The sequence below is a fragment of the Diadema antillarum genome, unplaced genomic scaffold, assembly GCF_040938485.1.
Source record: "Diadema antillarum isolate AM-2024a unplaced genomic scaffold, OU_Dant_1.0 seq00001182_RagTag, whole genome shotgun sequence".
Classification (NCBI taxonomy): Eukaryota; Metazoa; Echinodermata; class Echinoidea; order Diadematoida; family Diadematidae; genus Diadema; species Diadema antillarum.
In genome coordinates this window covers 16,566-88,654 of record NW_027271982.1, presented here as the reverse complement: position 1 = coordinate 88,654, position 72,089 = coordinate 16,566, and the positions used below count along the sequence as shown (strand labels likewise).

The 72,089-nt window shown below is 39.3% G+C and overlaps 1 protein-coding gene across 1 annotated transcript; it reads right to left on the bottom strand.

Moving 5' to 3' along the window:
• Nucleotides 1–21,935: 21,935 nt before the first annotated feature.
• LOC139744469 (uncharacterized) lies at nucleotides 21,936–56,227 on the bottom strand. The gene is made up of 9 exons (XM_071654902.1): nucleotides 56,116–56,227; nucleotides 45,973–46,196; nucleotides 37,027–37,324; nucleotides 34,909–34,944; nucleotides 34,007–34,137; nucleotides 33,372–33,554; nucleotides 25,964–26,069; nucleotides 24,766–25,017; nucleotides 21,936–22,036 (listed from the first exon to the last, which is right to left on the bottom strand). The coding sequence occupies exons 1-9, from the start codon at nucleotides 56,159–56,161 to the stop codon at nucleotides 21,936–21,938; spliced, it is 1,377 nt and encodes a 458-aa protein (XP_071511003.1). The 5' UTR covers nucleotides 56,162–56,227.
• Nucleotides 56,228–72,089: the final 15,862 nt, after the last annotated feature.

Below are 72,089 nucleotides of genomic sequence, written 5' to 3'. Positions count from 1 at the left end.
GTATGCTAAAACAGAAAAAAAAAAACCAAGAGAGCCTTTAAAGGGAAGGTAAACCCAAAGAGCAATGTGGATTGAGTGAAAGCAGCAACATTAGTAGAACACAACAGTGAAAGTTTGAGGAAAATCGGACAATCGATGCAAAAGTTATGAATTTTTAAAGTTTTGGTGTTGGAACCGCTGGATGAGGAGACTACTAGAGGATATGACGTATGAGTGGACAACAATACAAAGAAAATATAAAGAAAATTCAACAAAAATGCACTTTTCTAGAATTATGAAAGAGCAGTGGACCAACCGCTTTCAGAAAGCAGGGGGAATAATTGCTACCCTTAACATATGTCAATATCAAGTTGATGGAATTGTAATTTTCATGAAAAATTGATTTTTGTAGTATTTTCTTTATATTTTCTTGGTATTGTTGTCCACTCATACGTCATAACCTCCAGTAGTCTCCTCATCCAGCGGTTCCAACATCAAAACTTTAAAAATTCATAGCTTTTGCATCGATTGTCCGATTTTCTTCAAACTTTCACTGATGTGTTCTAATAATGTTGCTGCTTTCACTCAATCCACATTGTTCTTGGGGTTTATCTTCCCTTGAAAGGAAAAGGAAAACGGTTAGTTATCACCTCCCTGGTTATCTACAAACCAAATAATGAACGGCAGAAAAAAAAAGTTTCGCCAATGGACCAGGCGAAGTGACTATACTAGGGTTCGAACTCATGTCTGCAATGGCCGAGCTGCCGCCCAGATTAACCGTAAGACGCTCTCTCTACCACGGGTGGGCATAATATTGCTGTAGTTGTTATTGCTCGTGATCCATCACTTGTTTCTAGCCTATAAAAATGACATCACCTAGAAACGTTTCACCCATATTTCTTTCTTCCTCAGTAACAGATACCTTGGCTGTATGGTTTTCAAAAGACTACTTGCCTCTGCGCTCTATTAATATTGATACATTCTGATCTACTATCTGTCTCTGTTCTGCCATGGACGTCACTGCCCGTTGGCGATCACTGATGCAGTGATCGCCTATAGAGGAACATTTTCTGTTCATTTCATTGACTTCAAACGAAAATGTGGATTGTTTTGGAGAAGCACAATCTAAGAAACAGCAAAATTAATAATTATTCATTGAAACTGTCTCCAAGAATCGTCCGGATGTATTAATATCTTTTGGAAGGTGAGTTTAGATAAATCAAACTAACTGCATCGAAACTAGACCAAAGTTTAGTAGCATATGACAGGTTTCTGCAATGAAAACAAAACGTAGAAACACGCACGTACACATTGTACCCAAAAGGGTTGTTTCGTAATGCTCGCATGAATGTCACCACACCGGAACGCGATGGAGTTTTCTTCCCCATTGTTGTGCTATACACCAACAATGTGATAATTACCTAGTAATCATACGTTGAGACCAAGGGTGGAAATGCGCCTTTCGAATATTATCACGTAATGTTAAAGCGAGGGGAAACAAGTGCACGTATGATATTACTTGAGCCACAAATACATCTAACGACCTATTGTCCTTACATCGTCAAATGCAATAGCCTTTTAGTCTGGCTTCTGAATTGTCATTTCCTGCGTTTTTGGCAGAGCACAAAAAGATTTATCAAAGATTTATCAACCCATTTGCTATTACTATTGGAGAATTAACCCCATCATGGACCTAAGGATATAGGAAGTTGTAAGGGATTGTATAAATAGAAATGAGTACTATAATGTTATATAATGTATAGGCAGTTAGAATCTGGAAATAAATATTCATTATTTGGAATTCATTGGACACACCTATTAGCGATAGTCGAGACTTAATGATTATGTCCTCATAATAGAGTAAAATTATGATAACGGACGTAACTGATTACCTGGTATTAAAGTCGAACAAAATATCTGCGCTTACATGCTTGTTTTTCGGTTATGTTTGTTTGTTTGTTTGTTTGTTTTGCGTCATCATCCACGTCAATTTCCCAACCATCATGGCCACTCCGTGATGGATTAATGAAAGGGAGGGCTGTTTTCAACAGAAATGGGTCAATTCCTAATGTATCTTTTTGTCTTCTTTTCAAAAGAGGAGACAACAAATCACTGATGATGAGTATATGGCTGCGCGGGAGATGATGGGGAGCGCCAAGTGCTCGAAAACTTCAGGCTTCTTTCGCCGTCGTTACAGGCCGGTGTGCATCAGGGAGACTCGTCATCGTTCCATTCCGAAAAGCCGTCTCTTTCTCCTAGTGAAAATAGTTTGTAACATTCTGTTTCCTGTCAGCGATTAAAGTGGGCCTTCGACCGTCACACCGAATCAAACGGGCAAATCTCACATCTCTCTCGGTCTGTGTCACAATATTGCCCGCGATCCTCGGCAGGGCGGCAATCTTGAATATCGTTGGCATTATGAGAAACCGAGATAGAGCGAGGGGGGGGGGGGGGGGGGAGGGGTGGGGTGGCGGCGAAAGAGATATACAGACAGTCAGATAGACCAATCACGTTCAGTTATAAAAATATAACAATGCTTTCAGGTTGGTTGCGATGACAGTTGCTTGACGACACTCATTGTATTCACCTAACTGCAGGAAACGCTAATCAAACCTGAACGCGTTGTTTGTAGTTCTGACTTGTTTGAGGTTGTGTGACTGAGATGTGGAAATGAAACTCACCGGCTCATGATTAAAACTTGACCATAATCTGGCGCACACATTACACACACTCACACACACACATACACACACACACACACACACACACACACACACACACGCACACACGCACGCAGACAGATACATATTCATACTTACCCACTACATGTATAAAGAAACACATAATAAGCGAGTTCGCCGCGGTTCCTGTGACGTTTAGACACACGGAAGAGAACATTTTTCATATTCATGATCTCTCTTCCGCATTTCAAATATTATATTGACTGCTAAAGGTTTTCAAAGTGATTAATCCGTATACAACAGAAACTTGGGCGGGGCGGTATGGCCTATCAAACATGGCGTGTGATAACTCTGAAATTATGAGACTCAAACTAATTGTTCTGATCATGACGTCAATTCTTCTCCGAGATGAAACTATACAAGTCTTTTTTTTCCTTCTTGTTTTTTTTTTTTTTTTTTTTTTTTTTTTTTGCTCCAGAACAGAAGCCATGCGTGGTGAAGCGAGGTACATAAACACTCCAATGGACAAGTGAACTTGAACACAGGACAATGAAATAGTGGAAAGGGGGTGGATAGCAAGAAAAGAAAGCTATGAAGATTAAAAGTATCACGTGTTTATTTGTTTAACGACGTGGTGATATATTAAGTCACAATCAAATGCAGCTCCAGTGAGGTGATGATGTCATCGCCTAACAAGTATTCCGCTGCCTTGTACACGAGTCTTTATAGTTTCACATTTTTAAACATTATTAAAAGATGAAATACAATAACTTTCTTCTCATGACGTTCCTGTTAGGCTTTAAATGATTTTATGACAATGGATTTTAAAGGTGGAGTCATAGTTATTATGATTGAAAATAGAATTGTTATGATAATTAATATGAACGAGTCTAGAGGGCTGTGGGATGAGGAATGACGTCAACACCTTACTTTACTGGCATATTTGCGACCTATAGCTGAATAAGTCTGAAACTTCAAGTTTCCATTACCTTAATTCTGCCTGATTTTGTCTCATTGATTCTTTCATTTTTTCTTCTGTATGGTCGAATCTATTCCCCGTCGTTAAAAGTCAAGTTGGAGATAAGGAAGATTAGTTACTTGGTATAAAGCCATTAGGTCTCTGGGACTGTTATTTTCAATGCATTGTTTTACCCTGCTAGAAGTGCTGATTACCGTTTGGAGAGGAAAGTGTGTAGAAAGGTATCGAGTCGGAAGTTCCTTACATTATGTTGAGGGTCTGATCTCAAAATCCCGATTAAACATGGCTTTAGTTTCGTTCTCTTTATCCACCTCCTCCTACTCTCCTCGATCTCTTAACTGATGAATCATGAGTCGCTTCGCTGTGTTACGTACTGCATAATTATGATCAAGCATTTATAGGCTATTTTTCTCATGCCCACAACTTTAAATGATGTTTAAAAATGACCGTGTTGGACATAACGTTTGGAAAGCCTGCCGACAAGTGCGAAACATAATGAATACTTGTGAAACGCTGCTGCATGTTAACTGTAATACATATAATAAAAATTCGTATACATACATAAACTGTAGAAATTCAATCAGTAAAGTAGAATAATGACGTAACATGGAATGTTATACATGTATTTTCACGTGTTGTCACAAAACACTTACATAAGTCACAATAAAATGTGCAATCAGCTAAACGAAGAGATGAGGTTGTTACTTCACAACCTGTCCATAACCGACTTCCTTGCAAATCGTCACTAAATGTTTGTTTTTCTTTTTTTTTAAATGACACGAAATGAGTAAACTATATGCCTCAGCCTCAACGCATTAAAGAGTTGCAATAATTCAGACATGACTGTTGTTTTTTTTTCTCTGTCTCTAAAGTGATCAGGTTGTATATAGTTATCATAAATCATCGATCATAGTGGCTTAGTGGATGAGACTCCTGACTCCCAATCGGAGGACCCGAGTTCGATTCCCTCCAAGTGCTCACGTCCTTGGACAGTTGGACAAGACGTTTTTACCTACCATGTCCACTCTCGACCCAGGTATATAAATAGGTACCTGGCAACGCAAGGGTAATGATAATGGCATGGCCCTCTAGTAGAGCAGTGGCAACACTGAAGAGGCTACCCTGAATAAAGAAGACCTTATTATTATTATTATTATTATTATTACATGTATTATTATTATTATTATTATTATTATTATTATTATTATTATTATTATTATTATTATTATTATTATTATTATTATTATCATCATCATCATCATCATTATTATTATCATTATCACCACCACCATCATCGTTATCATCATTATAAACGTTGAGTGCTGAGAGGCTATAACGCTATCATCATAATTTTTACCTAATATGCATCTGCAGTTGCTATCAACATAATGACTGATTTGTGAAAATGTGTGAAGGTTGTTGGACTCCATAACTTTCTTATCCCATAATCGGGTTAAATGAAACTAATTCTACCGTTTCGCGTGTTTGATTCAAATCCGTCTTTTAATTATAAACTCTTGAATCTTTCTCAGTTTCACTTTTATACCGATGAAGTTCATGTAATCTCAGATGCATTAGATTTGAAATATAGCAGTAGCAGCAGGGATTCTCCAATATCTTAACCTGAAACTGTAACATGAGTGTTTGAATAGGTGTAAAATATTACAGGTATCATCATATAGAGGACAACTTTCTAATGAACGCTGATCTATTTACGTCGGACGTGTGGGCTAACGATCTGCTTTTGGCTTTTCAGCTGATGGAAATTGTGAGTAACGTGCTCGTTTATTTTCAGTATCAATTAAGGAAAACAAATACGCCCCTCTTCATTTTCTGGGCCATGCCTTTTAAGTACACGCAGAAGGAGGGTGATAATTCTAGCCATTTTGTAGATTAGGTACTATCGCAACTCTATTTTTTCTGACTGGAAATCAGCTTGATCACGTAGCCGATATTACTTGCGAGGCATTTTCCCGCTACATGATTGTTTGTACTTTGTTTGGTTTTCACTTTCAGATCTCATCAAATAAACATAGAAATTGAGGCAATCTAGTCGTAAATGACGCATAATTGATGCGAGTTGGATGCCATCATAATTTCAGGCGATATTCTTCCGCAGGAATTTCGTTTGTTTGTATGTTTGTTTTGCCTTAAAATTTACCTGCTGGATCTCATCAAATGAGATTAATAGCCAGACAAACTGGTCGTAAACATGTTTAATTGATGGAAGTTATCTCATCACAAATTCAGGCGATATCTTGCACTACAATTCCCTCCATTGCATCTGTTTGTTAGTTTTTCCTTAATAAAATAAACCTTAAAATGGGTTAACTCGTTGTCACGCGAGCAAAACCGACACAAGATGAATAGACGGATGATATAATAAGTGTCTGTTTTCGCGTTAGTGCGGCCCACGTATTTTATTTTGGAAAGTATTTTTTTTAAAGAGGATTACGTCATTCTGGTATAGTACAGGTATACTTCCCTGACAACGATTCAAATTGAAATTGTATCATACAAACTAAAGGAAACAAAACTTGGGAATCTGTAGCATCTTCCCACCTTCCTGTGTTGCTATGGTGAAATTGATGCGTGACCAAACACAAACATACATAACAAGTCATCCACAATCTATCAGCCACTCATTCAGTCAATCAACCAATCAATCAATCAATCAATCAGCCAATCATTCAGTCAATCAATCAACTAATCAATCAATCAATCAATCAGCCAATCAATCAATCAATCAATCGATCGATCGATCGATCGATCGATCAATCAGCCAATCATTCAGTCAATCAATCAATCAATCAATCAATCAGCCAATCAATCAATCAATCAATCAATCGATCGATCAATCAGCCAATCATTCAGTCAATCAATCAATCAATCAATCAATCAATCGATCGATCAATCAGCCAATCATTCAGTCAATCAATCAATCAATCAATCAATCAATCAATCAATCAATCAATCAATCGCTTACAGTACACCATCACAGCAATACACTCAACAACGAGACGTTCAGTTCACGTGGTGGCTTGGATGAAAGTTTGGTCGTAAAATTGCTTCTGTCAACCAATCTGGTTTAGAAATCAAGTTTTTGGTAACAGAGGGCCATAAATTCCCACTTAATCTACCGATGTTTATTAAGTATTCGATGGTAGCATTGACACAAAGACAAAGAAGCAAAGACGGAGTTCGCAATATACCGTTCATGGTCAATATGAAAGGCGCCCCAATGCTCTGCACAGTGTGAAGAAGGGAAACGTCGGTAGTCAGTATCACTAGGTATAGAAGTCGCGACGCGTTTTCACAGTTAATTCTGAATAATTCCATTACGGAAGTTCCGCAATTTGATGCGAGCCTATGTTTTCGTAATGATTCTGATCAACACAAAGTGAGTTTCAAAGCGTCTCGTTGGTATAAAAATCATGTCCTCTTTAATACACAGGCAGCGATATAATTCATCGAGTCATTATCGGGACAAAGAGAACAAAGGCATGAGCGTAAACGTCCAATGAAAGCAAGTGAAACAATTTCAACAGACTGGCGAAAAAAAAAATGGAAGTAAAAAAAAAATCATTTCGATATTATTGTCACTCGAATGCCCGTAAATCTTTTGAATGGACTGAACATGACTGACAGTAAAATTGTCCAACTTCAATTTTCGAGTTTGAATCAAAGTTCAATCTTGTTTTTGTTTTTGTTTTTCTGTAACGACTCAAAACAGCGCGCTGACAATTCAAAATCATCAATGCCCACAAACACACAAACTTGTATATTTTCCTCTGTCTGTCTGTCTCTAGCTCTCTCTCTCTCGATATGTAAGTTATGATATCTATTTTCATATCTACAGGTATATCTATCTTTCTATAGGCCTGTGTGTGTGTGTATGTGTGTGATAATTGGTACAATAATATAAAGAATAGAACAGAACTAAAGAAATGTATCATGCTGTCAATACCAACAGTTTATTTGAAGAACACACTCAGTTTTCGGGCTCCTGATCCTGCCCTTTGTCAAGTGATCTTGAAAATTTGTGTGTTCTTCAAATAAACTGTTGGTGTTATAGACAGCATGATACATTTCTTGTGTTCTTTGCTATTTCTTATACATACATATGTGTGTGTGTGTGTGTGTGTGTGTGTGTGTGTGTGTGTGTGTGTGTGTGTGTGTATGTATAGAGAGGGAAAGAGAGAGGGAGAGAGAACGTATTATGTTTTCGCCTACTTCGGAGCTTTGAAATGCCGCCATCGCCTGCTGGTCAACATCTTCTACGGGGAAGCATTGGCTTGCCCTTAAAAGTTTCCACTTTTCACCTTTTTTAATGTTATTGATATTCGTTTGGGCTAAAGGTGACAGAAAAGTTGCGTGTGAAATTGTAAGAAGTATCAATTTCGAGTTACACATTTACACTCAGAAATTGTGAATAATTATAGAAATGTGTTTGTCTGACTAGTTAAAACAACTGTGCGCGCACACACACGCACGTACTCACTGGTCGTACTCTTGCTGAAATTCCTACAAACAGTGAGCAGTATGAGTCCACATCCGCCTTCCACGGGATGAATGCGTGTCCTTCTCAGAGCTTAGTTAAAGGGATAGTACAGTATTGGTGGAGATGAGAATTGGGCTTGTAACTTTTTGCGAGATACCGAGAAAACACTTATGATATAGTACAGAGCATACCATTTTAAGAGGAATTCAAAGTTTATTTGATGAAAAATCAGGTGTGGAATGAATGAAACATCCCAAAACAAAGTAAAAACAAAGTGATTGTAATAAAGTGTGGGTCCCACACTTTATTAGAATCGCTCTTTTTGGATATCTCAGCCACTTCAAAACCAATTTTCATCAAATAAAAGTTGAATTCCTCATAGAATTACATGCTCTTTCATATTTCATAAGAGGTTTCTCATTATCTCACCAAAAAAAATGTTAGAAACCTGAAAATTAGGTCTCAACCAAAAGTGTACGATCCCTTTAAGTATCACAAAAGATAAACAAGAGCGCTATCGAGTCCTAGTAGAAAAATGACACTTTTCAGCTATCCTACCCACGCATAGCATTCCCGACTTGGGCTCTTGTGTTTATAGAGCAAGGGTACACCTTCTAATGACATTTTCTCTTCTATTATTTTTTCGTGTCCCATATTAATTTCATCTCTCCGATATCAAGATTGGCCAAAACAGTTGTTTTTGGCTGTTCAAACCACACCTTCCTAAACATACTCCGTCTCACCCACACATTACCACAAACAACATGAAAAATAAACAGAAAGTCCAGGATTTCCCTCTTCCATCCAATAATGAATAAACAGGTCTCAATTTTTTCACTTCTTAAAGATAATATAAAGTTTTGGTACCTCAAAAAGTTTCCCTGAGTTTTCCTAGTCTTAGTTTTGTGTTTCAGGTTAAAGTACCTTTTCATATAACTAACACTGTGAGACTTACTCGCCCCAAAGTGTTCTCATGTCTTAGTAATCATGCAGTAATGGTTTCGTACCAGAGCAGAGCGGGCTCTGAAAAATTCGAACGAGCCGTTGGTTTTGACTCGACACGGTACCGCAAGAATCAATATACACGTATTGTACGAAACCATTATTGCATGATTACTAAGACATGAGAGCACTTTGGGGCGAGTAAGTCTCACAGTGTTAGTTATATGAAAGGTACTTTAACCTGAAACACAAACCAAGAAGGAGGTCGTAGGTTCGAATCCTGCTCGAGTATGTACGCCCATGATTTTTTTATCATGGCTACTACTAAAAAACACTGATCAATTCAGTGCTTATTTTACGTCGATGTAGGGCAATTTGTCAATCAGTTGCAATGAAAACATCTCGACGGAAGAAATTCATGAATTTGAAAGACAAAGAAACTCAGGGAAACTTTTGAGGTACCAAAAACTTCATAATGTTATCTTTAAAGATGCAGTGCATCCAGGTAATTATGTTAGTCTGGAATTAAGTGCAATTTAAGTACAGCAAGCAATTATTTGTACATTATCACTGAGGAAAAAAATTACTGAAGGATGCTTCGGTGTTTTAAACAGAGTAAAGGGGATGCCGAGGATCACGTTCACTTCTCCGTTGTTCACTGCAAGGCAGCTCCATGTCGACTGTGAGATATTGGGATCAAATTGATTATTTAATGATTTCATAGGTATTTTCCCTTGTCATCAATTAACGACAGGAATATGATTAATTATCAGGAGTATATCTCCCCTTCTCTTTCACACACACACACATACAAACACACACACACACAAAACACACATATAATCATAAATGTACTTATATATTATACATCATGCATTACGTATTATACAATATGTAATATAAATCATATATCATATGTACGCTGGACACATACACACACGTAATACGACATATGATATGTAATATAATGTATATATTATATATCACTTATCATATATCATATTACGTGTGTGTGTATGTGTGTGTATAAGTGCATATACATTTTGAATATCTATCAAAGCATCGTAGAAACATAGGGCCTCCAGTCAACTTCACCTACAGTAAAACTCACAATACTCCAAAAAATTTACTTTGTCAAAGAAAAAATCTACCTCGGGTAGATATACAAGCAAATGCTAATTCTATATTGCCATATTGTGATCATCAAAAATTCACCATGAGTCAAAGGATTCTCTCCGATCCCTTATGATTGGACTCGGGTCACAGGAATCACACCCAAACCTCTCATGCACTCATCTATTCCCCGAGGAGCACCCCACCACACCTTGAATTCTAACCACATCAATGTACTGCTCCCTCTCAGCTGTGTTGTCCATTCACACATCCATGCAGGGACTTGAACCTTGGACCTCCTTGTAGAAAGTGACCGAACCACTCAACTATGACAACTTTTTCTCGATATATGTCTGGCATCATGAACATGAAATTTGGTTTGGAGGATATTGCTTAAGAGTGTAAAGAACAACAGAAAATAAATCCATTACCTTCTTAATTTTTCTGTCTTTCCTCTCTCTTTCTTTTGGTTACTTTTTTGTACCACCCTGGTTACACAAAAAACTAACAAACAAACAGACACACAAACAAAGCACTTTCAGACAAATCACACATGTCTTCGGTCTCTTTTTTACACTGAAGTCATACCTGGACGCACTGGCCCAAACTTTATTGCAATATTGCTTCCCTAATAAATTAAAAGAAATAATTGACTTTGGAAAGAGCAAACAAGACAAAAACAAACAAAAAATCCAAACATAATAGATCAACAACAGTTGAGAAAGGAGCATTGGTGAAGATGAAAGTAACAGGGCTCTAAATCTAGAAAGAAGAAAAAAAATAACAAATGTACAGCTACAACCCTTCAATGACGATAAGACACAATATCTACAATTCTGTATATGTTGCAACTATTTTTTTTTTTTGTCCGAAACTGTACATTTTACACAGACTTTCATACAAGAATATTTTTTTTTTTCCGTTTTGCTATAGCATTATTCATAGTCACACATTATTTTTTTTCAAGTCACAAAAAATACTTCTAAAGGTGGCGGAAAAAAATCACGACACGTTTCATCGATAAAAATCTGTCGACTGCTTCTGAAATCAAGAATGGCTGACAATCAAGTAGGAATAATTGATTACATGAGAGAAAAAATTCTTTGCCAAGAGACAGAATGGCGGTCAAACCAAATTATAGTCATCAGAAATTTGAGCTGATTTCATGGGAAGCATTCACTTCTAAAAACCCAGAGAAGTGCCGAGTACTATTTCTATTCAAGGATGGACATTACACCCCTGGACTCTTTTGGGGTAGAGACACAATATGCGTCTGTAGCACTTCAATCTGATACCATTCGATTCTCTAATTCTCTATTGTAAATTACCTTTTTCAAAGATGCATGCACCTTTTTTGCATTTTCTCATATTCACAAAAAACATTTCAAACTAATGGTGTCTGCAACTTTGCGACACAATCTCTCAGTCTGCTCATGCTCAAGTAAGATTAAACTGGTCCAAAAATTGACCACTCTATGATTAGGATGGAAAACATTATGGGATATGTCACTGATAATAACACGTGGAATAGCAAATTACACACACACATACATACAGAAATCCATATTCCACAATTTCTGCTTGGCATACTGTCTCGTGTTGATATCAACTGCTACCGCATCGTGTGGACAAGAAAGGAAGAAGAAAATACTAGAACGACAGCATCGAAAGAAAAGAGGAACAAGAGATGTTTTTTGGCGAGACAATTTTAGGACAGAGGAAAAATAAAAACCCTGAGTTTAAACTGAAGATGATACCAGGGATGAGACGGAGGGACATCATCCCCTGGCAGTGCCATCACATTTATCAACGTCAACAGACAATAACGACTGCATGATTGACAGATGATAGAAAGAAAAAGGGTGTTTAACAAATGAAATAATATACAGATGGGAAAAAAAGTACATGGGATATGTCTATCTGACAACACTTAATCTTAATTTTCTACAAGAAACATTTCTAGAAAGAAAAGGACACAAAAATCATGGTTTTGGTCACAATGTGTCTTAGGAAAACAAAGAAAGAAAAAAAAAATACTGTTTCATAATTCTTCATCATCTAGGAAATGTCAAGTGATTAATTCTTCATTAAATCAAGTAAACACAAATAGGAAAAATGCTACATTGTCCAATTTAGGGCTGAATATGCACTAGGCAAGATCTCACGCTATCGTCACTCGTCATCGAACTGGACGAGCTGGAGTTCGCACAAGAAATTTACACCAAAACACATCCTCTCACGAACTTCAAGTGTAAGTCATGCATGACAAAGCTTCTAGTTTAATCTCTGACTTCAAAGCATCTGATTTGGTGAGGTGCAGTGTATGCTCACTCCTGTGATCAACGGTGGGCTGTAAGATGTGTAACACATTCATATATGCACTATCACTGTATTTTTAACACACTCACACATAATTTAAATTATCCACAGTTGGCTTAAATTGAAGAAAAAAAAAAGAAGAAAACTCACTCAATTTTTTTAATATCAATATATTTACAATCATGTATAGATATATGTATATTTTTCACTTCCTTAAGTTACATTTTGCAACAATACCATAGTCTACTTCAAAATAAGTAAAATCTTCTGTGGATTGAGATGCTCTACTGAGATTTACAGTAGCTCTATATTGTCCAGTGGTCACTACAGTACTCAGTACTAGGCTAAACGGTCAGCAACTGACCACATAATGCATTGGCTTGCACATAGCATAAGTGGATGTGGAATCAGTGAAACCCTGTTTACATCTATAATAATTCACTCTAAAGTCTAGAATAATGATCATATGTTATGATTTCAAGCACAAGATTTTCTCTCAAGTCAAAGGTGGTGGTCTTATAGATATCCACAAAGCATCTGTTTCTCTGTTTTGTACAAAAATCACACAAGATATGATTTATAAAAAACAAAAACACATAATCACACAGAAAAAAAAAAAACCAAAAACATCCTGGCTCATAACAAATTAGAACACAGTCACCTGGTATACTATCAATCTCTAATAAAAAAAACAGTGAACTAATCACATAAACCTACGTATTCGTGGCAGATTATTTTTTGCAATGGGGGGGGGGGGGTTAGCAAACATATACTTGGGAGAAATGTTTTTGTTGGAGTGGTAGTGTGGCATAGCACAGGAAGAGGGGCAGAACAGGTGGGACAAGGAACAGGGATTCCAATGGAAATAGAACTTTGGGAAGAAACAAAGGAAAAGAGGATACAATAAAAGGGATTGGGTGTGGGGTGTACCTATATCAAGATGGCGGATAGTTCAGTCTGTATAAGAAGTTTTCTCGGAGATTCGGTGGGCACAGAAATTCAAACAAATGTTAGAGAGTTTTTCAAATCGACGGCAATCCACCGCCTCCAAGAAAGGGCAGCTCTAATCCATTTGGAAAAAAAAAAGCTCTTCTGATCTGTCATCAAAATGTAGCAAGTACTTTGCAAATTTTTACGTCCATAAGAGTTGATAAGCACAGAAAAAAAAAAATGTTTCATGCAGAGAATGCTCATAAAAAATTTACATCTATATATGCAACGTTTGGGAAGATAAAATCTATCTGATGCAAGTGAAGATATGATAAGAATGCTGAATTTCTCTGCCACAACGTCAGCTTGAGAACAGCTGGAACAAGTCCCATCTGGGCTAAAATACATGATCGCCAGAATATGATAAGTCATCCGGCGATATGATTATGCATTCTCCTGCACAGCAGTGAGAGGGGGAATGCAATATAAAGTGAGAAAAAGAGAGGGATTGAGAGCTTGAAAAAAGAAAGATGACTGAAACCTCTCATTACTTTCACAGCACAGGTTGGCCGATCAATTCAAACAGTGTCCAAACCTGATCCCTGCCTGTTGCCAATTTGAATGATTCACAGTAATAGTGTACAGATTTGTGGGCTTGAGACAACCCAAGGGATAAGAAAATACTATCGGAGAGAGAAAAAACAACAACGATGAAACACGGACTCCAAACTCCCTACAATGGTGCAGGTAAATGTGTGAGAAAGGGCTGTTTTTCATTCCATTTTTGGAGATAGTTATTCGTGCATAAAACGGCAAGCATTACAACATACCTCTACTTCCCACGTCAGAGTACCTCTTAAAGTAAAAGAATCTGCATAGTGTTCTGGCAAGTCATGACTGTATCTGAATGAGGAAAAATCAGGCGGGTATTGCCGGCTTTGATGGATCCACATCACAGCCGAATCACCCAGAAATTTGTCACGTTCTTAATCAATAAAACATTGGTGACCCTTTCAATTTTCTTAACATCTCCCCACCTCCCCCCCCCCCCTCCCACCTTCCAGGCTCCTGCTCCTATCCCTTTTGAAACTTTGCTGCTGTTCACTGAATTAATCAAAGTATCTGGTGATCCAAGTGGTCAATTTCATGGTTAATGCACAAACATGCCATGAGAGTGGCAAAGAAGGAGGTCTCCCTTGCTTATTGTCACGTGACTGGTAGAAGGGAGGTGGCTTCGGTGGATTATTGAGTATTGGTTTGGCATGATTTCCTATAGTCGTCAGAGCTCGTCTGAGGCGTGTGGCCATGATCACTACAGGCAATTATGAAGGAAATGATGGAGCAGTGCTGGTGCATAAAAACGTGAGCCAATTTCTAGGACGACGTACTTCTGACATATCTTTTTCGTCAGCTTCAGGACAACAAAAACCCACCATGACACCAATGTGCCATGGGTTAATATATCAATAACATGTAGCACGTCATATAATGACAGATCTGAGTGGACATCACAATGAAAAATGCTAATGGCGACTGACGACACCATAGTTATGCTATTTTGACTAGAGACGGCTTCCTGATTACAGCTTGCACACGAGATATAGTGGTATCGTTACAGGTGTAAATAAATACAAGCAAGTGAATGGAAACATTTTGTAACGCCATCTAATTGAGGAATAATGAAAAGTTGAGATAACATCTACATTGTCACTAATTATTCCTCCTATTTAAGTTAAATATATAGAGTTCTCCCTCTTACCCATCCTTGCACGTGGTAACTTTGGTATGTCCAGAAAAAAAAGATAAAAAAAGACAGAAGCAAATTCTGCCAGTAGCACAAACCTGGCATTATCGGTGCGGTGATTTCAGCTTAGTTGGTAAGTTTTAGGCATCTACATTTCTGCACAATTTCAACATCTTATCGGCTAAATTACTCTCGCTGTCTGACGAGGGCGCACCTGTGATCTGATTCAACAGACTGTGTCAAAAGTTCCATACATGCTGCCAAAACTCTTTTGCCTGTATGTACAGTGCATGACCAATGTCTGTAAACTTGTGGAAAAAAAATCTGTGTGTCAAACATTAAAAACAGTGCATATATACATCCATTTACAAATAGAATTCTCACCGAGTATCAAAACAGAGCTCAACTACAGATCTGATGTCAATAGTCCAATCCAGATTTCAATTCTGAAAATTAATCCTCTACTTTCTTGTCTGGAGGGTGGGAAATAACAGCACACTTTTTTTGTTGTTGTTGTTGCTTTATACTTGGTCAAGCTTCACATAAAAGTATTTACATCACATTAAAACATTTATAATGATTCAGCGAAGCAGCTTCTTGCGCCACGAGGGAAAATATAAACAATTGCTCCTCTCTGACAAGGTCATCGAACCCTTGGAGGTTAGAGAAGAATATCGCAAACACAATTACAGAAAGCCATTTCCAGAAAGTGTCCTTTTTTTTTATGTCGTGACACTGACGTCACAATCGAAAAGAGTGCATCGCCTTCTACCCGTAGGGGGCGTTCTCCTTCTTGACACAGTCATCTGAATTCGTCCAAGCCTCGCTCAGTTCAAAACTTGTCCATTGTATCCAATCCATTCAACAAGTCTTCCATCAGAGAAGCAAAGACGGGACGGCGTTTTGAGACTCGCTTCCAGCATGCGCGTGAGTGATGAAAGGTCGATAGACTTGAGAAGTCGCTGAGCATTCACAACTTCTCCATCGATCTCTGCACGTGTCTGCATAGCCCTGTGCATGATTTTTTGTTTTGTTTTGTTTTCTTTTGGAGTCCTGCACACAGATTGTGCAGGCTCTGACTTTTGATTCACCCCCGAAATAAAGTTGTGTGATGCCAACTCCACCACACTCCCTTCACTGCCAATGTACACTGACTGCCCAATACAAACATCAGGGTATTTCTCTCATTTCCTTTTGGCAGTAACTCATACAAATGTTATTTGTTTTCATTACTATTATCATTGTGTCAGGTAACTGGTGACTAATGCTAACAAAGAAATAGATGAATGCGCCCCTCACACTGACAGAAACGACCTAGTGGTCAACTCATCAAGAGCCCTCTCAGATTGGAGAACTCTTTAGTGAAAGTGATACCTACTTGATGAATGTGTTTAAAATACTTTTAAAGCTTATCAATGTTTTTTCTTTCTTTCTTTTTTTGGAAAGTCTAATTATATGGAGCAAACAATGTGCATTTGAGGAAAATTCTGATGCAGCTATTTCAATCATGTAGCTCATTGGTAAACATAAAATGTTGGTTTTCATCCCTTAAAAAAATGGATACTACCACTATATTTCTCCACACAGCTTGCAATAGATCTATGATAACATGCTATTTAGCATGAAGAAAAATCATGTACAAATTATTATCTGATATAAACACTATTTGCAGTTCAATCCCAATATTGAAAATATAGGATTGAATGCTCTCTTTACTTTTTGTTATTCTTGTTGTCTTGTTTTTCTCTTAAATGCTGCCAGCATGCAGACATTACTTTCCTTGACTGTAGTTTAACACTCACTCCACTTAAATCATTGGCATGCTAATATATATATACCACACAAGTGGGTATCCTTGGTTCATTTCCTTTTCCTGTTCAAAGCCATATTGTCCTATTTATCATTAGTGATATTCTTGTTTTCATCCTTACTCGCATTCTTAAAATAACCGCTTTCATCATTACTAATACTTCTATTATGACAGTGAAGTTTTCCACTTGGTGTTATTTGTATAAAGATGATGTGTACATTTTCATTTTGTATTGGGTACGAAGTTATGCATGAACCCGGTATGAAGAAAAAGTTTATGTTGGTTGATCAGCATGTGCGCGCCTGTAAAATGGCTGCAACTGGCTGGAACACTCCCCAGGGAGTGGAGAGTGAGCACTGTCGGTGCTGGTTGGAAATGATGTATCCAGTGACCGGGGTGCTAATCGTCTGTAAAGCGCATTGAGATACTTAACAAGTGTGAAATGCACTTTATAAAAACTAGCTATTATTATCATTATTATTATTATTATCATGAACCACCCATCATGATTGTAGTTTAAGAAGCAAATACAGAGCGCAAATACATTATTTTAGATTGAATAGTGATTGTCCTACAAATTAACAAGCTCTTCAATTAATGCATTCACTTGTGTGACACTCTTGAACAGTGAATCGTCCTAATAATATATATGTTCTTCAGTTAATACATTCACTTGTTTGACACTCTTGAACAATGAATTGTCCTACGAATAAACAAGTTCTTCAATAATTGTATTCACTTGTTTTGTATGTCTCTTCTTTGTTTTGGTTTCTGGTGATACAATGAGTACTACAAGTGATCAATTTGGTCTCATAGCATTCCACTCTTCAACTTACATCTAATATCACATGCTGCCATCAAGTAGGTGTTATTCTCATTGCGACATGTAATGCTGATGCAAATTCCACCCCAGCGTTGGGCAAATACTAATTAGAAAATGAATGCCGAAGACATGGTCATAGGCTAACCCATTAGCCAAACCATTTATTCACATTAGATTACAATTTGATCTGCCAATTCCATCTATGTGAGAAGATGGCATATGATATTTCAAGGGCTCCAAATGCGAAATGAATTGCTCCACTCCACTGAGCCACGTACCTCCAACATTTGTACATTGTGGAGTGATTACAACCAATCATCTACTATTATTACTGCGACTATTACACAAAATACTTCATTAGGCACACCCCAATTTCGATACTGATGAGGCAGAACACGCTAATTTTGCCATTCAGAGTTGGCGAAGGAAGATTAAAACTTCATCTGTCAGGAACAAGATGGCATGATTGAAGTAGATGCTCTTCAATAAAATGACTTCTCAATTCCCATCTCTTCTAAACGACATCATTTAAGGACTCAATATGAACAGATCCCTTGCACCTTGAATGACAGATGCTGGAATTATTTGTAGCGTAAGTGGAAGGGGGGTGGGGGCGGTGGAAAGAATGTTTTCTTGTGTGCCAATCAAGAGTAATTGTACCCGGCAATGATGAGTGTGCTAATTAGCCATCAGTTCAGCACACTCCAGTGTTTTATGGATGCTCTATATAAGGCCCAATTAATTCTGAGCTATGGAACGTGATCACTTGCATAGTACATGTACACATCCACCAACACGAAGGAGCCTTTTTCAGGTGATCAAGGGCAGGCATTGAATTTTTGTGGTTCCTTTCTATGATGAACCATTACTGTTTGTTCATACTGTCATGTCAGCCAGTCAAAGAAGTGGTAAAGACCATCTTTCTCAATATTTATTCATTCATTTTTTAATCAATTAGACACCAAGTCTGAATTTGGCAGGCATTGTTTACCATGGTAACGCTTCATCACATGCCTTCACCTCCTTTCCAAACTATGCCGGCGACAAAAATGTTGTCTACCATCACCATTCACATCAACCCAGCACTGTAATATTGAAAAGATTTCACAGTCAACCAACCTGAAAGACTGAACACTATCTTGTAAAAATAGTTCACAGTCATGTAGGGTGTGAAGTCATGTGGCCAACTTAGCATTATCATGTAGGTTCTGTGTGGTACCAACTTTTGAATCGTGACAGGACATAAAGATATTTTCTACTTAAAAATACAATTGTAAGTTGACAGTAGGCAGAGAGCATAAGTTTAAACCATTTGTTTTGTTTCTATAGAAGTATGCACACATTTGCTTTTGATAGCTAATGCAGGAAATCCATTGAATACTGAAGTAATAATCTAGAAGATTATGATGTATACACACATTGAAGCATTTCACATGAAGAATTGCAATCCTTACTTTGATAATTTCTTCTTCTTTTTTTTTTGTTAAATTTGAATCTTCTAATGAAACAAAGGGTCACTTCATTTGAGCAAAAAAAAAAAAATAACAATAATGAGTATTCTAGTTTATATAGGTTGCCACCAACATCTGCAAATTGCCATCTACCACTGAACACAGAAATCTGAATATGTAAATGGTTCAAACATTCTTTTAGGGACAATGTACTTTTCTCTCAAAGCCTCTAGACAAGCTCTGTACAATGCAGTCATCACACACATCTAAAAATTACAACTAGCTATCTTTTCTATTTATATTCTTGCTTAACTCTCTTCCTTCACTGTACTTTCCCACAAAATATCAACAACATACTTTAATTTGAAGCCACAAACTGCTAACGCATCCAGTTGAAAACCAACACTATTCACAGTTTTCCCCAAAATGATAACTCTTAATTTCATTGGAACTTACGAGCAACTTTCAAATTGTCATAAGCACATATCGATTGTGATTAACTGTCCCAGATTTATGCATGAATATACTGAAACATACATAATTCATAAATTAGCACAATGTTTGCAACAATCACTTTCATTCAGAATGGTCTATGAATGTACTTGGGTGTAATGTAAAACTCTTGACAACTTAAAAAAAAGTTATCATTTTCGTCGTTACTCTTACATAATAAATAAAAGAATTTAAAGTGTATCAAACATCCAGGACAGGTGAACAAAAAAAAAAAAGAATAACCAGGGCTGGATGGGATGTTAGGTTCCATGGTGAAAAGGAAGAGATGATTGAGAATATGACAAAGGCAATGACAGCTGAAGCGGAATGAAATGACAAGACGGAAGGACAAGTGAAAATGACTTCTGGTGGTCGGTGACGTTGTAAGTGAAAGTGAAAAATCATGTCATATGAGGACGAAAGGAAATGAATAATCACAACGATGAGCAGACTACAGAAATGGACTAAATGAACAAACAAATGAAAGCACTGTTGATCAGAAGTATTCTAAGCGGGCCCCTGGGAATCATTTTTTGTCTCTGTTTTTTTTTTTTTTTTTTTTTTTTTTTTGTGGTGATGAGAAATTGCACAATTGTGCAGTAAACTGCACAAGTAGAGACCACACAGTGAGCATGGGACCGCTATGAATGACTTAGTCAGTTAGCGAATGTTCAAGCATGAATGGTACACGACAAATGATCACACACACACAAAGACAAAAAACATTCACAAAAAAGACAGAAAAATAAGCTCTCTCCTTAAATTTAAAAAAACCCCAATAAATCTTTAAAAAATGCACTATTCATAGTGTAATAGATAAAAGTGACGGAACAAAAAAAAAAAAAAACATGTGGGAAAGCTTACATGTAAAGAAATGTCAATCAATTACGGTAACAATAAGAGGTCAACATCCATCAACATTCCAAAACTAGACTTATTCAAATGCAGGAACAGAATAATGCTATAAAACTTTGTTCAAATGAAGATTAAAATACACTGCCAACTCCACAAGATCACCATGCATCTATTCAGGATATGGGCACAATTCACATGGAAAAAAAAAAGTGAATTGGAAAAAAAAATAAGAAAAGGTAAATAAGAATTTACAGAAGAAGTGTGAAAAGGGGAAGATGGAAAGAATGGAAGATTATATACGAATATGTTCTGTGAGGAAAACGCTTAATTTCTCATTGATTTTTATATTGATATGAATATAAATGTCATGCCCACATGGAAAGATTAATCCTAAATGGACCGATCTCTTTGCAAGTTCTGAAGTGTTTACCGTTTTTTGCTTACTGTTTTTGTATGCTTCCTGGCATTTGTAGTAATTTCATTTCACGATATCTCTAGTTACATTGTGGTAAAATATGATTCTACATATAGTGGAGTTTCTCTTTTAACTCTGAGCCATATCAGACTGAAAGTTCATATTGGATTTAAAATGCTCTCTAATGAATGGTAAGTAGCAGCAGTAGACAGGGGGTTCATTTCATGAAAGTCTTATGAGAGTTTTTTGATAAGACACAAGTATGAGAGACTTCATGAAGTGGATTTTAAAGTCTCTCACAGCTACATGTACATTTGAGCGACTTTGGCCATTCTGAGATTTACGTGATGATTTCACGAAACAGACCCCAGGTTCTAGTAGGCCAAGGGTTAAGAATGAGAAAAACTATATCCTTGATATTTCCTTTTACAATAAATTTCCTTCCTCTTACAATAAATTCCCATTCTTTTTAGTTTCTCCTATTTTCCTCTCTTTCACTATCTATTTCTGGGAAGGAGATGTGATCTTACCACAAAGACAGAAGAAGGTGTAGGAAAGCAGTTCAAAATGACTGAAATTTGGGTGCTAACGACGCAACTGGACAAAGAAGGACAGAAAAAGGTCACTGCTAAAAAAACAATACGACTTTGCTTTGAGACAATCACATGATGATAACAGAGGATGACAATTAGTTTTGAGTGGAAATGACAATTGTTTATGGGGTTACTTTTGTTTTGTCGAGTTGTTACTTGGTGTTGCTGGGGGGTGGGGGGAAGGGGGTGTCGGGTGGGTTGGGAGGGTTGGGAGGGGAGAAAGGGATTGGGGTGGGGTGGGGTGGAGATGATAAGAGGTGGTGACATTTAATGGGGGCGGGGTCATTTTAGGGGCCACACCTGTCCGTTCAAGGATGCGTGCTTCCGTTAATACCTTGGAGTCGGCTGACGACCTCACTGCGGGAGGAGCTGCTGCTGCGATCCACTTCCATCTCAGGTGACATGTTGTCTGCACAGCGGGGAGAAAAATAAAAGAGAATAATCAGGGTGAATGAATGAATGAATGTCAATGCCATGATGCTCTGGTGCTGTTTTTGTTGTTGCTGTTGTTTTTTTTTTTTGCAGTCGTGAGCCACCGAAGTGACCACTTTCTGCAACAGAATACAATACAGTAGAGTGTATACGCCATATATTTCCGGAGTCAATGTTTTTGAGAATCAGGACTTCCCACAAATTTTGCAAGTGGTTAAATTCGCGATCATGGAGTGCAACAATGAATGGAGAAATGAACGCATGCCCGTTACATTCATGTCGGGGAGTCAGAGTCAAAATTTTAGAGAGTTGTTAACTTTGCGATTAGCACCGGACTCGTGACATTCATAAAGGTAAAACCCCTGTGAAATATATGGCGTATACAGAATGGAGTGTACTGTGAGTCACAATAAAACATGGGTAAATGTTAAGAGTGTCGGTTGTTTTCTTCTTTTTTTTTTGGGGGGGGGGATTTCATGTTATCCACAGATGAACTCACATGTAATTTTTTATTCTCAGCATTTGAGACATGGCTAATCTTGTTTTCATAAATTACATTACATTGATGTCACGCAAAATCTTCCCACTGTTGTACCCACTAGTGAAATTGACACTTATCAAACTTAGCAAGAGAGTCAGAAGACATCACATGCAGTTAATCACTACATCAGCGTGTTGTGATGGCACAAATTGAGGAGAAAAATAACACGGCACACAAATAAAGCCACTTGGATATTTTTGGCGTAAAAGGCGGATCACGCTTTGACTGAAGAAAATCCAGAACATGTGATATGTTTGTCCGCATAAACTTTATGCTCTTGTTCTACACTGGGGGTGGGTAGCCTACTAAGGTTCGACCTTCACAATTGTTCAAAATTCCCCTTCACTGGGGCTCACAAATGTCAGTTAGTTTTCCTGCCCAGCTTTGGAAGTAGACAAATAAAGCCATTCAAACTGCCTATCTTGTGTGGGTATCGTTGCATAATTAGGCCACCCTGTTGCTGAAGTTGATGGGCTGATGTGTTACAAGCTGCATACAGACCCCCACCCACCACATCTCTGGCAGTTGGCCAGCTGACGCAATGATTACGTTCCCAGCGGCTAGCTCAAGGTTACACACTCATTATTACATGACTAAACATGTAAACACACTCAGCATTTGTCTCATTCACATTCATAATTCCTTTTTTTCTCTCGCTAACAATCTCACCCCACAACCACACTTAACTCATAATATCATTGCATCTGTTTTCCCAAGTTTTAAATGAGTTACATTGGCAGTGAAATTTTTTCTTTTCTTCCTCTTTGTGGCATATAAAATTGGTCAGTATATCTGATTATTAAAATGAAACAGGATCACATCAAATTATTTGGAGAATGGGATATATTTCAAGCAAATTTGATACTCTATTCTCTCCTCGCTAGCCCATATAAAGTTTATCTGTTTCGTTCCTTTAATCATTAGTCTCGCTTCATACATTTAGAGGAGCTTTTACAGCTTATCGACAACAATCATTTCACTGGTATACCTGTTGTGTTTACTATTATCTTTGCCATTGTGTCTGTCTGTCTTTTGTTTCTTTTTGTCTACTGTCGGATAAGCCTTTCTCCACAAATCGTGACCAAAGCTTGAAACTACAAATTGTGAAGCTCAAGTAATAATTGATTAGAGATGGAGGCCCTCTGTACTGGGAAGCTTTATGAAGCTCGGTCGTCAATAGCAACAGCTTTCACTATTCACTTGCTCACTGGCCAATGAGGTTGTCCATCGAGAAAGACGTGAATTGAATTTTCTTTTTCAGAGTTGGCTTTTTGCTCTGTTTTTACACGAAAAAAAAAAATGACGAAGGGAACAGCACTGGATTGGCAAATATGTGATACCGGACTGATACAGTATGTGAGATCAAGGAGGAGTTTCCTTGCGGCAAATTCAATCGCCATGACGATAACTTACAACAACTTTCTCCAGAATAACTTTCTCTAATTCGCGTGTCTTCACGGCAGGAAATGAATTGTCATGCATTTTTCCCAAGAATTTGAGTACAAGGAAGTCCTTGGGCTAAAATTGCTTCACAAACACAGCCCTCCCTAAGTTTTTGTTTCCCCTGTCATTCTCCTTCTGACTCTATAAAAGCATCCCCTTGCTCTCCCTTGCTCCCACTCTCTCTCCTCTCTCTCTCCTGCTCTCTCATTTTCTCTCATCCTCTCTCTTATTCTCTTTCTCTCTCATGCTGTCTCATTCTCTCTTTCTCTATTTTTTTTTCTCTGTCTGGGTGCGTTTTTTGCAAACTTTTTCGAGGTAGAAACATGATTTTGAAACCGTATTTTGTAGTTTGAATTTTGCTATAAACGGTAGTCTTGATTACAAACTCAGGTTTGACACGTTGTTTTGAAATGCACTGTGAAGGTGCAATACAAAACCATGTGTCACTGGAAACAAGGTTTTGAAAGTCTTATAACTGCAACTGTGATTTGAAACACTGTTTATGTGATGTCATAGTTGTGCACACCCTGTTTGATCAATCTAATTGCCAAGGGACGAGCTGAGCATAATGAGATGCACAATGGCACAGTCCGAGCGAGCCAAAAATGTGCTCGGAATGATCTCTTTCAGAGCACATTTTAAAACCGTGTTTCTCTGTACGCAAAATCTTATAAATGCAACCGAAGCCACATCCTCTGCAAAATTCCTCCAGCCCCACTCACCTTTCTCGTACACATCCTGGCAGCTGGGCCGGCGGTCCCCTCCATTCAGGGCCCGCAAGGGGTCCTGAGCGGCCTGGATGGGCTGGATGGTCTGGATGGGTGGGCTGCGGCTGGGCTCCTGGTCTGACAGGGATCCCTTCATGGCCTTCTGCTGCTGCTGCTGCTGTTGCTGCTGCTGACTGGATGACTCCACTTGCTCCTGCAGTCGTCTTCTGCTGCGCTTCTCCTTCTTCAGACGACGGATAAGGATAGCTGAGGAGGGGGGAAGGATGGGGGATGTCAAGTGAGAAAAAAGCACCAAACTTTCAATAAATCTTCATTTCTGCTCAGTTTAAAAAAGAATTGATTGATAGAATCCTACATGCAAGCAATCAACATTTTTAGATCATCTTGTTTCTGTCCAATTATAGAGAGCAGCTTTTGAAAAAATTGTTCACAATTCTGGTGTAGCTGCATAACTTTTTTCCATCCAAGACCTCGTCGGTCTATATCAACTAACTTGACAAAAGAGGATATAGTTATGAACTGGATCTCATGTTTTTGAATTATCCTCAAAACCCCGTGCCATGTGTGTTGTCCTAGAGTTGTAGAACAAGCGATTCTCTTATCTCTTTTATATTGCAGAGAACAAGGAAATCTATTCAGATATCCACAACATGTGTTTGGGTTACTTAAAACAGAGAAGTTGGGTTATTCAAAACAGCAATCTCTTAGATCTCCTTGTCAAGACACAACAATGTGGCAGGCAACGTTGCGGGATGGACTAGAAATTATATGAACATATATCACATATCATACCTATCTCTCTCTACTCATCTCCATATACACATATACTAGTATACATATATTTCTGTGTGCGTGTGTGTGTGTGTGTGTGTGTGTGTGTGGGTGTGTGTGTATATAATATATGAATACATATAAACACGATACCAATAAAGCTAAATATATTCAGTCATATTGATATGTTAGGGTTGCAGGAAGAGTGAAATTTTGTTCTTTTTTGCATGGCCTAATAAGACAATCATTCTTACTGCATATCACTGGATGAAATTTGTGAAAAAAAAACACAAAAACTTAATGACAGTAAACTGTGAGTGAACGCACACTGACTACCACAAACAATAGCCTGAGAACGGCCTCAGAGTACAAGGAACAACAAGTGACATTGATCTATTTTGCCGCAAACTTTATGTCACACAGAGCTGAATGAGTTTCCTGAAGGGCTTATCTTTGATTGCTGGCTGCCTGCGACTCTTGCCATCGTTTCCCAACGACGGAGACTGAATATACATCCTGTAATGATTCTTTTTTACCACAAGAGATACATATTGATAGACGCAAGGTTTTATTTACTTTACAGCTCTCTCCACTCCTCCCTTATCAAGGGATTTAGGGCTGTGGAGTGAGAAACAAGATGAAATTTTTCTCTTTTCTTTTTTTTTTTGTGTGGATATCATTATTTTCATTTTTGGAGACGACTAACCTTGTTAGTGTGTTAAGAAAAAAAGGTAAGGCATCCCAAGGCAAGATAGCGAGTGCATTGTATTTAACCAAGGATATGTGATGCAATATACTGCAGATTTTACCATCTGAGCACTATAGCTGTGACCATTCAGAGGGGGAGGCAATTCCACATTAATGGACAAAAGTTCACCTTAATACATGTGGATTGAGTGAATGCAGCAAGATTTGTGGAACATATCAAAGAAAGTTCGAGGAAAATCGGATAATCCACTCAAAAATTACGATTTTGCCTTTTTTTCTTTTCAGTGCCGCCACCACTGGATGAGAAGACTGCTATAGTTTGTGGTGTCACATGCATAGAATGATATAAAAAAAACTAGAAGAGAATTCTACAAAATTTCATTCTTTTTTGGAAAAGTAAGCATTCCTTCCTACTTGTTACTGACATATCTTAAAAGGGTACTATTATTCCCCCTGCCTTCTGTAGGAGGCAAGTTAAGTGCTCTTTTTACTGTGGTAGAAAAATGAAAATATGCTGAATCTTCTTCATCTTGTCTGATTTTCCTCAAACCTACAACAATGTGTTGTACAAATATTGCTACATTCACTCTATCCACACATGTATTTGGGTGAACATATCTTTTAAAAGTAACTTTACAACAAATTAGTAAAACCAAGGAAAATCGTAACAGTGAGAGGTTTTCAGCAAACTTGGACAAACAATGACATTGTTATCAGAGCTGGCCATTTGAACAAGTTTTCAAGAAACTATAGTGATATCAGTTCCAATCACTAAGCCAGCTACATAAGGCAATGATTCTCATACCCACTAAATCCTCTCATTGGTTTCAAAATACACATATTTGGTAAAACTGTTCACCTTAGTCGGTAATTTAGCAGCTCGAAGTTTAATCACTGCTTCATTACTTCAACTCTATTATTGTTATTTGATAAGAAGGATAAAACTTTCGATAAAATTCATGTCAGAAAAAGAAGAATTCAAAAAACGGGGGACTGCTGAAAATACTAAAACTTATATATGTATCATAAATCTGATTTTCAGAAATCTGCCATCACTGTTTGCTTCTGTTTGTTTGTTTTACTCTTCTTTTCCTTTGTCAACCTTGGAACTTGAACGGGGAGCAGACACAAACTGTAACATTTTTGTTTTATTTGCATATTGCTGGCACCATAAAAAGGATTTCAGAAATCTTGCCAACTGAGAAGTAGCAAAAAAAAAAAAAAAAAAAAGTATACCTCGTTTCGCACCGACCAATTCCTACCACCGAGATCTGGCGAGTCATTTATGTGGTTTTACATTTTTCCAAACAAAGGGAGAAACAAAACTCCTGATACTATTGACAACTCGTATTTCAATGGACCAATTACATTTCAAAACTTTCATCATCACAACTCCGCACATTTGAGATGCTAAAAGAAAGTACACTCGAACAATCACATCTTGTGATATTAATTGCAGTTCATAATTGGTCGGGGGGGGGGGGGGGGGAGGGGTGAATGTAGAGAGACAAATCTGCAAGCCAAGATTCAAACGAGCAGGAGTACTATTATGACAGGGTTGTTATTTGAAGGGATAGGAAGTAGCAATCACTGGATGACAACTGGGGCGCACGTAAGAAACACTAACAGTTGGGAAAACAATGCCCAACCAGCTTTCACTTTGACCACAGGCCTCTACTTTTGCATGCTAGCAACGGTGGGAAAGTGATGGCTGCATTACAATTAAATTCTGGAATAAATGGCTGGTGCAGTTTCCCTCGGAAAAAAGCACTTGTAGCAGACACACAATCGAAGTGATTTATTGACCTTGTTTTGATAGGGCATTTAGAAAATTGTATTAGCTCCTTTTCTCAGGGCATTATGGCAGACACAATTATCTTTCATGACATTCAGTGCTTCATCAATTATCTTCTGTTGTTGTTGGTTTTTCATTAATGGCATGCACATGACTGCCGCTTTTCACCCACAACAGACATCATTTTGATAATGTAGTCAAACTCCACAAGACTGGTTCAAAGCTAACCCTTTCTTTTTGTAGGTTCCTAATGACTGGTGTCTTGACTGGCATGCGACTCCCTCAAGAAACATTTAAAAACTCTAATATTTATTTCTTAATCTTGCTCTGTATTTATGCACCTTGAGCCATCTACAGAGTGAATTTGATGCAATTTAAGTTAATATCATTCGTAGTAGTAGTAGTAGTATCACTATCAAATATGCCCATTTATTGTTCATATTTCACCATCTTGAAGTAGCAAAATGACATTTGACAACTGAATGAAGAGTCACCACATTCAAAGCAGAGTATTCACATCACAATTTGCTATGCATTTTCTATTTACACTCACTGCTACACAAACTACCTTTTGACTAGCCATTTTCGTCCACAGAAGTGTAAAGGATACCATTTGAATTATTTATTTGCTGAAATTGCTACTCAAATTCAAGTTGGAGAATTATTCCATGTGGTGTAATTAGGTTTAATAAATTATCAAGTAGTTATTTAGCTCAAGAAGACTTTGAAAAGCATACAATTTTCCAATGAATGTTTTACTCTTCTGCATTCAAACATGAATATACAGCCAGAGCAGAAGTTGGTGTACTCTCTATGTAGCAGGTACTCCTCTTTAGCTTAGGCAAGCATGTATTGGTAATGCTTTCATAAACTTTTGGTTCCTGTTGATGCTTTGAGAACAATCACCAAATGACAGATATAAATCATCTTCTACTTGTGTTGCAAACCAAAGACACTATTTCACACACACACACACACACACCACACACACACTCACACAAACACTTCATACAATTATGTGTGTATAATTATATACATGAATATATTTACATATACAATAATCAAAAGTTGATTTGCAACTGGAACCAAAACTATCATTACCACAACAATGATATCTACTCCTGTAATAGCTGCTCACGGCACAATGCAAACCAAAAATTTATACACCCAGTTATAGTCAAACCACAATCTCTTCACACCCTTGTATTTCATTTTATTTTTTCTTAGTTGTAATGGCACCCAGTGAATATGATAACTGCAGCAAGGAGAATATTGAATGAACAGTGCATTTCCGGAGTATTCGAATGCAAAAGACACAGTTACGATACCACAAAGTTGAGGAAATGAATGCATATTACTTTTATTGAAGCAATATTATGCACTGTATTTACAACTAGCACTCATCAGTTACCATCATGTTCATCACTGTATGCCTGCAAATTAAAGGTAGGGGTTACCTTTTACAGACCTCCCAAAATGCAGCAAAACATTAAATATGAACCTCAGGGGACTTGCTTAGGCCACTGCTTAGAAATTTGGAAGTCAACAGTTATCTAAAATTTGAATAATGCACAAAACTCAACTATTCAGTAGTTCTGTGTGTCAGCCACACTTAAGCCTTTTTGTTGCATTCTTCTGTATTTGTGATCTATAAACACAAATCTAAAAGTAGAAGAGCTGATGTAATAACATATAGAGTGTGTGGTAAGAATGTATATAGAAATGTTTGTAAGTGTTGATGAACTTTCTTCACAAAATATACATGATGGACACACATGCAGTACATGGGTCTGCAAAGGTAGCCTAGTAATGTACTGGAATTTACGGTGAGCCCCGAAAACAATTCAATTCAAAATCTAACCGTCAAAAAAATGTACTAAATGTTACCTTCCACTTTCAATACTTTATGGCAGTTTCTAAAATGATATTCTCTTCAACATACCATAGTATTTATAAAACTCTTCATTTAAGGCGTGCAAATGGGATTCCCTACCTTTAAAGTAGCAGATATATCTAATAGACAAGCAGGTGGGGAATACTGAATTAGAATCCAGTCAAATAAAAGTATGATAATTGTGATTTATATAACACATAATAATTATCAAGATATTGTCCATGTGCTTTACAAACATTTGTACATGTAGTGAGATTCAGATATTAACATTAACATAATTAATTTCTAAAAGTTAAGAAAGTAATGACATAACTTTCTTAACAGTATTTAGAGTAACAGTTAAATATTCTTCTACCATCTACACTTAAGAACAGTCTTCAATAATGCAAATGTAGGTCTTTTCCTTATTTCTGTTAGTAAGGAGTTCCAGAGAACAAGAGCGGATGCTGAGAAGGCTCTCTTGCCATATAAAAAGAGGAAGAAACAATGCCCCCCCCCCCCCACATGCACGGAATGTTTAGTCGTACAAATTATTGAAACATCAAGTGCATTGTGTGAAAGCATAATTGGTTCTTTGCCCACAGTGGATATTGTTTTTCTCTGTGGTACCGTCTTGTCACCACCGTTTGTCATCGTCATATGTTGGAAAGGACTAAATATGCATACTGACATTTGAGATTTAAAAAAAAAAGATCAAAAAGACATGGAAAATGGTTTAAAGGGATGGCATATTTATGGTTTAGATGGGGCTTCAGGTTTCCAACTTTTTAGTGTGAGATAATGAGAGACCTCTTAAACAAAATGATAGAGAATATAATTCTTTCTAAGAGGAATTCAGAGTTTATCTGAAGAAAATTTGTTTTGAAATGGCTGAGATATCCAAAAACAAAGCAATCCTAATAAAAGGTGGGATCCACCTTTTATTAATCCCACCTGTTATTACAATTGCTTTGTTTTACTTTGTTTCTGCATATCTCAGTCATTCTTAAACTGATTCTCCTCAAATAAACTTAGACTTGAGTGCTCTTTAATATTTCATAGAGTGGTGTCTAAGTATCTCTGAGAAGGTAAACAACTCAATTCTCACTTCAACCAATTCTGATCTATCCCTTTATGGGGGGAGAGGACAAGAGAAAGAATATGAACTAGGAAAAGATAGACAGAAGGTTAGATAGAGAGTGATAGAATGAGAGAAGGATAAAAAGAGATGCAAGAGATAAGAGAGGAAAGATGCAATGAGATTGAGCACAAAAACTTTGCTCCCCCATGGTCGTATGTCACAGAGCCACTCTTCACTTCTCATCTAAGCCGAATGAGCCCTGACCTTTCTGTGTGATGAAAAGTGCTTGGTACGGTTTGTTGGCTTCTTGAAGCCGAGTTTCCCTCCGCCCGCTGCTTGATAACTTCATTCACTGTTACGAATTCGCGAACATTTCAGTAAATTTTGGATGTCTTTCTTCTTTTGAAAACTGTTCATATCTATACCACCATAAACCATCTTCCTACACAGTTAAGGGGTAACCTTACTGGTCTAGAAATAATAAACCTCGTTTTCTCTTGACCAGAATTTTGCCACTTTGCCAATTTTAGGTCTTGATTAAGAAAATCTTCCTGTTTCTACAAAAAACATTTTCCCCCTCCCCCGTGACATCCTTGATTAGAAAAAATTACTTTGGTAACTCTATCACTACTTTATTGGACAGCTTTAAGGACTTTACAGAGTAAAAACATTTTCCAACAAGAGATTAATTACATCTAGGCCACCCACAAAATTATTGAGGAACTGAAACATGTCTGTGATTTAACAAACTGCATAAAGAAAACAAATACACTGTTTTTCATTCTTCCTTAAAAAATAAATTATAGTGTCCCCCAGAATGATAAAATATTACAGTCAATTAAATGATAGTTTACCTAATGTTGTACGTTCATCTGGGGCCCTTTACCTAAACAAGCTGTGCTCATGAAGATGGTCCCACACCTTTCCAATTGGACAGGGTTTTTTTTAAAACTTTATTCAAAGTGTTTGTCTGCTAGTGTACCTAAAATTTGACACTGCTTTATGTCTTTAATGTACACATTTCTCCTGTGATTGTACTACATAATTGGTGCATGTAAGTAATTCATTTAATTATGCCGACACTTTGTTACATTTTACTATATTGCATTGAAAGTGGAATGCAACAATAAATACTGAACTGAACAGAAACTGAATAAAGACAACCCCTCGTTCCGGCAAAGACAATACGCCATGAATTCAAGTGACATGTAATAATGAACTCGTATCACGTGAGTTGGAATCAATGGGAATCGAGCTATTTAGTAGGCCTGGTGGCAGGTATTTCATTTCATTTTAGCATTGTCACAACAGGATGCACGCAAAACATGGTGTATGTATCTAATTGTGGCAAAGAAACCACGACCGCTGGTTAAACCGTTCTGCTCACGACCCTATTGTCACGCATGGACAGGAAATAATACACTTAGCTTGACTGCAATATCTTTTTACCTTGCTCCAAAGCTTCTCATTTTTTTGTCAGTGTCAATTGCTTTCTTCCGACTTCCTATCACAATTGCACATGTCAAAATCTTCTGCCCACAGTCGCGCTTGGCAGAGAGAGGTCAAAGGTTACAAGGAGACTGGGTCAGCGGCCAGTGGCTGCGCAGCTGGTCAATGGGAACCCAACTACTAACATTACTTGCTGTATGAAATCACATGTGACTAGCCCACCATATTTTCTTGATTGGCAGTGACTTGTGCCTCAGCGTTTTGTTTTCTACTCCCAATTTTTGGTCGACCGCGAAATTTAGCACAAAAAGGAAACAAAAAGCTCATTTTCTTTCAGTGTCTGTTTTTCCCAGCAATGCTACAAGTGATGATTACTGTGCCAGTAACAATTATGACATCATTCCAAACAGAAAAGCAAAAACTACATAGGCAATTTCAGAGGGAGGAAGAGGGGAGGCCACTACAGTATTCAAGACAAAATTTAGAAGCATCACGCATGAATATCATGAGCTGAGCTCAGCAGAATACGAGACCTGATACAAATTGACAGTGATGACATCACGCGAGGCAGAGAGATCACATGATCTGGGAAATCATGTGACATTGGCTATCTGTCATATTCTGGTACGCTATCAATGAAAAAAATATAACCATTCTTGGAAGAGGCGTATTAAAAAGTTGTTGAGCAGGGGAAACAAGGAATTTACTATTCCTAGGTATATGGCAGGGGGTAAAAGATGTGAACGAGGGAACTTTTTTGTGTGTGCGGATTTCAATGTATGTTTGAACTTATCTAATCTGACAACATTTGTAACTTCATCATCTTTCACCATGAGTTGTGGAAACAAGAGATAGACCTATGGAAACCCAACTTGTGAAATTAACCTTGCTAGAGCTGGCACAACAAATCATTTTGCATTCACCCTAGTGACCTTGGGAACAGATCCCACAAGTGTCACGCACACATTGGGAGGAGGAGGAGGATGAAATGGGAGCTTACCTTTCTCTAGATTGATCTGCTTGTCCCTCTGACGGGCGTTGTCTGAGGCGACCTTGAGGAGCCCTTGGATGTTGGTGAGCAGTGTCTCCATGGAGGATGGACCCTGCTGTAGCAAAGAGAAAAGAGGAGATGTCATTGGTTTGAAGCCTAGAGGGGATGGAAGTCACAAGGGTCTATGGCTTCCTCTAACATCCTTGGGTCCCTCCAGGAACGATGTATAACATGTCATTATGACTACCACATCATCTGTATTGTCTTTGTTTTGTCTTCTCGATACTGAGCACATATCATAGTGACTAGTGAATGTACAAGGTGTTGAGCTACATGAACCTCATAAATGGGACAAAAGTGAAGCCATGCAAAGTAGATTTCATGAATACCAATATTAACTTTCTACCTGTACTGACAGTCCAAAATACCGTATAATGATATCAATCCATCTTTTAACCTCCATAACCCCATTCTTTATCTCACCTTCTTACACTCTTTCCCCCCTTCCTGACCAATCTACTCTCCCTCTCCCCCAACTGCACCGGACATACATTCATTCCTGCTTACCATTTGGTGGGTCAGCATGTCGCTGGCGGTCAGTCCCTGCAGGGTGACCGCTGACTGGCTGGTACTGTTGCCGTGGAGCTGTTCATAATCGTCCGGCCTGGGGTGGGACACACCTTCGGTCAGGGAGCCATCTGAAGTGGACAAAAAGGGAAAGGACGATGTACTCACCATTAAATCTTTTTTCTCATTTAGTAAGCATTCCTCAAAGCCAGCCACAAGAGTAGATTGCATTGCAATTTTCCTCCCCCCCCCCATAACAAAAATAATAATTTGAAACCTACACAACTTCTGATCAAGATCATCCACACATATTCTTTATACTATAAACATCACTAGCACACATGGGCTCACACAATGCTTCAAAACCTTGAAGACTGATTTTAAATTCCTCAAAAATCAAGCATTTCTAGTATGCAAACTGTGACATTTATATCTCACAGCCCACTGCATGTCTGTAACAATCTTCGTAAATATTTTTCACAAGTGTTGATATGAACAAGACTACCTATTGCCATGCCAAAAAAAAAGAGAGAAAACATTATGGTGAGCTCAGTATCAATTACACATTTTCTGTTATTTCTGTTAGAGTTGATTGTAGGTAAGCACTGGTGAAAATAGTAGAATATCTCTACAATGATTCTAGCAATTCTGCAAAATGCAACAGCTAGAGTTTCACATCAACAAAAATCATTTAGAGAGATGTTATTCAAATGCTTGCAAATGCTATAATATTTTTTCTTGATGTTAATGAAGCTAAAAGACATGCAAATTGAAGGAAAAAAAAAAAGAACCATGGACCTCAAATCATATTCTCATACTCCTTGCCTATAGAAAAATATGTTGTTAAGTGTTATGGTAGAAGGAAGCAGAGATGAAAATTAAAATTTGGAAATAAATCTTACTCAAGCCAGAGTTTTTGCTTTCCTCCCTGGTTGCAGCTGTTGAAAGAGTAAAGAAACAATAGGACGAGAGTTTGAAAAAAAACCATGCAAACTTAATGGTCTTAAAATGATGCAAAGAATATGCTGTCTCTTGACGGAAACTCTAGTTTAAAAGTGACTTACTTTGAAAAAAATAAATAAATAAAACTTATTCGAATGCATTACTGTCGTCATCCACTGAATGCTTTCTCCTTCATCTAATTTCAACGCAATGTCCATGATGATGAAATGCTAATCCTTAGTGCACTCTAGCATTACAAAGCACTAACAGAGGAAGTTCAATATAACACTAATGAAGATTCACAGGATTATGTTCATCCTACAAATACAACAGCAACAACAACAACAACAACAAAATCCACTTCCTTCTCACCCCACCCTCCCTCTCGTGGATGATACTGGATCAAGTTGTCAAGTTTAAATCAGAAAAAAAAAAGAAAGCAAAATTGGAACTTCGAGTTGGAATGCATGCTTGAGCTTGGCATGTCTGGTTCAATTATAGACAGGAATCATAGCAATAGTTTCATTATTTGAATATGACACTACCCCCATCGCAGTGTGGTGTTCAATTAAAAGTGTAGCTTCTCATAACATCAGTTCATCAGTTACTGGAAATCAAAACTCCTTACATGAAGAATTTGTGTACATTGTGGAAATGAAGGGATGAACGAGTGAAAGAAAGTCCATACAAAATTCCAGCAACTGTTTTTCTTTTCCACTTGATATCTATTTTGAAAAAAAAAATGAAAACAACTCATTCTATCTCACAAATAAAGCAAATGCACCATAGAATACAACCTGAAGTTATCACCTCTCTGCAAAGGCAGAATTACAGATTACATGGAATAAATAGACACTTTAGAGGGATGGTCAGCAGTCACACAGAGCCAGAGTTGCCCCAAGCATTGGGGAGTTCCTGCCTTCAAAAACTTGGCACTAAGAAATAAAAAGAAAAAAAAAATGAAACAACATGGTTTGCGGTTCAGAATAATTTTCTTTACGACAGTTGCCCAATCTTGCCTATCTGATTGGTTATGTCTTTGCACAACAGAATTCTGCAAAGTGACACCCATTTTAGGGGATACTTATTCATATATCCTTCCCACAATGCATCAGCCAGCTGCTATTGACGCTGCATTTGGATCTATTGAATTCTCATCTGAAGTGGTTCTCATCAAAAATAAGTAAGTGGGAGAGTTGGTAAAAAAGGGGAGAAAAAGACCTCACATGACCATGTCACAAGCCTCATTTGCCGACAACAGTGGACTCAAATTAGTTGCCCTGTGCCTGAAGTGAGAGGTTATAAATTTCCAAACGAGGTTCAGTGTTTTCAATGGACACACACATATATATGCATGATCGTCTGCTGAGTTTGGTATGGGCTTCAATTTGAGCGAAAATTTCCCTCCTGGTAACGGCTCTCGCTAGCGAGAAACTTCTTGGTTTATTCACTCCGTGCTGTCGGAATGATGTAGCCGTACCATGGCACACCATTTCATCGATTCTAAACTATGAAATAGGAGGAGGGGTTACTCTCCTGGTGAAACGGATGTGGGCTATAAAGAATACACTTTAAAAAAAAATCTCTCCCACATGGGTATCTTCTTTTTGTCACTGTCAACCCGACCCCATTTCTGATTTACACCTTGATTTAGAAAACAAACAAGCAAATAATGCCCATCTGATGACTTAGCCAAATTCTGAACAGCTCTAATAATGGTGACGACTTGCGTATCTTATAAAAAGAGTGTGCCGAAAAAAGATGTGTGTATAAATATCACGGAGACAAAATTACCTGACTGGCAACCACAAATTTTCAGGAGTCACCATCTCAATCCTGACTAAAAATAGAATTGTTACCATGGAAACAGTGACTTTAAAAAAATCATGGAAGCATAGTCCATATATATCTTTTTCTGCAGCTCTGGCTTCTTGTGTAGACGTGATCTGACAGTATCCCTCTACAGTGGGGATGAGGTTGGGTGGTTTCTTTTCTTTTTCTTTTTTTTTGGGGGGGGGGGGGAGGGAAGAGGGGAGGATGGAGTTGGGGGAGTGAAAAGGAGGTGGGGTATGTGTGGGAAGTCCAACCGGAATACTTGCTCATTGCGTGAAGATGTTGGCGAATCAAATCTCGTGTACCTAGGCTGTGCTCCATGGCAGCCATGGCCTCTTCGTGGATGCGGTCGCTCTCCTTCTCATCCTCGTCCTCATTCATGGCGGACGAGCCGGTGCTCTTTGGGGACAGCGCCCCCTGCGAGCCGCCAATGCCGGGACTGTGGCCGTCAGAGGAGCGCGGCGAGATCTCCCCGTTCTCCAGCCCTTCCTCCTGGTCGTCGATGTCGGCCGAGGCGTGGCTGTGAGAACTGGGCTGACTCGACTGTGAACAGACATGTCAAATGAAAGAGTCAAACGTTGTGGTTCAAAGAATCACTCAAAGGTCGCATATATACATTCCTTTTGCAAATGTCAAAAAAAATTCATGGTTGAAGAAGAAATGTACCTAAACATTGTGTATGACATCTTACAATAATACACCTCAAACGAAATGAATAACTAACCCCACAGCACTCAAGAATATAATCCCATTTTGTACCGAGAATAATGGTTGGCACTTTTTTTTGGGGGGGGGGGGGGGGTCCGAATAAATTCGCTGGAAATCTTGGGTCTTGTTTCCCCCTCCATTGTAAAGAAGTATCCAGTTTTATCATTTGGAGGAAAGGTCTGAATTACCTACCTCTACGATTTGCCAGCTTATGAAAGGAATCTAATTTTCAGCATTGAATATGGGACACACAAACTTTAAATCATACCATCTTTCTGTATCTTCCTTTAATTTTGTACATGACACTTGACCTTTCACCAAGACATTGCATTTGCATCATGTCTGGACAACTATTAAAATTGACAAATTCACTGACACTTTATGTCACGCAGAGATTAGATTTTTGAAGTCAATTTGCTGGTACTACAGGGTGAAAATCATCCGATTTTTCTTGCTTCTCGTTTTACTACACAGGGGCTTCCATAAGCCATCAAAAACAATTTTATAGTCACTCTAAATAACTGGACATTCTTACATAGTACACTGAATCCTGATGTCCACACAATTGGAATTACATCCATACTGGTGAAGTAATTTGCGACAATGATTTGAACATTCATGAGGTAATCTACTATATGACAATTGCAGCATTGCTGCTTGTGCCAGATACATTTGATGTGGTATAACTGGGATGTACTCCTTCCAGACAATGGCACTGGATGTCTTTGAATGACTGGACATACTCCTGCGAGAATGAACACATCCCCTAAACAAACAAGAATTATGACAAGTGCCACGGCTCTTTGTCTGAGGTGATGGAGCTAGCCCAGGAGAGAGAGACCGGAGTTCTTACAACTCTTTCTTGCCCTCCCTCCCCTGGGTTCGAAGCTCTATCTACACAATCTGCAAGCCACACCTCCTAAATGTTGCATCTGTTACTGGGCGAGACATAACCTTCATGCTGAGGGGGCAAGTTCGATTAATAAATCAGCGAGTCAATCATTCATGGGCCCCCGGTTAAAGAATACAGCCAGAGAAAACACATCAATTTCTCTTGCCCCAACTTTTTTTTCCCCCAATCCACCTCTGCTTTTGCCGCGGAAACCGTGAAAATGGGGGTATAATTCATGAGCATCGGGGGAAGAAAGAGTTGGAAAACTGTGTCAATTGTTTCTTTTCAAGCTCGACCCGAAATGGGCTCATGTGATGCATGTTTAATATCGTCATACATCACACCGTTCCTTCTGTTAACAAACTTGTGCATTAATATCCGGGGACTGCTGTTTTGAAAGATATGAGAAAGAAAGAAATAGAGGGGGGTGGGGAGACTGACTCAAAGAGATAGATAAACAGACAGACAAACAAGAAGAGAGAAACAGACAGACAGACAGAAAGAGAGAGATAGAAAAGAGAGAATGGAGGAGGGGGTCCCGTTTCCATGACGGCAATTCTTCCCTCCATTTGGCTGTGGTAATTACCCCTTTCACTCCGAGGGCATCACTCTCCTTCACAGCGTTTTGCACATCAAGAGCATTCATCAATGATAGAGTCAAACACACAGTCATTATTCCCTCTCTCTCTCTCTCTCTCTCTCTCTATTCCTCACCAGTCGCTGGCTGGAACAAAGAGATCCAGTACAACCCCCTCTACTGTTGATGCAGACCTGTGATAGTTGACAGATTTGTTCCCCCCCCCCCCCCAAAAAAAAAAAAATGCATCCAGATAAAGCTTTTCAAACTTTTCCTCACACTTTTGTGTTTGCGTCACAGTATGTTGCGTATATGTTTTCTTCTCTTATTCTTTTGCTGTCACCATTAAAAAAGATATTTCTCTCTCTCTCTCTCTTAGTCTATCTATATATCCACCTTTTTCTACCTGTATATGTAAATGTATACGTATACATAGGCACACACAAGGATACATATATGTATTTTTTTCTTTCGTCATATTTCATATATATACACATGTGCATACATTGGTATTTTTGTGTGCCACGTGAGTGCATATATCTTACCAGATGTTAACAAAAAAATGTGCTCCCCGCAAATAATGTTTAAAGTCTGCCTCATTTATTTTTTTCTTCTTTCATTATCTTTTCTAATCACACTGAGAATATTCCACATATCACTGACTTATGGTGACCTCTCTCATAAATCTCTTCCCAGCCCTACTACATCCATGCTCACAGACAAGACACACAAAACACACACACATACACACAAACAGAAAGAGAGAGAGAAAAAAAAAACCCGCACACCCAAGCTAGAGTCTCTGAAAGGGATATATCTCTATCAAGTGGAGCTCTTTATACGCTGTACTTCCCGGAGCACAGCACTCTCCCCGAAACGGTCGCCAAGTTTTTTTCTCGCTCGTCGGCTCTCATCTATTATTTGCGGCTCACGTCTCGTTCGGTGGAAATAAAAGTTCCATCACTCCGGGGCTCCAGGATGTATGCTTCGACAACACAGTTAATGATAAATCAAAGAAGTAACCATACAATAACTGAACTTCAACGCTTCCTTCCTTCTCTCTCTCTCCCCCTCAATTTCTCTCTCTTTCTCTTTAGTAATCTTTATGTGACGTCGAAGATTTGCTCTAAACAAAGGACATTTAGCTGAAATATTCACCAGCCTTTCAAGGAGTATGAATCATATTAGTCAGCCAGCTACACCTCCTTCAACTGTTTCAAGGTAAGGCTTGAGCTCCAGACACATTCTTCTGTTCCTACGAATACAATCCCACAACATAAATACATTAAAGTCTTGAAAATTATGAGATGAAACTTTCATGATTATTGGAGTGTAAATAAGTCACTGGCAGAGGGGAGGGGAGTATAATGATTACCGGTATTAATAATTTTTGGTACCCTCATTTAAGAAATAATGGAGATTACTTAAAAAGGTTGTGAATGTTTAAATGTCAAATTTTTATCATTAATGAAGATGGACATAGTACTTTTATTGTCTACAAAAATAATTAAGCAAATACTTTGGCCCAGTTTACTGTAATGGATAATTATCTGGTATACCTTATGGTATTCAAAATGTTACTTATGACATGTTGATGATAATAAAGAAATTGTATCAACCACCATGGCTATATCTTTATCTGCTTTAGACTTGACAGATGATAAAATATGATGAGATTCATTTTAATGCTTGACATGTTCTATCCACACGCTGCATTCCATTATATGAAAATGATAATTATATCTACCCTCTCATCACATCTAAAATGCATAATTTAAGCCTGGAAGACCAGAACATTTAATAAGGGGATGCAGCTAATAAAAGGCTGTAGCTAAAACAAAGGCATTTGTAAAGTCCAAATGTGTTTTTCCATTAGTGGATTCTTTTAGTGCTCTATCACATAATTTTAGCAGATACTATGGCACTAAGGTTTATTATATGCATCTAGATCCCACCCACCTCATTTTATTTATTGCAGATTCTGTTAATTGAAGTAACAGAATATTGCTGTGACCCTAGCATCGGACAAATATATCTATACATATGTGTATGTGTAAACACACATAGTTTATATTTCTATACATATATGAACAACATACAATGACAAGGATGTTGTCTATTTGTTGATTCATATTGCTCTAATGTCGTAACCTACCATCTCTCCTGTTTTCTCTACCCAAATTGCGCCCACGTACAGAGTATAAACAAGGAACTGACTGCCATTTCCCACGATCCTGACATACAGCTTGTCGGACACACTTTGGAAAAAATTCACCTCTTCTTGTTTTTCTAAGGCACTTGAAAAAGGATCAAACTTTTTTTTTTCTGATGAAAACAAACCAAAAAGAAATCATTGAACATGCAGGATTATCTTGGCTTGACATCAACCCCTTTAAAAACATCCCACTCAAAATATTCCTCAACACTCAACTGAAAAAAAAAAGAAGTATCAAAGGAAAAAAAAAATCAAGGCCAGACCCCAAGTCAAAATAGTGGTCAGATAGATGAAGGAAGCAGGTCGCACTAACTTGCGATGATTTCCTTAATAAGAAAAATGAGTTGATATAAAAATGTAGGAAGGTAATTGATCATCAGCGTGCATCACGTCTCAGGTGCACCTTTCTCCTGCTCGTCTCCGGCCTAGATCTTATTTCTGGCCGTCGAGCTGGTGAGACTCTGCCCTTGAACTATTCGCAGAGTCTAGACACAAATTCCAATGCAATCCAGGTGTCTGCGGATGATTGCAGCTTGTTTTGGAAGCAGAGGGGTGGGGTGGGCGTTGATACATACCAACTAAGGAAAAACAAAGAGGCAGAACTTCACCAGTCGATTCTGGTCAGAGAAACCAGGATGACCGACAGATGGCAGTGACTTTTGCATCACTGATGAGACCCTTCCCCCTTTTTGGTTTGCATTGTTGCCATGCATGGATGCTCACAGGCGATAAACAACAAACATGGATATCGGCACCCTGCCAGTCTCTCCTATCTACACCTAGGTGAAAGTCATGACAGAGGCAAGAGGCATTTCTGTGCTTCTATGTTCAGCCTGTCTAATAACAGGAATTTACTGGACTGAAAAGTGAAGGTGGAAAACAAGAACCCCACCTCAATCTGCCTTGTATCTCTCGTGCTGCACCTGCCATCGAGTGTGGAGCAAGAAGGGCATTTGTATGGCTCTCTTTGGATCTAACAACCTTCTGCTTCTAACACTATGATGTTCGGCTCTGTCTGTCTCCTTTGGCCGTGCAAACACCTTAACCTTCAACGTATCACTGCTTTAAAAAGCATCCCCCTTTCCCCCAGACTTCCAATGCATCTTTGATGGGGAAAACTCTCCCTCTTTTGCCGGGAAAATTCTTGGCTGGTCTCAAGTGAGGGCAAACTTGTTGAGATGGCTCTCAAAGGGGATGTTTGCAATGCAATTTATTCCATTTCAGTGGTGTGCCATTTGCACCCATGAGTGCTCTCTCTTTGTGCATGGTGTCAAGTTTGCACATCACAATCCCCTGTTATTTCTGATGCAACTGTAAATTACTAACCATTTGCAGAATACCTATTCTCTTTGCGAGGCAGACCCATTTCTGCTAGAATATTGAAGTATTTGTCAAATTCGTCGATGCATTTTCCGCTCCGGATAATGTACTCGCCTTTGTTAACCGTTTTCTCATTGCACTGCATATTGCCATCTTGTAGACAATTGGTTCCTGCAGTGGGCATTTTGAACAAGCACGATCAGTATATTTTTAATTACTAATTTCACACTTTTAGCGACATATTCTCCATCTTCAACTATTCTCCCCCTCCACTATCACCAGAATATATTATGTCTGTAACCTTCCCCCTGTGCCCTTTTCAAATGGAAACAATAGCCCTTCAATATTTAGCGACTAAATTGCATCACACCACCACCTCTCCAGTCGAACAGTTGCTCAACTTCAATAATTGAGGCCCAATTACATTAAAATTTAATAATAAGCACACAGCAATTAGGCTTCCAAACTGAATGCATGGTTAGGCATTCAGTATCGGCACAGAAGACAAGGGTTAACTGGAGTGATGGGGGGGGGGGGTGATGCAGGGGGCAGCATGGATAAAGGAGAAGGGAAAGTCTCATATTCTGTACTTTCAATGAAATGAGCTAGTGTCTTATGCACAAAGCAGATCCGAGTGTCAACAGTGGGCATCACAAATTGCTGCTGCAATCTTTAATATCGGAGAGTTTGATAACACTCTCATCACCCACCTTTCAATTGGATGAGATGGAGCTAAAACTTGCTCAAAGCTGAAGTAATTTTCCCCATCCCACACAAGCAACAATTAAAATTTATCCCTCTCAGAAAGGTAACTGTCACAGCGCCATTGCTATATTTCACTTTATATTTAACAAGCAGTGATAACAGAGTTAAAAGCTTGCACTTTTTTTCACAGTCATTGCAGGGGTTGACAGACACCAGAACTGAAAAACAGGCAGTTAAACCTTGCTTTGTTACCCTGCCATATGCTTTACTGAATATTGTCTGGTATACACAAAATTATAAAACATTCCGACATGCACATATGGACCTCTGCACACACACAAACTTGTGAAAAATATGCAAACTGATAGGCCTATACCAGTACACCTATTTCGCAGATGACATGCAAATACCAATGATCTTCTTTACAAAATTATGCAAAAAATGTTGTCTTCCACAGAAGTATAGTGTAAAATCCTATTCAAAGAAAAGCACAGAGAGAGAGGTATAAAAATGCCAAATTGATGATCCCGCAGAACTAAAACTCTGGAGTCGGCCACTTTTGTTCCACCAGCACCAAACTAGCCCTTGCCTTCCTGGTCACTTCATCACACGGCCATACACACACGACGATGGTCAAAGTCTCCCAACACCTGGTTAATTTTGGAATGCAGGTGAACTCATCTCTCTCTCACACACTCCCTCCCTCTCTCTCTCTCTCTACAAGGCAGCTGTCTGATTGGCCACGGAGTGGTGCGTCCTTGAACAAAATTTATATTTCAGCTGATTAAAGGTCAATGGAAGTATGGAGGTAATTAAAGTGTACTGATGCGGTAATTACTGAATATGAATTGAAACAACCCCATCAATTATTACCATTTGGATTGTCCGTATGCACCTATTAAATTAGCTGATTAAATCATTTCAGCTTGTAGAAGGCAAAAATGTAAATGCCCCTCACTCTTTTCACCAGTCCAAATTAAGTCTGCCCTATAATTCCCCCCAAATTCATATGGGCAAGATTTTTTTTTCTTTTTGAAAAGAACTTTTCTATTTTGCAGTGCCCATTAATGAGTCCTGTCTTCTAAGTGGCAGTTGGATCTAATTTCTAATCATCTAATGCTACCTCTCACCAGCCAACTCCCTTTGAAGAATGCCTGCAAAACAATTATCCCTTTGTCAAGGCTAATATCAATTAATGCACACTGGTAGTCAAGTTAATAGTTTTAAATGCAGAATCAATTGTCCGCTGAACGATGATGGGCAACGATTAGGATTTAGTAATGATGCACTTAGCAATTTGTGGCCAGCAACATTCATGACTACAGGAGCATGTTCCTCCTCCACATGTTTGGCTACCCAATCCTCATATCACTGTTTTCCCCTTTTTGGCTACACCCCCTCCCCCCTTATTTGCCCCTATCTGCCATCTTCCTGCAGAAAAATTTACTTATTTAGGTCACGTCACATTTGGGTTGCACAAAAGAAGACAAACTCAGGAGAAAAAAAAGGATGAAGACCAAAAATGACGACGACGATAAGACAAAAACAAAACGGGAAGATGTGTGCAGAGAAAGTGCACAGGACAGTTTGGGGGACAGGACAAATGAGTTCAGACAGTTTTTCTTAAGTCGCAGAAATTAATGATCCGACGTAGCAACCAGACTGTTCAACAGCCTGTAGTTCTCTTCTTCTTTCTCTTCCTCATCAAACCTCTCCCTCTCGTTCTCTCTCTCCTCTCTCCCAACCTCGCAATGGTTCTTGACAGATATCTGCTCTCTTCTCTCATCCCATCTCTCTACTCCCCTCTCCCTCCCTGCCTGCCTGCCGCTCTGTCGCTCTTTCTGCGACTGTGACAGCATTATGGTGAAATAATTATGGTGATTAGGAGTCGGATGAATATTTGACGAGAGTCCTCCGGTAGCTGAGGATCTAATGGCCCTCATGAATATGAATGAGTTCATGGCTATGCAGAGTGAAGACACTGTCAAGGCTTTGGGGTGAGGTGTACTAAGAGGGACTTGCAGCCTTAGATTGCCGCCTAGCAACAATGGGATGGGTGGGTGGTTGGGGTGCGGCGGAAGGGGGGTGGGGTGGGGTCAGTTATGGTTGTCATTATTTCATGCCTTGCTCTGTAAGACTCTATTTTTTATGGCAGCGCTCATCATTTTTTGATTCCATGTGTGCTGCACTGGGAGCTAGTATCGCCATTTGCTATTCCCCCACCAAAGTAGACCTTTATATTTCTCTCGCCTCTTCCCCCTAGTTCCCATCTCCTTAAATGCAGAACTATAAATCTCCATGGTGTCATCGAAAAAAAAAAATGTGAGCAACAAATAGCACAACTGAATGCATACATTCATTTCTGATGAAATATAAGCATATCTCTGCATTGAACAATCAGATTCAGTCAAAATTCATTGGTTTCAGGGGAGTTTGTCGGAAATAAACTTTTCTCTGAGTTCATGTCAACATTTTCTAAAGTACAGTGTACATACATCTCACGAAAATCTATTAGGCATTGAATGAAATTCTCAACTCTCAAATCAGCCTACACATTTGAACAATCTATATCGTATCAAGATGCAATTGTACTATTGATTGCTTTCTATTAAAAACTAAATGATCCTCAAAAAGGTTCATATCCTGTGCAGACGGCAAGCACCATCACCAATTGCACCCTATGGTATCTTCATAACATCGGCAAGAAAAGTTTGTGGTCACTCAACCATTTCACGGTCATCATCACCGTTGCCATGGCAGCCATGTGCTCTTACCGATCTGGGGATACCCACGGAGAGCTTGTGCAGGTTCTGGAGGTGCGCCGCCCCCAGCTCGGCCGGGTGGAGGTGGTGCAGATCGTTGGCCTTGGTTGGCGAGGTCGTGAGGTGGTTGGTCGGCATGGCGATGGAGGATGGGATGAAAGCGGGATGGGTGGCCAAGAGGTAGGGGGAGGCGGCGGCGAGATGCTCGTAGCCATTGAAGGGGAGACGGTGGTGTCCTGTAGGTGGGAGACGAAGGAATGATAGGCCATCTGAAACCAAAATACACAGATAGAGTGTAAAGAGGTTTACAGAATACTGCTTTTGGGTCTGCATGCTACATGTACACTCAACAGTTATCACAATCACTAAGTTCATTGAATTTTTGGTTGGGAAAATCATACAGAATTAATCATATTGGCATGTCAACGGAGCACATGTACTTCTAATGCATGCATGATTCTCTCTCTTAGTACGTTGACATAATTGTGAAAATATTTTCTGTGCTGTGAGCACTCAGTTTTCAAAAAGGTGATGTCACATACTGTACTACACATATTTGTGTGACAGTTCAACATTCCTAATGGCAATCAATTACACCACACACAGACAATTGTGAACATACTAAAAAAAAAAAACAAACATTAATTTTGTCTCACTGAATCTCTTGGAATATGTTCCACTCAACTGCATGTCGCTGACTGTCAACAAGCAAAATTATCAAAGTGCTAAGCCATATCTGCATCATCCATGCCTTGTATAAAAACTTTAGAAATAATCACAACAGTTTCAGTAGCTAGTGCACAATAATTAAGAGCCTGAGTCCATCCTTTGCTTCCACTGATGAACAGTCCCACTGCTGAAGATTGTATTAACCTTCTTTGAAGCAAACATATGGACATAAATATATCAACAACACATATTTACAGTGATGCTTACAAATTTGAACTTTTTCATTCTTATCCTTTTATTAGTTGTTTTGATTTGGTTTGCTTCGACAATTCAGGAAGGACTTTAGGTCTTCACTTTCTGTAAATAATAGTTGTTATTTTTACTACAAAATATTGACATAGATTTCATTAACATCAGGAGGGGACAATGTACTAAAATACAGACATATATGACTAGATTGTAGTTGATCCTGCATTATGAGAAAACATAGATATTGGTATATGACAGCTAACAAATCCTGTTGGGCAACTCGAGTGAAAAACTTCCAAAAACTGGCATCTTGTGCATAAGAACTGAACTTTGTTCACACCCTGTAAATATCATGATGGTCAATAAATAGAAGGGGTTCCTTGGTCATTGATCTGCTCTATAGGTGAATTGACAAAATGAAAATTAGGCATCTGATGTGTTGTTGATTGATGCACACACCACTGTCTGCCACATTTTGCACACATGACATGAGGTGAATGTAAAATGAGAGAAATACTATCCACTTTCTAATACTTAAAAAAACATACAGTGAAATTCTTCATGACTTGTCCTATACAAATACACTGTTAATGTGCTCATGATGCCTTAACATTGTTATGTATCTGCTGAACACACAGCAAACCTCTCAAAATTGAGACACCATTCCCATCAATAACGTTTTGTTGTACCACTGACAAAGTACCTGTACTGTAATACCAGAAACATTTGCGGCATGACACTTTTGCGAATCGGAGCTGACCGCCTTTTTTTATGGCATGAAACTTCCATGTAATCAACCATGAAAAGATTACAAGTATACTGCATATGTATACTAGCATTCAATGCATTCTGTACACAACAAAAAATGGCATGCATTTTATTTTTTATTTTTTGCAAATCTCGACTTCTCACAAATAAAAAGTTTCAAGCACACACATAAAACAAAATCTGTTTTTACAGTATGATGTCACCAATCAGTGCTTTGCTACATGAAGTCTGCCACAAAAGTTTAAATTTCACAAAAAGACAAGCAAGTCCACATACTTTACACCAAGTGAGAGTCTCTTCACACGAGATTTGACAAAAAAACCGTGTGAGTCTGCCGATTAATTGCAGAACATTACTTCTCCCCCTCACACTATGTTGTTTGCACACGGCAGTTCGTTCTGCCCGACCATTTGGCCAATCAAATTACCACAGCTAAAACAATGGGAATGTGAATGTAATCGAGAGAATGCCGCCAGTAAATACAACTCCAAATTATGACAATCTCTTATTCATGAAGGTCGTTATTGGGGGGGAAAATTGATGCGAGGATGGCTGGCGCTTCTACTTCCGACATCACGGGGAAACAAAAATGATGCTCTTTGGGACATCTGTAAAATGATACCAGGACTTAATCAGCTAATGCAAGTTTGAAATTGATGCAGAGAAGAGACAGAACAAAAAAACAACAACAACTTATGCAAGTAATGATGAAACCTCCATTATATCCCACTTATCAAGGATTAATATTGGCGAGGCATTGACTGTAATGTTCAATTGACAGACTTTTAACAAGAATAGACAAAAAAAAATGTTGCTCACAATAGAAGCTTTTCAAATCCTCATTCACAGCTGACTGAGAGAATGCTGTGCGCAGGCATGAAGTCGCCACGGCAACGCATCACTTTAATCATTGAAGCATAGCGCGTGGACTGAACGTACTCTCATCAAGCCACAAACAGGCTGAGATAAATTGGCAAACGTTTTTGAAAGTTCTATCCGCATCACTTGTACAGTTATTCACTCAGTTGAAACTATGTGGCTCGAAAAAATGCATTAATATCACTTTGTAAAATCATTGTTTCACATTGACTTTTGCTATCAGTCACACTGTCTCACTTTATACCAACATTGAATAATTTTTTTTTTAAAGTCCATTTTGTGTCAAACTCTGAGATGCACCACAAAGTTATCCCAAACTTAGCTATGCTGTCAACCTTGGAATGAATTGATGGACAGTCACTGACTAACGAGAGAAAAAGAGTCAAAGCACTGTCTAACAGAAAAAATGTCAAGTTTTACGCCTATTTCTCCATGTTGGAAAAAAAAAAACCGACAACAGCAACTGCAAGACTGCTGAGCATTATGTCCATGAGTGCTCATGAGTCAAAGAAAGGAAATCTTCTGTCAAAAGTGATTAAAAGTGACTTAACACTCTCCTCCCACATTTAATAAAAAGGCAAAACAGAAATTCTCACTTTTCATTCAATACACTCCATCTCTATCAATTGCATCCAGGCGGTGAGATGGGGGGGGGGCACTTATTACCTCCAAAGATCACACCTGGCATTTATTTGTTTCTGCAATTGTCAAAACCTATAGCAAGCCAGAAGGGACCAAATCGAACAAGGAGACAGAGAGAGAACATGCATCCCCGTGGGTATTGTGAATAATACATCTAATTTTAACATTTTTCGGAGGTTTAGGGAAAGAGCAAAAAAAGAAAGAAACTTCGCAACTCTGGGGGATGGAGTACAAATCGATGAGGGCAAAGATATGCAGCAGGAAACAGCATGGAACAGCTTCCCAGTGGATTTCAGACATGAGCCGAGTCTGGCCCTGTGTGATCTGAACACAATCTGTCATGACTGCAGTAATCAAGAAGTTCTCCATCATGACAAGTGAGCCAATACTGTCCATCCTTATTAAATGAAGGAAAACACATAAACATACTCTATTCATAATACAATTTGATATACAAAATATTTTCCGAGACATATACGACATGCCACATATTGCACAAACTATAGTCCTCTTTGTTGAGGACCCGTCAATTAATTTTTCTAAGGGATAAACCTATCAACTCTCAAATAATGCCAATCCTGAAGTTCCAATATGGGATTTTCCCAGTTCGGAAAGAGTTGCTTACTGTCGCCTACAGACAAGATGAATTGAATGCTCGTACAGACAGCCACAAAGAAAAAGTGATACAAAAGGGATAGAAAACTAGGACGTGATACAACAAGGAACAATGCCCTTGGCATACTAAATGCAAAATGCAAAATGGCCTGATTAGTTGCATATTGTCATAAGAATAATACATAATTCCCTCACTTGCGCCAAGAATGATCGATGGTAACAAAAGAAAGATAACCCATTATCAATGAACGAGATGACACAACCAAGAGTCCTTGGAGGTAGCTTGGTAACACATAAGTAAAGTCAAATAAATGGGAAAACTTGTTTATTTTACACTTTGTTTCATGCTAATTGCACATTACCCCCTCTCCCTGAATACCTTTCACCATAATGCTTCATGTTAATAGCATCACATGATCAAGATGGCATCTTACATTCAAAGAAATGACAACGGGAAATGAATTTGAAATGACACAGAGGTCACACAAATTTAAAAGGAAAATCATCAGAGGGAGTTGAAAAAGAAAGACAGAAGAGGACAAGGTAAGATATAGAGGGTGAGAGATTGAGAAATGAAAAGAGAGCAAGGAAAAGGGGAAGGGAACACTATAGGAGCAAAAAGTGAAAAGTAAGATTTAAGAAAGTAATGTGGCTTCTCAAATACAGCGATGCCCTCTTCTCAATTCTCACATTCCCATTAACTTTGTACAAGAGCTACCAGTTTTCTCCACAAGCAAAGGGTTAAACAGCAAACAAATATGACTTTGAAGGCAATAAAGACAATAAGTTCAATGGTTCCTAATCAAAAGTATAAAAAAACAACAACAACCCAACAGAAATGATTGTTGTACTGTTCCTGGGTACAAGCACACATGGAGCTGAGGCTACAAAATCATGCTTCGGAAGCGTACATGACACATACATCCACATTCCCTAATCTCATCAGGTCCTACCCATATTTCTCTTCTCTTCCAAGGTTCTTCCTCAAACAAGACGAACAATAAAAGAATTCTACATTGGAAACAATGTCTAGTGGGACCTCAGATTAAATCCTGCACAGGTTTTGTTATGATTGAAGTTTCTCCCAGTCTTTCCCTCCCATTCTCTCCCTTGGACAGGGTCAAAAATTTGAAGGGAGCACTTGACTTTAACAAAAAATAAGAAAAAAAAAAATGGGTGGAAGTTGAGGAAGGGCAAGGAATTGAAACGGGATTCAGCTTTTATCTATGGATTTCATAAGATTTGTGTCACTCCTCTGTGAGCTTAGCTTACAGCTGACGATTAATAGTTGTGACATTTCATCCAACATTTCCATTGATAAAAATCAAGCGACGGTGTTTGGGAGCTCACCTACAGGTTGCACTGATAGGAAGACATTAGTAATCACCTCGCATGACTAAGAGGGGACGGCTTTTGTGCATTTTGATGGTTGGAATGATAAGAATGTCCGTAGGAGAACCGATGCCCGCAACAGAAAAAAAAAAATCAAATGAAAAATAAGGAGAAATGACATTTCAACCTAATATGATATCATTCACGCTACCTGCCTTGCTTGTCCCCTGAAGGCGTTCTTTTCTTTGCTATTGATCTGCAATCTTCAACAACAACAAAATTAACATAATTTGGCTCCATTTGTCGGTTTTGTGCGGATGGAAGTCACCAATTGTGGGGGATTGCTATCTGTATTTCTGTTCATGCTATCGTTCAGAACGCATCGGACACGTGTTCATGAAAGTGGACTCAATTCAAACTGTCCCTGTGGGGGGGGGGGGGGTAGAAGGTTTTGGGACAGAGGCATTCATTTTCCCCTCATCTGCGACTGATTTTGACTGCAAGTCAAGTGGCACTCTTAACAACAGTCGCCATGGATAGTCTGATAGAAGGTGATTCTTTGTCTAAGCGAATGGCTCCATGTACAGTCCAATCAGGTTGCAATTTTAAAACCAACATTTTCAGTGCTCTGACATCAAAACATTTTAAATATGCAGTATTTCAATGCAAAAGACTCTACACTACAGTTTTAGTTTATACGACACTCCAGAAGACAATTTACTTATTAGTTGGTTAAAATAAGTCTATCAAAGGGTGAACTCACTTCAACTCACTATCAACTCACTTCTGGCGTGGGATTAAGATTTCCATACGACTTCTAGGGAAATTTGGGCAGATGATAAATGCAAAGCCGTTTTGATTATGGGGTTTGAAAAACCTTTCTGAAACGCCAAAAAAAGTGCACTCTAAAATGCATTTCTGTAGAGATGATAAACACAAAGTCATTTTAAAACACACTTGTAGCTCATTCCATACCCACACAAACTACATGACCTCTGCTCCTCTGTTCAAACAGCAAAATGGAGCTATCTTCCTCTTGACTGGTGATAGAGATGATAAACTCAACAACTCAAGAAACATGATCCGAAAGGCCTTTGCAAACGCGTTATGATGGAGGACATTGAAACGTGTTTCAATCATGGGAAAGATGTCAAGTGCAGCCAAAAACCCTCATTGTTGCTGAATGATAATCATTGCATCATCTGTATTGTTTCGTTTTCTGGATCTGAATGTGGATCATTTTGAAGCAAAAGAAAGCGACAGGAAATTACGAATGATAGTCCAATATAATCACAAGTTTTTAAAAAGGTATTTGAAAGACAATTATGAACTACTACAACTAGAACAATCATGAAATACTACACAACAATCCCTCCAAGTGTACGGAACATCAGTAACAAGGAATAAAACGCTTATGCACTTTTGGCTTGGATACAGCACATTTTTTTTTCCCTATCACATTTCTTTTTTTGTTGATTGCCTGTCCAACATGAAAAAGACATCACAAGACTTTGAAAGGTATTTGGAAGACAATTCAAGTCTACGTATGAACCACTGCTACACAATTCATGAAAGTGTACGAGAATAATCAGTAGGCCCTAAATCTGAACAAAGAGCAAAACTGCTTACGCACCTTTTGGCTCAGATACAACACCTTTCTGAATTTTCTTTTTTCACCTGTCCAACACGATACAGGCACCAGTTCCACTGGAGACACTCCACAAATATTGTTGATCGCTTGATCTCTTATCGTCTTGTTCTTAAAAATCATTGTGACACAGCAAAAAAAAAAAAAGAGAGAGAAAAAAATTAGTTGAACAGCGACCATTCTGAAACAGTTTATCTCAACAAAGAAGACCCGAGTGGAGTTGTAACCAGAGAAACGGGGTGAACGACGTTGGGTGATGCTCTTTATCTCCCCTTCTGCCTGTTTCGAAGATGACGTTTAACTTTTGATGCCATCGGCAAGAATGTTGAGTGTGCAGCAACTATATAGCCCTGAAATAATATCACATGCTTTTTCATCCACCGACTAATAACATCCCCCATCTATTTACTCTTCTCCGTGGACATATATTGGTGCAAGAGAGGGAGAGAGGGGGAGAGACAGGAGAGAGAGGAGAGTTTAAAAGTCGATGACACCGTCCAATGAAAACAAGCCAATTTGGCACTGCTGCCATGGCAACCAAATGAGTGAGGGGCACTTGGGAGTTGGAGCGTAGCGCCTCTTTATTTTCTTAACTCAAGGAATCATATTTTTGTTTTTTCCATGCTAACTTTAGCATTTCAGCACACGGAAGGGGGGGGGGGTTAGAGAAAGGTGAGGGGAGAAAAGAGGCAGGAGTGAGGATTTCGGGGTGGGGTAGAGAATATGGCTTTGGTTGAAAAGTTAACTGTTGAACAGAGAAGCAGATGGAGAATAAACTGGTGGACAACAGGTGGAATAAAATCAATTACACAGATCAGATACACAGAGATAGGATAAAAGTGGCAACATTAGTCCTTCTGGAGTACTCGTTCAGCCTCATTCAGCCAGCGAATTCCATCTTTTGGCGCAAATCAGCTCACATTTACACATGGCTGGCATCAAAGAAGTCAACAGGAATATCAGTCCGTTCAAAAATCATGCAGCATTGTGGAGAGATTAATACACTATAAACAATTACACAAGAAATACTCCCCCATCATAATGACGGTAAAACTATGACATGCTGATTGATTGGTCGATAGCAAAGATAAACACTGACCAGACGAATGCACCGGTGGACATCACAGCCGGCGGAAGAGAGACAAAGATCCAACAGAATTACCTACTCTGACCATGTCAGACATACAGCCGAGTCTACAACCCAATCCAGGAAGTCTTCATCCCACAAATAACAGACAGGCCGGGATGGGGGGCAACGATGTCTATCAAGACGGCAAGCGCAGCGCATCAACCGAGATGCCTCACCGACACGCTCGTGAGCATGAGACGGGAGTCCCGGCATTTATTGTCCCATCTCGCTTGCTTCTCTCTCTCCATCTTTCCTTTCTCTTGCTTGCTCTCTTGCTCTCTTCCTCCGTTTGTCCTCGCACTCGCGTTCTCCTTGAGTGTGATTCGGCAGAAAAGTGGCACGGAAGCGTCTGTCCGTGGTCCGTGCAAAATTTTGGTTTGGGCAGGGAAACGGAGATGGGGTGTCACGAGCCAGTTGGACAGACAAGCAGGTGACCCTTTCTTCCAAGGAGTGGGGGTGGGGAAGGGGGTGGTCAATGATGATGATGTATTACAGCAAGGAAAGGGAAGAAGTGTTACCAGTCTTCTTATCTCACAGTCTGTCAACTCAGTACATGTGCTTTGTGTCTAGTTCTGGGCACTCCTATGAAGGACCAATGTCATCTGACATTTGCATTCAACACTCGCATCACGCAGATAGACCAGAATTGACATTCTCTCCCCCCCCCCCACCCCCTCCCCATCAAATCAAAATACATGAAATAATGACCCTCCAGCAGGCTAAAAGAATCAACCAACACCAGCATGAAAGGCAGGACACTTGGATCTCAAAGTGGTCTACAGTGACTGTTTAAGGAATCATAAGATACCAACAGTCCTTGAAATTCTCAGGACAAGGATTAGTAATGACATTTTTACAACATTGCTTAGTATGTCAGCAGTGAAGATGCAACACCTAAAATAATATCATAGACTTGTATCTTTCTATCTTTCAATATTTTTGTTGTTGCTTTTTATTTTTGTCTCTTTTTTTGGTGGGGTTGATATTCACACGATTTTAATCTTAATCATCTCATTGAAAGGAATCATTCATCTAAGTCAGACTAAGATGTGTGTTCGTTTTACACACCTAAGAATTTACAGAGGAGCTTGTGTCCAACTCAACCACTCAACACCCTCTGATTAGACTACCGTGATATGCTCAGATCTATTGTTGTTGTTTTTTCCCCAATCCTGGTTTGAATTTTCTAAATATCAAAAAAAGAAGACCCAAGAAAGTTAGGAGGCACACAAAAACAGATACTTCCTCCTCTATGCTCCCTCAGCATCAGAAATACCACAAAATGACAAGAAACTTGCCTGTGTGCCCTCTCACGATTGACGGATGCGATCGGACGGGGGATGCTCACAGAGCTATAATCCCAAAACAAACCCACTCAGGAAAGTGACTAAAATTCGGATGCCTGGTCTTATCCAAATGCAAATCTATCTCTCTCTCTCATGCTCCGACAAAAGCACACAAAAAAATCTTGCTTTATCCCCTCCTCATCCCCCCTTTCGCTTCCGAAGGGTTAACTGGAAGCTCTCACTCTCTCGATGTTGATCTCCGTGACAGTCAGATATCATTAATTTCTGTGGATGCGGGATTAGTCATTGAAGGCATTCTGCTTGTGGGGCTAACACAGTGACAGTATGCAGCGTTTAATGCCACACAGTGCGTAAACAATAAGACACGACAAGGCAGAAGGATACAGCAATAATGATGTGAGATTGGTTAGCCTTGTTCTCCAGAAGTTTGGTTTTCTTCATTCTTGCATGAGGGTTATGGCTGCAAACTTTGAAAGCACTTGAGAGGGTAATAATTCAGCCATCCCTTTCTTCTTGATAGTCGCAAGACATGAAAACTTGGCTCTCTTGAATGATTTCTCACCAGCGGCATTCAAATCTAACCCTAAGCTCATCAATATGCTAAAAAGTCATTTCAGAAGAGAACTGGTTGGTTTCTGCTTATCAATCATCGACAAAATATAACATGACATCACACAATCTTGATGACTATAGAACTAGAAATTTTTGCATGCACGAAAGTTTCGCAAATTTCGCTAAGAGCTGAGACTCGCAAAAGTTTCATGCTGCGAAACTGGCCATCGGCTCAAAATTCACAAAAGTCTCATGTTGCGAATGCTTCTGGATTTACAGCAGTCCTCCACCAAGAAAACAAGAACAATGATGAATGATTATTACTATCATTTCAATTTGTATCAGTGTTTTGTTTTTAGTCTTACCGTTTTCAAGTTTCTGTCGTTTGAGAACATCCAGACCGTGTCCCATGCGAGAGAGTCCATGGATGGTGGGTGTGAGGGAGAGCGGAATGTTGCGCTTCGGCGGCCTGCCTGGTCGACTGCTGAAGACAAGGGTAAGACAGAGAGAGAAGGGGGGGGGGGGGAGAGAAGAGAACACTTGCATTAGACATAAACAGTAGACATCATTACCTTAAATGTTCATAAATCCCACTCAAACTGACAAATAAACAACACACATGATGTGGCTGGAATGCAGCAAAAGAGGAGTATTTCATCCTTTAATACTGTTATTTAATCATACATACAGACTGCATTCTCCCTACAAAATGATATTGTTGGAAACATATATTTCCTGGTGGATAGACCAAATCGCTTCAAGTAATGAGCATGTGTTGATTCAGTATACTGTCAAAAAGCAACAGTACTTTGAACCACAGTACGCAAGTGCAAATTTTCTGTGACAGACACTTCATTACATACCAAACCATTCACAAATAGGTTCTCATATGTAGTCAATAATGTAGTCACTATGGGGTGAGCAGAAGTGTGCTCTTACTCTAGAAAGGCTGTTCATCCTTCAGCATCAATCATCTCCTACTTCATGGTTTTCTTACTCTGATCTCCATACATCAAGAGAGCATCACTGATGTGGTTGCTTGATAACGACAGAAATCCTAAGGATACTCAATGTGATGTCCCCTCTGCTAATAAAAGGGAATATACACATAAGACTAATTTTCCCTCAAAAGAGCTGATTTTTAACAAGAGACCCGCGGGTCTAGCGCTCACCTGAGTATCGCAAGTTCACCTTTCACGCAGTCACTAATCTAAATTATTCACAGCTCTACCAAAATTTGACGAGGCATTCTCAAGTGGAAGATGAAAATGTACAATAAGGGCCCAATTTTTTCAAGATTCCTTAATTTGGGGGAATTGGGGCCCCCTGGGGCCCTCTGGGTGGGGCATGGTGCCCAGTTTGATAAATTGAGATCCTGACCACCTAGGGATGCTACCTGCCAAGTTTGACAAAAATTCATCATGAGGTTTTCAGGAAGAAGATGAAAATGTACAATTCAGGCCCCCATTTGGACCCTTCCAACCACCCCCCCCCCCCTACCCCCAAGAGGGGCACCCCTGGATCTCCTATGAACAAACTTGAAACTACAGTCATTAATGTACTCACTCATAGTATTATCTCAGCTCTATAACTTCTGATTCTAGAGAAGATTTTTAAAGATTCCTTCATTTGGGGGGTTTGGGCCCCCTGGGGGCCCCCTGGGCGGGGCATGGTGCCCATTTTAACAAATTGAGATCCTAACCCCCTAGGGATGCTACCTGCCAAGTTTGGTGAAAATGGGTCATGGGGTTCTCAAGAAGAAGATAAAAATGTACAATTTAGGCCCCATTAGGACCCCTCCTCACCCCCCCCCCCCCCCCTGGGTCCCAAGGGGGGCACCCCTGATTCTGCCATGAACAAACTTGAAACTACAGTCATCAATGTGCTAACTCATAGTATTAACCTAGCTCTATCACTTCTGGTTCTAGAGAAGAAGATTTTTGCGGATTCCTTAATTTTGGGGGGTTTGGGCCCCCTGGGGGCCCCCTGGGTGGGTCATGGTGCCCATTTTAACAAATGGAGTTCCTAACCCCCTAGGGATGCTACCTGCCAAGTTTGGTGAAAATGGGTTATGGAGTTCTCAAGAAGAAGATGAAAATGTACAATTTAGGCCCCATTAGAACCCTTCCCCACCCCCCTCCCCTGGGTCCCAAGGGGGGCACCCCTGATTCTGCCATGAACAAACTTGAAACTACAGTCATCAATGTACTAACTCATAGTATTAACTTAGCTCTATCACTTCTGGTTCTAGAGAAGAAGCTTTTTACAGATTCCTTAATTTTGGGGGGTTTGGGCCCCCCTGGGGGCCCCCTGGGTGGGGCATGGTGCCCATTTTAACAAATTGAGTTCCTAACCCCCTAGGGATGCTACCTGCCAAGTTTGATGAAAATCGGTCATGGGGTTTTCAAGAAGAAGATGAAAATGTAAAAAGTTTACGCACGACGCACGACGGACGACGGACGACGGACGACGCACGACGCACGACGCACGACGCACGACGGACGCCGGACGAAGGGCGATCGCAATAGCTCACTTGAGCCTTTGGCTCAGGTGAGCTAAAAATGTCACACAAGATTACAAGTTTAAAGGTAACAGCCAGGAGTGGGTAAGCATCCACATGTATCTTGTGTGGAACTCTGCAAGTCAGCAGTATGGAGAATGAAAGAAAAAAAAGCATGCAGAAAGAGGTCTTCAGCTAAACACACATTCCCACATGAATGCCAATCATGGCTCCATTTTTCACAAAGTGCATTGCACTTCCAGGCCAAGAAACTGGTTAAAATCCATACCAACATCAGCAGGGGAACCCTGTTCTACTTTGGGGTAGAACACAACACCCTATCCCTCCCCTACTGCTTTACCCCCTCCCCCACAAAGAAGAAGAAGAAGAGGAGAAGGAGGAAAAAATAAAGAAACCCTAGAATATCGCTCCTGAACTTTTCAAAGTTTTATGAGTCCCCTAGCACTATGACAGTCCCCTTCGGAAGCCTCCATCAACTTGATTTCATTCACAAAACACAGCCTCATAACTCACTGCCTGCACTTGACTATGATAGAACACACAGACATGCATACACACAAACACATAACCAAACGCTCTGTGTGTGAGAGTGAGAAAAAGTGGGAGAGTAAGAAAAGAGGGCATACAACAGAGGTTAAAAATATGGCACAGGGGGGTTTACTTGGAGACACCAGAGCACCCCCCAGAAGACGGCAGAGGCTGGCTGACGCGATGTCGTTGAACCCAGCAGAAGTCTGAGTGGGGACGTGGACCCAACCGTCATTGATACATCTAGACTGAGCAAACAGGCCGTATTATACCAGACTGGGTTAGACAAACTTGAACACGCTCGGTTTACGTGCGCCCCGACTCGCTCGGTCCACCGTCCACTGTCACTCCGTCCTCAGCGGGGAAACCGAGCAGGGGCTACTGGGGGAGACCCATGGTACAAAAATGGAAGAAATTAAAAAAAAAAAGCTTGAAAAATGCTAGGGAGAAAGGATCTGTTCATTTGCTCAGCGATTACGATGTCATGACGAATGAAACACGTATTTGTGACAGAGGGAGAAATGCGAGGAACTCAACTGGGGGAAGAAGAAAGGAGGCAACGATTGACCTATTTATTCAGGGAAGAGATGTAACTTACGGGAGCTGTGTCAATTCCGGACCAGTTTACGATTTCCTCAAGACCAGCCACTTGAGTCAAGCTTGGGGAGCTCCAGTGTGGGAAACAGGGAATTTGAGAAATGGTTTTGGCTTTTGGTTTTCGTGTCATTGACTTGCCTGCAACTCGAGAAGAGTGTACACAGCATTAAAAAGGGAAAAAAATGAAGAAAAGAGAGAATGGAAAAAAAGGCCTCAATCCCAGGGTCGGCCCAGGTGAAAATTATAAAAGTACGAAATTGATTGATTGATTGACCGTGTGGGCAAACTTTGTGCATTTTAACCTCACTTTAGCAATGGAAACATGCCGAGTCTTGAGACTTCAAACATTCTCTGCTGAGATCTGTGGCTTTGTTTCAACACACTGTGAGCATCTTTGTTTGTGGAACCCCCCTTGGAGGTGACTTTGATTTTCACCAAGGAACTGAGGAGTTTACACAGGGGTCTGCGCACACACTCTACCAGCACAATCTTGACAAGACTTTCATGAAATTTTGGCACTGGGATGTCATGGAATATGGAATTTTTTTTTTTGCAGGGCATTCAAGTTACTCCATCTATCCACCCAGCCACTGCAAAGTCTCTGGTGATAAATGAGTAACAATATAGAAATATTCCTCATCAAAGTGCTTGATGATTTAATGGTTCCATGAAGTGATACAGCTAACCAGATGAAAGCATGTCACTTGTCGCATGGAGTTGTGCCTTTCATGCTCCGCTTATCGCCATGGTGATGCTCCCGTCAATTCATTGGACGTGACACGACAGATTGGTCGCCCATGAAATTGCTTACTCGCTGAAAGGTCTCTGTGCTTCTCACTCTCCCCTCCCTTCCATCTCAGGGTATAATTATGGTATTTACTGTGACCTTAATAACCTTAAAGTTTCTGGGAGAGGGGAAGCCGTGTACCCCTCTGGCACATGTAACATCCAATGAACTAGAGATACCCATCGGACACGCACACACACACACACACACACACACACACACACAGTAGATAGGCCTACTTGCTATACACACAGTGTTCACTTTTCCCCTGCCCCCCCCCCCCCCCCCCCAACTCCCAATGACCAGGTAATCTTCAAATTTCCCTCCTTGTTAACGTCTGAATACCATCTGCCAATTTCAGCTTCGGATATGAATGGGATGGCCGACAACTGTGTGACAAGACTCATGTACGGAGGATGATCTGCTGCATATCTGGCAAGCCATTGCCGACAGCAACCTTTCCTTCTGCCATTTGTCAATACATCAGCACAGAACTCCCAATACTGACAGCCTGTCAAGTGGGATTATGGAATCCCCCTTCATAACTATCACCATCACATTGGCCTTTGTGTGGGACTGAGGCATCATTTTATACACCTGAGTGGGTTCACGTGTTGGTTGCGACCAAGTTTTGTAGAGGGGAATTTCGATCAGATGCTGAAAACATAGCTCCGTAAAAGTTAGTTGGCAAAGTGCATCAGCACAATTAGAAGAAAGAGAAATTAGAGGAAGATGTGTGCACAGGCCAGAGGGATAGTTTAGAGATGATATCAACACCTCATATGAGTCCATATCAATATCATTATTTTCTATAAATGTAATTAACAAACTGCCGAATTCTTTAACTACTCTATTTCAATCTCACTTTCATAATGAGACGTGATTATTTTATTTGTTTATTCTATAACTGGTATGCATTTCACTGCGAAAGGAAATTGTATAAACCCCTTAAATGATCTGTGTTTGTCAATGTCATGTTGCCCAAATTGGGCTTGAAGATACACAACCAGTCCTCATTTTTTTTTTCCTCATTTTCAATCAGGAACAATCCCTCCCACTGATGGCTCTCTATCTGTAAAGCACAGACCGAGTTCTGAGGTCACGGCAGTCTATGTCCAGTCAAGGGGTATTAGGGCCGAGAATTTTGAACAGGTGAGGCAATTAGACACATATTCCGATGTCCTTCTTCTGCCATGAGAATGTACAGATGATGCAGAAGGGAGAAATGCTTGTATTCACATCATCAGCTACCTTTGCAGTAGGACTTTCTGGTGTTTTTTTTTTTTTTTTTTTTTTTTAGATCTTGAAAATGTCTGTACCTTCCCACTCACTCTTAAATGAAAGTGCAAACAGTAGTAGATTCATGTCAATATGAAAATGATAATGCGCTTTCAATAATAAAGTCAAGACTGAAAGCTAAAAAATATATGATATGTATATATGTTTTTTGGTTTTATTTTCAATACCGCCTTCACCATCTGTTGAGACAGAGGCTTGGTAAGTAATAAAAGACATCTCTCAGACTCTACATGATCATTAGTAAAATGAAAACAGAACCAGAAATACATCAAGTTACATACTGACCACACACAGATATCAATACAGCAATTTGGTATTTCCTTCCAGCTTGTTATTTTCCATGATGCTTTGCATATGATGAGGTTGTATCATTTTTTAACATTATGTTGATCACGTAATATCTCTGCACATATTGCGTCACATTTTGCTTTGCCGTGGTGTATCATGGATATGTTAGATGCAGCACAGACACTGCAAACATTGAGTATATGCTAACGAAAAATATTCAAACAAATAAATGAATAAATAAAAACAAACAAACTAGGGCAAGGCTTTCAAATTGAAGATATTTAACAACCTGCGGTAGAAATTGAACCACACAAGGCATTGATGGCATTACCATGACACTGCAAAGCAAAAAGCACCTCCGATAATGACCACTATTTCATTTACCCATGGATTTTCATTATTCTATTCTTGGGAGTATGCAAAATCATAAAAAAATCAACCAAACAAAAAAATAAAACACTGTTGATTTCCACATTCTTTCTACTTGCATCTACAAAGCACTTAATACTATATCTGTCGAGGCGGCTTCAGCGTGCTTGGTTCATGATTAACATTGAAACAGGAAATTATGTGAACATCACAGAAAAGACAAAATGTCATAATCAGCTCATTAAAATTATGATGAAAAAAAACACACCAAACTGCTCTTACTAGTATATACCAGCATATTCTTTCTGTCTGTCTGTCTGTCTGTCTGTCTCTCTCTCTCTGTAAATGTGATAAGTCATATATTTCTCTTGACATCATTAGATGCTGATTACGAAGCAATAAAAGTGGAAATGACTTTCCAGGAAATGAAAGGAGAATATTCCAGTCTATTATTAGTTACTTCCAACAGATAGGATTGACACCAAGGCTGACCCTTTTTGTTTCCTCTCCCCCAAAAATATACACGTAGAAGAAAAAGTGATTTTAGTCATTTTAGCTATTTTCAGTGATGTCAGGCTAAATATTAAGCCCCTCACTGCCACGCATGAGAGTCATAGGTTTGTTAACATATGAGTGGAAGCTCGCTACAAACCAGAGCAAGCCATGGGACAGGCAGGGGGTTAAAGTCCCCAGCAATCATGCGCTAGCTAGCTGCACTCCCTGGAACCAGACAGCAAAAAATAAAGGGATTAAATATCTCTTTGATAATTGGCCAAAATATCCTGATCCAATTTTCTCACGGATGTAACATAAAAGTTGATGCAGCGCAGGAATTGTTGCTCCCTGTTACATGTTTGACAGCTCCCCGAAGCCCCACATGCCAAGAAAGACGACATGTCGTGGATTACATTCCTGGCCATCATATACATGAAGGCCCCTGCAACTTTTCATCACACATTCAATGACATACCAGAGAAAACAACAACTAACTTTTGTTGCTGTTTTTTTTTTCTTGTGAATTTTCTTTTCAAGAACATGCTTTCTTTTCTAAGAACTGAAAGATGTGGATTCTCCTACTCCCCCTTTCCTCTCTCTCTGGTATACTGCACAAACATCATTGGAATGATTTCTCAACAATACCCAGCTTTGTCATTTTCTACCAGTTGTTTTCCCAAGTCAAGCATTAATGGTACAAAAATAAAATCACAAGGCACGGGAAAACAGAAATTGGCATTAGACAAATACGGTATATCCTGGATATAAAAGGAAGTGTTGTAGGTGGCAGAAAGAGAGAGAATGAGGAAAGAGAAAAAAAAAATGGTAAGGAGAGTTGTAGGCTTTGGACTGCGAACACAATTTTGTTGAAGCTTGTTTTATCAGCGAGGGAAAAAAAAGGGAAAGAAAATCTGAAGAAGAAGTGGCAGTCAAGTTGGGACAGCAGGAACCAAGTCTGTTAGCAGCTAAAGCTTTCTTATGTCTTCCTTCTCTCTTTATTTTATTATTTTTTTTTATTTCAAAGAGAGGGAGGAGGAGAAGGATGCAGTTTTGAGGGATTTTTTTATTCTTTATTTTTTGACACACAACACATCAAGCAGAACTTCTATTTCGATTACATCAAGTCAATGCCGGCTAAAACGTCTTTTAGGCCCTGTCCGCAATCCCATTGTGTTTTACTTTTTTCCCCCCGTCCTTTCACTCGTTGGTGCGCGGGCGACAATGGGGGATCGGCGCTGGAAAAGCATGTTCGACTGTTACAAAAATACAACTTTCGCTTGTTGCTTTTGTGGGGAGGCAAAATAGCCCCCTCAGCTAGAGCTTTGGCAGCCGAGGAGATGAAGCTCAGAGAGAGAAAGAAAGAGAGAGAGCACAAGAGAGAGCAGAATGGGGGGAAAAGAAGCCCAAAGACTTAACCCATAAAGGACCAGTTGGCCCTTTGCTACATTTTGTGCCTTTTTGTCATTATGTACGTGTATTTGAGTGAAAACCCATGTTATTTCATTCACACACATTTAACAAATGTATAAAAACAGAAGTTTCGTTGTAAAGTGGGATTTTAAAACAACAAATGATGTCAAAATATGTATTTTTACACAAAGTACTACAGACAGAAAAATCATTATATGGGACTACATGGACACTGCAGACATGATTCACAATTAGATGCAAATATCCTAGTAAAAAGTAAAAAAAAGACAAATACCTGAAATTTCTGTGTTTGTGTCCTCAGATACTAATTCATGAAATTAGGAAGAAAATATGGAAAACCATCCAGAAAAAAATTGGAAAATATAATTATATCATTTTCTCCAAAATGTATGGTATTTTTCAATATAAAAAGCTGCATTTAGTATGAAATATTATAATGATATATAAAATCTATTAAAAGGGTATTTTGTTAGAGAATTTTCAGTCTATCCTCTTCTTAATGGTGCATAGCATGACATAAACATGAGAAATTTAATATTTTTGAATAATCCCCCCCCCCAAAAAAAAAAAAGAAAAGAAAAGAAGAATGGTGGGGCCAAAAACTAGAAATGTTACAAGTACCCTCAGTAGTTTAAGGGTTAACAGAATGTGGGCTCTACAAATGTGGGGCTGCTGATACAAAACTTGAACACTACAAGCAAAAATCAACAAATACGCACTTAAGAATTTATATCAAATCAAGTCATGGACCCATGATTCAGTAAACTAACAAGGGGAAAACAATTACTCAACTCATTAGGTGGGAGTGTGCATATGCAGTCAACTACAGGTGATATCAAATGACCTGGTATATCCGATTTGGACACTCTGTAGAAGCAGACTTTCGATACAAATTTTAATACTCTTGCTAATTAAAATAAACATAATGACAAGTATCAAAAAGTGTTTAAGCTCACCAGATATGCTGATCTGATGCTAAAATAATATTGAAACTTCCTTTCTCATAAATGTTTTTTTTTCTCATATCACAACAGAATAGGAAAAGCGAGGAGATGTTGATTGAAAATTCAACCCAAATATTCCCATCAATCAAAACCAACAGAAATGACTGGCCTCTCCCTTTTTATTTTCCTCGTCATTCTTCATTCCGACGTATCAAGAGAAATCACAGCGGACGCATATCTATGCATGTATGAGGATTACTCTTTGAAAGCCCGAGACAAATGTGCCGAAAATGAGCGCTGGCGCTTCTTGTGTGGACCTTCAGCTCGTCCTCCTGCTCCGAGATTGACATGGAATCCGTCGATGATTTATCAAATCATGTTGACTTTCCCAAATTGACTGTAGGTTGTGGCAAAGTTTACTTGTCATCAGGAGAAATATTTTTTGCCCAAGGGGGCTGAAGGGAAGGAAGGGGGGGGGGGTACGGGGTAGGGATAGGGGTAGGTGGGGGGTTACAGTGAGGGCCACTTGATGGGAATGGATTCTTGGGTGGATCCAGGTAGCGGAGAAGAGAGGTTGGGGTGGGGAGAGAATGACAGGGTTAATACATGATTTCATCTTCCACTCCGTTTCCTGGCCCCTTACATCTTGGTTCCTTGACATGGTTCATTCAGTCCATGCTTCACAAAAAATCACACTCAAAACAATTTGGCTTCCAGTGAAAATGTCAACACGTATTACGCGACACATGAACCGATGGCACATGTAAGTAGAAATGCTCAGTGATATTGGGTTTATCTTCACCGTGTTCTGTCTCAATCAAACATAGAGAGCAATAGGTCGAGACCTCGACAGAAACGACAAACTTTGTTGTTTCATCAATCACTTGTACTTTGGAGTGCTTTGCAATCAATTTGCAGACCTGTAGAGGACTTGAAATGAACCTTGGTGATGGCAACAAGCTCTGTCATAGGAGCCGTCAAACTAGTCAAATTCAACAGAATCCCACAACAGTTAGAACTAATGTGAGTACTTTTAATCTATCTGCTTCTTTCTTCAATCAATAACCACTACACACCTACCCTGGTTGTCCAGGATAAATTTCAGTGATATTTGGAATAACCTTGAATAACCACAATCTCACAAATTTCATTTGTACAGTGGGCAGACAAATTATTGAAAACTCATAGCTCATATCTTCGCCCCCCTCTGCGTAACCTCTTGAGGGATGGGCTGATTTCCTACAACATGCATTTTCCATAGACACTTGCCCGGGTATGCTTGGGACTCGTCTTCAACAGGTTAATAATCTTGTGCTTTCATTTAATCTTGATTACTATTCATATATGTTCTTCACATTCCTTAAACTAGGAAGAGGTTAGTTCTCTCTTTCTCCCCATCAAATTCTTGCCTAAGGAAACAAAGAAGAAGAAGGTATTTAGGGAGCTTCAAGAGGTACTTTTGCCTTTAACATCTTTTGAGTCTCTCTGCTATTCTAGCTTCTTTTATCCAGTGGCCTTGCAATGCTAAAGTATTAAGATGGGTGCATTTTTATTGGTCTTCTCTGAGTGGTACTTTTTAAAGATTGAGCCTACCCAAATTTGAGGAGGGGTTAGATTTTGCACAACAGTGTGGAAAGCTTAATAGGGAGAGAGTTTGTCAAGGCATGGGGGACATCTGGATATCAAACAAGCAATTACTGGGGGAGGAGAAGAATACTTGAGAACTCATACCGGTAGTTCAAGTCCAGGATTAGATGATGTAATGACATTTCCTAGTAAAATACAAACAATTGATGGGGGGTCAGTCTTTTGGAACGGCACAATTGAATTCTCTCCCAACATGTGTGCTCAGGCTGAAACATTCCCACTGTAAATCCGCTGCTTAATTCCCAAACAATAAATCCTCCGCCCAAACACCATTAAAGGGCAGCAGTGGGCAGAATTTCAGCAATTCTCTTTAATAAAAACGAGTCTTTGTTCAATGTCCCCTTCCCCCTCCCCCCAACTCCATCCAGGAATCCCATACATGCCAAGGAAGAGGAAAATAAAGAACAAAGAGCATAGATAAACAAATCCTATTGCAGTCTTATTTCCAAGGATAAGTCATGGATTAGAGACTGAAAAGTCCAAGCATTTGGGCCTATTACCACATTGAACTTGGGGTCAGTCAGACTAGAGCAATCAGGTCCTTATTGTGGCACTGGTACCAAGAACTGGACCGGATTAGAGTGATTTCATTGAATCAATATGCAGACTATTTTACAGTGGGATCTTAAAACCTGGGAGTGTTTGTCCTTATTCATCCTTCCACACTCTGCCCCCTCCCCCTCCAAACAAAAGGGAAGAAGATTCAATGAAGACTAGAACTTGGAAAGAGAAGAAAGAAAAAGAAAATGAATTAGGAGGGACACTTATTATTGGTCTCTCTACAGACAGTGTGGATGAGCAAAGCAGACCCGCTTTTCCCCCGTCTTCTGTTTTTTTGTTCTGTCACTGTAAGTGTGTGTGTGTTTAGTGTGACCACACTGTGCTGTGGTTCTTTCTCAGTATGTTACAGTGGATAGTGTTAGCTGAGATGGCACATGTATATTGGCAAGTGTGGTTGATTACTGAAGGAACTGCGGATTTTCACGGAAACTTTCAGCCACCCACAAAGAAAAGGATAACATTTACCATAAGGATAAGAATAGCATCAACATGCATCCATTTCAGTAGTAATGATGAAGAAAAAAAAAAACTCCAAATAACAACAATAAGCATGTGATGGGTGCTATTTTGGATCTACAAAATTTACTGAAGAGTAATAAAAGAATAAGATACTTCATGAAGAATGTAGTATTCACAGACAAGAGAAATTAGTGCTTCTCTTTAACTTCAATCACGCATATGGATGAGACTAATTTCTCCCCAACAAAGGCAAGGCGTGGTGATTTCACTGTCTGAACCCCCGCACACAGCCGAAGCCACTGCGACAGGGAGCGATCGTGATGCAGTGATGTGATTCCATTAGAGGGATTGGTGCCCAATATCGGCATGGTAACCCCTCCTCCGATGACAAAAGAGAGAGAAAGAGAGAGAACAGGAGGAGGAATGGATGTTAAGGCAGTAGCTACAGTCTCAAAGAAGGAAAAAACACCACCAAAAAACGATTGCTAACATAAACTGATTTCTTATCAGATTTGGGGCCATTCACAGAGAGAGAGGGAGAGAGGAGAGAGTGAGGGGACGGAAATAGGGTAAAGAAAAAGAAATGCTCAAAATATCAGGAAAGTGAAAAGCTTTGGCAGAGGAAATGCATGTTTTTCGAGGTGACGAAAAATAAAAAGGAGGGCCCCCTGGGCATGTTTGGAAAAGAATTGCAGGGACATTGTTCATGATTAGTTGTGTTTTTACAAATGCTTAGTCTCAGTGGCGACACTAATCCATATGTACACCTGGCCAGAGATCTCGATGAATTCTTTTTTTTTCTTAGTCCCCTGTGGTATTAATAAGTAGAAGCGTTGCTTTGAGTTTCTTTGCATGTCTGTGGACCGAGGTAAGGCACCGTGGAACCATCCACCAGTGAGTGACAGGCTCAAACAGTGTACTACTGTATACACACAATATTTTGAGGTGTTTTTATTTTTGTGAATTTCCTGGGCCGACCAATATTTGCAAAATTGATAACTTGCAAAGAATATCGCCACCTACAAGACAAAAGAAGATGTACTTGATATCCAAGATTTGGGATTGCAATTTTTTTCTAGAAATTTTTTTCTAGAAATGGAATGTATTTATTTCTTGTTCCATCACAAGAGTTCTATATCATCTCACATGTCGCATTTGCAAAATATTATAAATACAAGGCATATACAGTATCCTGAGGGCACACAGTTAATTCAAAAGTGGGCTTCACCTTCTCATGAGTATCTTTACGATCTACAATAAATTTTTCTTTACCATACAATTTTACAAATTTTTCATTAGGAATCTTTTTCACACTCCCCCATCACTCCCACTATCATCATTAACATCAGTCCCCACTTCTTTTATACCCCCCAAAAAAGATTTAAAAGTTATGTTCACACAAAATATGTGATCTTAGAAGTTTTAAACTTCAATGATTAGCTTGCAGAGTTAAACTAAGATGCTTCGAGATAATCTTTAAGTTTAGGAACGTGGTGTGAACATAACTAAAAACTGTGATCCCATCTCACTCTTCATCTTATCTCTGAGGGACATGGAGGATGGAGTTGAGATCAGGTCGGGAGAGGTGAAGATATGATATATATGACCAAAGAAGAGTTGAAACACATTACTCCCAACTCATCTCTCATTTTACTCGGTATAAACACGCGTGCACTCATGAAAAACTAAGGGGCAGGTGGACAAAAACTCAACTTCCTGACAACAAGTTCAAACGCGAAGAATTGTTCGGATCTGCCAGGGTCCTTTGTGTGCTTTCGTGTCGGACGAACACATCGTTGATGCCAGCTAGCTTCCATTCCGCCCTCGCTCGGCTGCGCCTGAGTGGCCCAGTGGTATGTATGTTCCTAAGCTCCCTCCCCCCTTTTTTTTTTGTGCACCAAGTCCTCCCTATCCAAACAGGGGGATAGGGCGGAAGAAAACTGATATAGGTACAAAAGCAGCACAGCTTTCAAATCTTGTTTTCATTCTATTTCTCTGTCTCTATTCACCGGGAAACCTCCTCCCTCCCACTTCCAGTCTCTGTTTAAGCTTTTCCCTAACAACAGCATCTCAACTCTAAAGTCTATTGTCCTGACATCTTTCACGAAGATGGGTTGGGATGGGGGACGGGGGGGGGGGGGGGGAGGAAGGAGGGGGCAAAGAGATGAAATGGAGAAGAGGAAATTCATGTCAAAAACGTTGAAGTCACTCTTCAAAACTTACTTGATTCAATAATCTCTAAGCTGTCAATAACCACCCCCCCCCCCCTCTACTCTTTAACCCCTCTCAGCTTGTCTGCAATTCATCCTCTCACCAAGATGGCACAAACTCATTAAATCTTCCACCTTTGGTGGTCAGATCATGGACCTCTCCATACACACTGACAACAGTCCACATCATTTGGTTGCCATGACTACATTGTGCCATTATGTGACTTATACCACCCATCATCCCATGTGCTCTGTGGATGAAAGCTATGCCAAACTCTTGATACTGTTTCTGCTAAAATGCCACCAGTAACCTTGCTCATCTCAAAATGAAAAAAAAAAAGTTTGGGAACTAGACAGAAAGAGAGAAAAAACCCCATCCCAATTTCAATGACAGAATGCTATCACATCCTGTAAGAAAAAGAAACAAATGTCCAATATACTACAGAAACACTGGTTGTTGGGTGTGTTTTTTTACCTAGAAATGAACACAAAGCAACAAAAAGCAAAAAAAACAAAAAAATGGAATTTGTCAGAAGAGGCTGAAATTTGATTCCTCACTTGCACTTGGCCAGTTGTCATAATTCGGTGATACCCTATCCCCCAACCCCAATTAGATGTCCATTACCGGCGAGTATTTATGAGGGTCAAGGGACTTGCGGGCAACACCGCTCCTCCATTCAGGAGTTGCAGACTGGTAATGGGTACTGCTGGTGGGGGGTGATTGCAAGGGAGAAAGGAAAAACAGACAAACAGACAAACAGATAGATAGACTGTGAATGCAAGATATATTTCCTTCATCATGAATCAGTTGGTGATGAGATGTACACTATCATGTACAAACCGATGATCACGGTCGATGAATGCCTCTATGAAATAATCCATCCTCAAGCCGCAAGGAGCTATTTCAAAAGTTATCAATTGATGGAGTGTTCTCTATCTAAAAGTATTCCACTCTTAACTCACAACTGCCTAAGTCTATCTACCCCCAATTATGACAAAGTTGAATATTGCACCATTCCAGGGACACAAAATATGTATTCAAAATCTATGAGCATCCCCAGCCCCCTACCCACCCCCCCCCCCAAAAAAAAGTGAGGATTCTTCTAATTCTTGAAATTGAAAAATACATCACTGGAGTTGTGGAATCAAGGGAACATAGACAAAAGATCTAGAATTGGAAGACAGAGAGAAGTGACAGACTTGGTGACTGGGACTGGTGAGAAGACAGAACACATATCAGCAGAAATATATGACACACAGAGCATGGTGGACTGATTGCTTTTGGTGAGCTATGTCATCGACTTTCACTATCACATTCAGAAGAAGAGGAGAGAAAGAGGAAGAAGAAGAAGTGAAAGAGAATAGAAAGACAGACAGACAGACAGACAGACAGACAAAAGTAATTGGCATTAAATGGCACCATGCTAGGCTCACCCACTCTGACTTTTTGACAAGTTCCAGAGCAACCGAACACTGAGATGCTATGGAGTAGGATGGCATCACACACAAAATATGGTGCAGCGGCATGGTTTGACGATGGCTCATACACCTCAAATATGGTAACGAAGAATGAATTGTAGCATCCAATGGAATATATTGGGGGAAAGGGGGACAAAACCAAATTAAGAAAAAGATGCCTCCGCCATAATGCATGATTCTCCCAATAGGTGTATAGTACGATGTCTTCACAATGTGTGATGACAGTTTCACATAACTGGCAAAATATTGAAATAACAGGTTTGTCAAAAATATCTTGAATGTTCACTTTCCACGAACTGGGTTTGCTATAATTGTCTATTAAAGAGTGCAGGTACACATATTTGGGGAATTGAACATTTTTACTTGACTTCTGACCGACCTTATTATAAGTTTATGCATTGAGTATAATTTTCAAGGTATGAAGAAAGAGTGTAATTACAGTACAAAATATATATATTTTTTATTCAAACCTGACCTTTGACCCTTAACCTTTGACCTTTGACCTTCTGGCTGGAAATTTCCAAGAGAATCTCCATCAAGTAATACATGTACATATATTAAATTTTAAAACTAATAATGCAATCGTTGCATATACTAGTATATGAGGGAAATAGTAACATTTTGAGGAGTTGACCTTGACCTTTGAACCCCCTGACTATTGACCCATGACCCTTAAATTCCCTAGATAATCCCTGCCAGTCAGTACATGCATATGTACCAAGTT

Bases quoted from the DNA above. Each gene is read 5' to 3' on its own strand.
- LOC139744469 (XM_071654902.1), bottom strand. From the start codon at position 56,161: ATGGGACACGGTCTGGATGTTCTCAAACGACAGAAACTTGAAAACG. The intron at 34,138-34,908 runs GTAAGATTTATT...TGTCCACTTCAG, and splicing joins AAGCAAAAACTCTGGCTTGA to ATGGCTCCCTGACCGAAGGT. The intron at 26,070-33,371 runs GTGAATGCAAAA...GTGGTAAAAAAG, and splicing joins CTGTTCCCAAGGTCACTAGG to AATCATTACAGGATGTATAT.